Genomic DNA, 67,569 nt, shown 5'->3' on the forward strand with positions numbered 1-67,569 from the left:
GTTTTTTGGGTAAATATTACGCATAAAATATTTTTGGTAATTTAGTTGGGTTAGATTGATATTTTTTAATTTTTAGAGGGAAAAGTTTAATTTTCCCCGCTTTTAAAATTAGAACACGGAAAAATAATTTTCCCCGAATTTTAAAAATTCCCCTAAAAAAATAACAAAAATTCCTTAATAAAAGGTACCTGTTAAGTAAATTATCATTTAATTAGGTACTGTTTTTTTTAAAATTAACCCCTTTTAAATTTTTTTAAAATTATGTACATTAACAAAACACCATTGTTCCTTTATTACTGGGGCTTTAAAAAAGATACTGTTAACCCAGTTAAAGCAACCCTTTTGGGTTTTATATCTGGTTTAATCCTATTACCAAAACGTAAAATAAATTCTTTTACCCATGTAGTTCTTCTAATATGGTTTTTATCCATTACCCAAAAAACAATTGGTCCTTATTCCTTTCATTGTACGGTTTTTATCCTTATTACAAAAATAACAAATTGTTTCTTATATCTTGGGGTTTTTTTTTAAACTATAATTCCAAACTAAATAAACAGTTTCTTTCCTTGTTTTTGAATTAAGGGAGAATTGCATATTTTTTTTAAACTGAAATTTAAAGGTTTTGGTTATTCGAGTTTGGGGTGCCAAGGTATGATTAGAAAACATTGGCAAGATTAAGTAGATATAAAAGTAATGCTGGGTTTGACTTTCCCAGGCTTTGTTAAAGCATGTGCTTTTTAACTATTATTTGAAACATTTTCACAGTTCTAGAGTTTAGAGGGAGACCCAATTTAAAGACAAACAAATAAAAACAAACCAAAAAAACACCCCTCGGCCGTGCCTCCAAAATTTTAAAGTTCAAACCAAAAAAAAACACCCAGTAAATCCAGGTTCTTCCCTGACTGGTGCCTTTTCTTATCCCAAAGCCCTTTATTGAACCTACCCCGCACAAGTCACTCAAATCCCGTAAATTCTCATAAGGCTTGCGGGCCGTTTCCTCACCAATGTTATAATTGTTATTAGAAAAAATGTGGCCTGGGTCTTTGACTAAAATTTTTCAACTTTTACAAAATGACAAATCTTTCCCATTTATAATAAAAATTTCTTAATAAAAAGCATAAATTATTCATTTAAATATTGTCAACCAATTGAAAAAAAATTTGATTTATTTTAAAATACAAAGTATTTTTTTTTAAAAATTTTTAAAATTAAATTTTTTATCCTTTTTAAATTGGGAAAAATTTTCTTAAATGGTTTAATCTTTTAAAGTAATTTAAATTTTAAATCCAACAAATTAATCTAACAATTAAAAAATAAAAACCAAATTTATTTACAATTATTAACAAGAAAATGTTAGAAAAAAATTTTTTTTTAAAGATAAACAATTTTTCAAATTAAACATTTCTTTTGTGGATGCATTTCATTCAACAATCTCCCAAAAATTTTTTGGGAAACCTTTGCAATGTCTTGAACAAATTAAAGTTTTTCTTAAAATTTTAATTGTTGTTCTTTGGGCCAGTAGTTTTTCGAGGTATTCTTGCAAACCTGTACTACAATCACTTTTTGCTGCTAAGTGAAGCAATGTTCATTCTTCTTTTGGATTCCATAACCTTTGCACAAATAGATCACGCTGAGAAACTTCTGTGGAAGTTTTGTTCTCAGATGAATGCGCTTTATGGTGACAGATACCTGACAGCCAATGTTCACTTATTAGTTCATTTAGCAGACAGTGTTAGAGCTCTTGGACCTTTGTGGACCCATTCTTGCTTTCACTTTGAGGACAAAAATGGACATTTGCTTCGTCTCATTCATGGAACTCAAAATATTCCTCTACAAATGGTAAATGCAGTGAAACTTATTCAGTGTCTCCCAAATATTGCTCAAACCACCAAAATTGGTAATACCACTGCTGATTTCATTGCCAAAATGACACAAGTCATTTTTGCTTTTCAAACACAGGTGCCTTTAGAGTGAAAGAAATGGGTGTTCCCTTCAATCTTTTGCTGGATTGCGCAGACATGTCTACATTAGAAATGTTTTTAGGACATAGCTTACATAGTAATGTTGTGAAGGCATTTAGCAGAGTTCAGATAGGCAGAATTGTTTATTCCTCAAAGCAGTATGTCAGAGCCAAAAGAAGAAACAATTGCACTGTGACATTTCATGATGGGAATGAAGTATGTTACGGTCAGATTGACTTCTTTTTCTTTTATAAAGATGGAGACAATTTTTCAAATGAGAGACATCTTGCTTTTGTGAATGAATTTTCATGCACAGGACTAGATCTCCAGCAGGACATTGTTACAGGAGCAACTTGTTTTCACATTGTAAGCTTACTTGAGAATCCTATAAAAAGAAAAGTTGTAGTTCTTGAAAATATTTTAAGCAAACTAATGTTTTTAAATTTGTCTTCAATGCCAGGCATTGCATTTGTAGCACATTTCCCAAACACATTGGAAAAGGATTGATTGATTAAATGAATGCATAACCACAACAAGAATTTGTTGTAATTGTAGATGAATAATGGTATGGTATGGTATGGTATACAATTGTATACAATTTCTTTATGGTTGCTACATAACATTTTTCTTTGTTTAATATATCTGTAGTAAAATCAATGGATTTTATTATTTATTATCATGTATGTATGTAATTTGATTGGGAGTTTAAAATAAAATTGAAAAATTAACTCTCTAGCTAAGAATAATAGCCACCTTTACGGAAAGAAAATATATTTCCTAATATATAAAGGATAAATATATTTAAATTAAATAATTGTATATTAAAAATATAAAGAATAATATATTGCGTAAATATATTAAAATAAATTGAGTCATAAGAAATTACTGCTTTTCATATATTGAGAAATGTGACAATATATTTACTTATATGTAACAATATATGTCATTTTATATCCAGTAATATACTTCATATTATATATATGTAAATGGGATAAGATTTGGTACTGGATGTGTAAAAATGTATTGAACATATATTTACTCTATGTCATATATGCACACACGTATGGACACACATTTTTATTTCTTAAGTTTAACAACCATTTACATTATACATTTTGGTGAGGTAGACGAGCGACAGACGTACTGTAACTGTAGGAGGAGCGAGTGAGACCGGTGCGTGATTTGAGAATGAGCGTCACCTGCGAGTCACACCGGTCTCGAGTCCTCTCATGAGGGAGCTTGGAGGCATATAAGGACGAGCGACACCAGTCGAGGACGAGAGAGGACCAGGCCTGGATTTGACGTTGTGTTGTGTTGTGTTGTGTTTTGTTTTGTTTATCTTTTATTATGTGTGCGCATGGCAGTCGTCCGTGAGGGGCTTGCCGCATTACTTTCAGTTTGTTTATTTATTTGGATTAAAGTCTTTAAATGTTCGCCGGTTCCTGCCTCCTTCTTCCCATCTCTACGAACTGTTGCATACATTTTTTATGTTTTCGAACATATATAGTTTAAAATAGCACACCTGCTTATACTAAAGCACTTAGGGAATCACTGTGAAATGCCCAGCCATTACTTTTTAAACATATCATATCTTACAAGTCTTTGTCCAATCGTTATTCTATATACAGGCTCTACTCTTCAGCACCACGGTAACTCCATGAATATACACACACCACAAAGCCTTCTAAAATTCAAAGTAATACAACAATAAATACTAGCAGATCTCCCCCTATATTCATTTTCATGCAAATCATGCAAGGAACCAGAAATCTGCTTTGACTCATTCCATAAGTCGGTAACGCTTTAGATTACAACCCGCAAAGAACTACGTAAGTAAACTGAATTTACGGTGTATGTTTCTGTAATTATAGTGTACCTATAAAGAACGTACATGTAGGTATAAGGGACCAATATGTTATATTTGGGTAATAAGGGGATAACAAACCAGATATTCAGCCTGCAAAGAACTACATAAGTATACTGAATTTACGGTGTACGTTTCTGTAATTATAGTGTACTTATTAGTACGTATGTGTAGGTATAAGAGACCAATAGGCTATGTTACGTTTTGGTAATTCGGGGGTAACAACCAGATATACAACCTGCAAAGAACTGCGCAAGTAAACTGAAGTTACAGTGTGTGTTTCGTATTTATATTGTACCTACGTGTAAGTATAAGGGAGCAATATGTTACGTTTGGGTAATAACGGGGTAGAAAACAGATATACAAATAATTTATAATGGATTAATTTAAAAAAACTTAACAGGTACCTGTTCTATTAAATCGTAAGTTTGGTGTATCTATACGTAAGCTTTTTAAAATTACTGGGAAAATATACTCTTGTTCCATGTAGTTACAGGGTAAGTGTGCAAATCTGCGGGCTGTAAATTAAAGTGGCGATTGTTCCCCCCTTGTTCAAGGAAGTTACAGGGTAGGTACAATACATAAACACACAATCTGAAAATATATCTAAAAATATTTTTTATAGTCGCTAATCCCACTTCTACCTCTAAACCTAACGTTAACTATGACTGAACAGTAATAAAAATATAAAAAACAGGAAAGTGCAATCACAATCATTTATTTATTGCAAAAATGTCAACAGCCATACAAAAAGTAATCCAAATAACGATGCGTTTGCAGCCGCAGTCCTCTCTGGCGGAATACAGTAGGTTTGAGGTGCAGTAGGATGAGAGCAGAATTTAAATTGTTAATCGCTGAAAATATTATCCAGATTATTGTCTTGATCCACTCCTCGAAGGCGCCCGCGCGTCATTCCAACACATCTCACCAGAAACACGGCATGTCGTAATCTGTGACGAATGCAGGCGAGAGCCAATGAACGTCCGATTTTCCTGTCGCAAAATGCACTTCAGCACGGGTTTATGGCTGTTGCTGCTGGACTCGCTGCTAGAGATGGAGATGAAGATCGCCGGACAAAACCTTGAATTCGGTTCTGGTCCTCGCAAATCGTATGGATTCTGAAGATCTGGGTTACAGCACACAAATAAAATTGTTCAATTTGTAGTTATGATGCGTGTTCGGTGTAACGGCAAACTAAGTTAATATTACATGAATGATTAAACGATTGCAGAAATATTATTTATTTTAAGGGTTTAACGTGTAGTCATGATAACATTATGTAGACCTATTCTTGGAAACGAGCTGGCAACAGAATGAAATGTTATAATTTCATATTAAGTAAACGTTAAATGTTTAGATGATGTAAATATGTCAGTATTGTACATTTAATGTTTGTAAAAATGTAAATGTACATTTTGTAGAACCACATTTTACGTCGCGTTGTTATATGTACCAACCCTGTAACTTCGTTGAACAAGGGGGGAACAGTCGCCACTTTAATTTACAGCCCGCAGAGGGCACACTTACCCTGTAAATACATGGAACAAGAGTATATTTTCCCAGTAATTTTAAAAAGCTTACGTATAGATACACCAAACTTACGATTTAATAGAACAGGTACCTGTTAAGTTTTTTTTAATTAATCCATTATAAATTATTTGCATATCTGTTTGCTACCCCCTTATTACCCAAACGTAACCTATTGTTCCCTTATACTTACACGTAGGTACAATAGAAATACGAAACATTCACCGTAACTTCAGTTTACTTGCGCAGTTCTTTGCAGGTTGTATATCTGGTTGTTACTCTCTATTACCAAAACGTAACATATTGTTCCCGTATACCTACATGTACGTTCTTTAATAGGTACACTATAATTACAGAAACGTACACCGTAAATTCAGTATACTTATGTAGTTCTTTGCAGGCTGAATATCTGGTTTGTTATCCCCTTATTACCCAAATATAACATTTTGTTCCCTTATACCTACATGTACGTTCTTTATAGGTACACTATAATTACAGAAACATACACCGTAAATTCAGTTTACTTACGTAGTTCTTTGCGGGTTGTAATCTAAAGCGTTACCAATAAGTCTATATCTACGTATGTGTATAAATTAATTCACATTTATGTGGAAACCTCTATATGCAATTTCCCCAATAAAAGATCAAATTTGAGATTTATTTCAGTCTTTGATTCTAAATATATTTATATGTTCAATACATGCTATATTGTCAATGCATATACTGATGTATAGTGAAAATATTAGCATCAGGTATAATATTTGAAAATGTATTATGTAATATGTCACATTATATATTTTTCAATATATTCCCATGTATTATTGTTTCGTAAGGGCTAAGCATGATGCAAGATATTACCAAGATCTCTTATGAAGCTTTAGAGGAGATAAATGTGAGAATGTGAGTGTCTCTATCTAAGGAGAATAATCTGAGCACAGTGAGTGATGTAGCCGAGATCTCTTATGAAGCTTTAGAGGAGACAAACATCAAAGAATGTCATTTTTTTGTCTCAGGAGAAACATGTGAGAAGCAGGAGACTTAGCCTTATGTCTCAGTTTGATGTTCACTTGATCTCATTTCTGTCTAGGAGAAAGATGTGAGTTGAGAAGGAGATCTCATGTTTGATTTTCCTTTCCTCTGGGGACACACAAACACTGACATTCACAATGTGACAAAACTAGACTGTACAAACACAAACTTAAGTACCCCAGCAAACTAGGGTAATTAAGAGACATGGGTGAACCAAATGACATAATTAGACATAAGAGAAAACTAGGTCAAGGAAAACATGAGAAATGAAAGGCTATGTCTACATTAATCCAGATACATTTGAAAACTGAGTTTTTGTCTAGAAACTCTCTCTGTCCACATTAGTGTTTTTAATTTACACTGAAATGTCAGAAAACGTTAAATTCGCCTTACTGCGCATATGTAAAACCCCATTAAAGCTCACTGAGATGATACAGACGAAACAGACTTCTTTTTCATTTCTACACTTGAAAGAGATATTTTGAATTCGGACTGCATTAACATTACTCATTTACCCGTTAGCTGTCAGCAATTTATGCTGCACTTTTAAGCTTTTATTTTGATGGAAACGGCGGTAGTGCTTTTATTTTGACTGAAAACTCTAGCTTGCACCAGGCTGACAAAAAACGCGTCTCACTACGCGTCTACTAGTGAAATTCTGTAATCATCTGCTGTGAAAATAAAGCATAACTGTTGGCCATTGCATTCCTAATCGTGCTAAACTCACAGCATGTGCAATAAATGAGGTCACTGTGAAATGAGCTGTTCTGAGGCACGGAAAACACCAGATCACGAGCTGATCACCTGAACGAACTGCGCCTTTCACTTTGAAACACACAGCGAAAACGTGATGAAGGCTTGATGAAGGGATTAGCCATATTGTACTTTCGATTATATATTACTGTTCAATATGTGCTGCAGCGTTTAGTTTTAGATTGTGATTTTTTTAGATTTCTATAATTCACAGATTTTAATTTTATTCTACAATAATATTGTTAGTTAACGAGTTCGTGTATGTACTGTACAGAGGTCGCGTTAACCGAAAACCGTAACTGTTCATTCTTCGACTAAAAACTGCATAGCCTAAAAGATAGATTGGGATTTACAAATCGATATTGGTTCATAAAAAATGAGAATATATTAAAATCGCTGTCACTGCAGGGGGTGGAGTTTTGTACAAGAAAAGTTACACAGTCTCATCTGTTCTCTTCCAAATAAATGCATAAGCCGATATTGTCCTGTAGGTTCATAATTAAAAATGAAAATGTGAACAAAAATAAAAGCAAATAAGTCTGTTATTATAACTATTACCCCTGCACTAGCGGGCCCAAATCAACACTTCAGATTTTTTAGTGCCCTGGGACTATTTTGTTAAATTTATGCAGAATCATCCAAATCAGCATTGTGATGCATCATAAAAAGGATTATTTTTCACTGTGCTAACTACTGCAAGCTCAACTGTTAAGATGATAAAGGAGTTCATTATTTGACTAATTATAGCTTATCTAGCTACTGATAGCATATGACCTACCTTTGCCATGATCTGCATGTGCATCTTCTCCTAGACCTGCGTTAAAATATGTTTTTTCTCTTTTATATTTGGGAGTATTTGGCTGACACTTCTCCCGCACAAGTGTTCAAAGCAACAATAAAGCATAATTTTAAGGGAACAGTCAACTCATTATAAGATGCGGTTACAATATTTTCCGGCATCACCGTGGGCCCCCTTCAGCCCAGGGCCCTGAGCTTAAGCCCAGGTATGTCCGTGCATTAATGCCACCTGGCTTTTAGTGTATTTGAATGTGTAGCAATAACACATAAAAGAGCACTTAATTTGGCATTCACATGCTGACTGAGAGACACTTTCTGTAAGCGCGCTTTGGGTGTGTGTGCACAGAAACACGGCAGCTTTCAAGTACTGGCAAGACGTAAAAATGCATACGAATACTGAACATCACTTTCGTGACAATGCATTGTGTCAGTGACAGTTCCATTAACTGTCCCTGTACTGGGTCAGACTTGAAAATATTTTTTGAATCCCAAGACTTGAATCCAAGTCACGTCAAGTAAAAATGCATCTGAGGCCGAGACTAAGTCCAATTCTGCTAAAAGCTGGAGTCCAAGTACCCCAACTCGTATAATAAGTCACACAGTGACACTGTGATCCTTTGTATCTCTTTGTCTTTAGTCTCTGCTGATTGTGTGACTGCGACGTCTCTGTAGTGTCTCCTTACTCACCATTAGCTGATCCTGAGGAAACTGGACTGATGTCTAAATACTGAGAGTCTACAATAAAACACACAGACAGTCACATATGAGTATGAGACATTACTGCTGGTACATCACATAGCAGATCCATTTCAGGAAAAACACAGCCAGAAATATTAGTATATTCATATTAGAGCTAGAGATATGGACACACACAGGAGGTCTGTTACTGTTTGAGAACTTTAAATAAACAAACACTCACAATAGTATAATGTCTCCAGTTTATAATGTGGATCGACCATCAGACCATAGACTAACTTTACTCCTGATTTTCCTAGTTTATTTCCAGACAGATTCAGTTCTCTCAGGTGTGAGGGGTTTGATCTCAGAGCTGAAGCCAAAGCAGCACAACCTTCATCGGTGATGCCACAATAATTCAACCTGTAAAAAACAATGACATGATTTGGATTGTAGTTAGTGTCTGTAGTTTGTCATTGACTCTTTTCTCAGAGTAGACGAGATATAATGCTGACAGATTTATGCATGTTGATGCTCAGTGATGCTGTTCGTTAAAGATGGTTGAAATATGGGAGTGACCCATTTATTTGTCACCACAACTCAGTGATTAACAATGGTTGAACAGTTGTCCATAGTTACAGTAATTTTTATATAAAAGAGAAAATGAAGAGTAAATATACATATACATGAAGAACATTCAGCAAAATAAACAACTGAACAGATTAATGAATAGAATAATGCGCATGAAATTAAGTTGTTTACAACTTTAGAATATCTCAGAAATGAGCATTAAGTGAATAAAATACACCAAAATACAAATGAAATGTACATAGATCACATAAATGTAAGTAAATATGAATATATACAGCATAACTGCATGCTAAAGACATGATAATAACTGTAACACAGTTCAAACATTTGAACACTTTAGTCACAAAACCAATACAAAACTTCACAAGTTCACTCTTACATAAAAGTGGGCTCTCGGAAGAGGTTGGAGTAACTTACTCATGTGTGTGAGGCTCTTGCAGCATCCGACAGGAGCTCAATACTCACAGCATCGGATAGGTAAGCCTCACTGGGGAGAGGTTGGAGTAACTTACTCGTGTGTGCAAGGCTCTCGCTGCGTCCGACGGGAGTTCAATACTCATGGCGTCAGATGGGTAAGTCTAGCTGGGAAGGGGTTAGAGTAACTTACTCAAGTGTGCATGTACGTGTGGTTTCTTTTTTGTGTGTGTGCATGGCTTAGGCGATAAGGGCTTAGTGGGCTTTTTTTGATGCGGGACAGATTGGTCCTGATATAGCTTTTGAAAGCATCTAAAGACCAACGCCCAAGAGTTTGGATTTGATGCTGAGAAAGGCCTTTCTGTGCTGCTGAGGTTGCTGCCCCGATATGGAAGGAGTGGCTGGAGAAATTGTCTGCTGGGATGCCTGATTGTCGGAGAACGGATTTAAGGCTTCTGAGCTGAAGGTACGCGAGAACAGTTTGGTGTGGTTGGATTGGTGATGGGAGGTTGAAAATGTAAATAAAATGGCCTTTTTTGGTTTGGTCCATCTTGCTTTGCTTGATGAAGTAGGAGATTGTTTCGCTATCAAGAATGGATAGGTCTGGTGGGGTGGACTTTTGGGTTGAATTTGGAAGTGATGGCAAGTTCTGAACATCTGAGAAATCCAAAAAAGGCTAAGATAAACATAGTGTTGAGTGTGCGGGCAGTATTCATGGGCTGGTAGCCCATGCGAAGGGTATGAATACATTTGGTGAGAATGTCTAGTGTTATAGGTTGTCTGGTGTTGGGACGGGAGGGTTGGGATCTTTGGATCCCTTTGGATCCCTTTGGATCCCTTTGATCAAGAGGGATGTTTGTGAGTTGTTTATCTCGCGGGAGGAAGTGCTGAAAATCAGTTTGTGAAAAAACTATACGCCGCTTAAGTACCCTTTGATGGACCCAACTTGGAGACCTTTAATGGTATTAAGGTACGAGATAAATGAGGTGATTGAGAGGAGAGAAAAATCAGGAAACGGCAGGTTATATGAAAGGTGAAATGCTTTAAAACATCTCCATGCTGTTATATAAGTTTGTCTTGGGAGACACTGCTTGGAGGATGTTGATGAACGACGCGTCAAGAAGGGTTTTTAATGGATGGGTTATGGAAATATTAGCTCTGAATAGTGAGGCACTGGAGTTGGTGATTGGTCTGCCCACAGAGCCAGCATCCTGAATTTCTGAAACAGAAAGTGAGAAAGAGAATCAGCAATTTTATTTTTTGACCCGGGGACATGTTTGGCAACTATGATAAATTGGTTGCACGCTGAGATCCAGGTGAGACATCTTAAAAGTGGCATCAGAGCATGTGAATGAGAACAGCCTTTATTAATGCACTGTGTACTGTTGCTTCAATGCACTGAAATGCTGTTGGCAGTCCATTCTTTCCCCCACAGGATGGCTGCTACGACGACAGGATAAACAATAATAAACAATAAATAAGGCATACGTGACAGGCATGGGCACAGCCACAGAAGCTGCAGATGTGGAGACAACGGCAGCGCTGTCTGGCACATCTGCCAGCATTGAAGTGATTGCAGGGCTGCCTGCTGTCAGTGAGGGAAGGAGCATTCCATCTAGAATCCGGGTTTACGTTAGTTGTGGCAGATCTTGGCACATAGCTGGTGGATTTAACTGGGGTTGAGACTGGGCAGGGGGGAATAGAAGGATTAATTCATGGGCATGATATGGTGGAATGCGTTACCCCCCGCAATGAGCTCGGATGTTGTGCAGCACTGGGGGTGGTTCCGCGGCGACAGCGTTTGATGGGGCGGCCAGAGGTATTGCTGTAAAAAGAGAATACAGTGAGTTTGAGTGTAGTAGAGAGGTGTGAGGAAGAGGAGTGGGGGCCGTGATTGTCAGCGGAGGCAGCCTCATGCTTAAATCTGGCTGTGGAGCTTGAAGGGGAGACTGAGAGGAGCATAAAAGGGGAGATGAGGGAAAGAGAGGGATGTGTGGGCCTGTGATGCAAGCAGAGGCAGCCTCAGGCTTGCATCAGCTGCTGTAGCTGAAAGCCCCGGGAGGTGGGTGGGATTTGTGACGTTCTGAGGCACCTGCGTAGCCTGTGCTGCTAGCAGAGGCAGCCTCATGCTAGCGTCTCCTACGGGAGCCAGAGGCCACTGAAAGAATTAGAAGTAGGAGGGAAGGAAAAAAGATGTGTGGGCCTGGGTCGCAAGCGGAGACAGCCTCACGCTTGTCAAGGCCAAGGGAAGGGGGTGGGGTTTGTGACATCCTGGAAGGCCTGTGTAGACCTACAGCTACAACAGTTGATGCAAGTGTAAGGCTGCTTGCGACCCGCCACTAGCAGAGGCAGCCTCGCGCTAGCGTCTGGAGCTGGCCACTGAAAGAGAAAGGGATTGTTAATAGTGGGAGGAAGAGATTGAGAAGCTGGGGGAGGGCCGATGGATTCGGTTGCTGGCGGCACAGCGGCACAGCGGCAGGGGATAAAAGAGCTGAAACGGGTGGTGAGCGGGGCCTTGTGGCGGTGGGATCTTAGGCGTGACCCAGGCTTGCTGAAGGCCTGCTTTTGCGACCTGACGCTTGAGTAGGGCCGGATGTAGAGTGCGAGGATAGAGGTATCGAGCGAGGCGAGCTTCGGGCCTTGCAAGCTGTGCTCGCTCTGTTGGCTGACTTGGGGGCTGCAATGGATTTGGGAGTGAGGTTGGCTGATTGCAAGGTAACGTAAAGATTGTACAGTTCTGCTTTGTTCAACCTCTGGGAGAAATGAACTTCAGAATTGATCAGCGCTTGCCTCAGGCTTAGCACTGTCCACTTCTCAATAGGGGGAATCGTTGGTATGACTGAGCGGTTGGAGGCGAGGGTTAGCCACGTGTCTTGGTGAACATGTGGCTGGCTGAGTGGAGCATCAACCTCGTGATGGAGCCTGGGCTTGGAGGCAGTGCCTTGCGGAGACGGAGTAGCCGTTGGGCAGATTGCGGCAGGGGGCCTGAAGGGAATTCAGGCTCGTCGTTGGATGGAAAAAGTTGTAGCAGAGACATATTGGCATCGGGAGCGAATGCTGGAAAACTGTCAAGGAACTGAGGTAAGACAGCTTTGTATATATACACACTTTGTTTATTGGATTGACTACTGATTGTGCTCCCCTTGTGTTGATTAATTATCTGAACGTGCTCCCCCCGATCTTTGTTAATGAAACATCATGTAAAAGTAAAGCAGCAGCCCCTCACAGACGACTGCTGCATGAAGCATAGATAAAAACACAACAAATGTCCACGCCTAAATGCTAGACAGTAGTTAATATTAAATAATAATATTTTTAAAGCCCCTTATGTAGATCGAGAGGCACATTCCCTTCACAAACAAATGTAATCCACTGCATCTTCAGCGGCTCAGATGTCAGGAGTAAATGGCAACCACTATGTTTATTATTACATCCAACAACACAGCACCTCAATTGCTTAGGAGCCATTCCTGTCTTCATCCCTGCTCCGGCATTGAAACAATTGCGATTGGATTGTTACAGCTCATTCAGGGTGGGTCTAAGGTAAGACGCCAGCATCAAGTGAATTTCGCATTTCAGTTCCAAGGTTTTATGTGAAAATTAAAGTGATTTCTAGATTTTATTCATTCAAAAGACTATGAAAGTGATCCTAGTTCTGCACATAAACGTAGCGCAATGTAGACTAAAAATGAAACAGTATATTTGTGTCTTTCACTGCTGTAACGGTCGTTGCCCAAAATACAACAAAAGCTGATTTAAAAATCTGAAGTGGGAACCGAACCCAGGTCACCTGTATGATGACGCTGTGTCCGAACTGCTAGACCACGTTTCATTCTTAGCAATGGCTGCACTCAGACTTTACTTGACTCTCAAAACGAAAGCCTCAAAAAAGGAAAAAAAAAACAATTAGTTATTGATGTTCGGGTGCCAGACAAGTACATACTTGCCACATTTTATATCAATTTCATTCATCCTGGATAGCACAACAGATAAACAAAAAGCCATTCGCTACATACAAAAGAGATAACATTAACTTAATCAACAAATGCAACGCAACAGGAAAAGTTATATGCAACTTTCTTTGTTTTTAATGAGGCAAGTTAACATTAATATCATATAAGTTGATCTCTAAGCACCACAATTCCACTTCAAAACTTAGAGAAATAACGGAACGAAACAAAACAAAACAATTCAAATCAAAACAAAAGACAGCATTTTTAAATATGCAGATATGAGTGCAATGAGTGTATGTGTGACGTGGATAGAGTGACCGCTGACCAAGCTGGCAGCACAGGTGGCTAAGAGTGATTCGGGAACATTGGCGGCATAAGCCTATCTTGGCTCCTTTCTTTTCTTTTCCAGCTCCAAGTCACTGACTTTGGGAGTATGGTGCGATACTTCAGTTCAATCCTAGAGACATCCACCGGCAAAGCGAAATGCCCATTAGCAACAGGCTAAACATGTAGCACCAACTCCTCTTCCACCATCCCTGGAAATGCACACTCCGGAAGATCCACACGCAAGGGTTGTATTTAATTATAAAACCCTTTATAATCTATAATAACACCAAACTTATTTCATATTTTCTCTAAACCTTCTTGGGTATTAAGACAGACACCTGCAATTATGGCCAAATTAAAGATTTGTTGTATGTTGTGTGCTCCTACTGGAAAAAAAAAAAAAAAAAAAAAAAAAATTAGGAACGCCTTATGATCACATGACAAATGACAGAAATGAACCTTCCCATTATAAAGCGATATTTGACTCCTTGATGGTTTTTTTTACCTTTGTAATGCCATTTTTCTAACTTTATTAAATGTATGACATCTTTTTTGACAATAAAAATGTAATATATATATATATACAATAGATACAATCAGAAACAATAAGTTACCTGTCAAATTAAATCAGCAGCAACAATTCACCTTTGCATGGCACAGGGGAGCACAAATGTGGCATTAAGGAATATTTACAGATTTTTTGACAAGATTCAGAAGTGGCATTAATGCATTTCATAATAACAGTGTTATGAGATAATTGTTTTAAATATAAAGTTTTGAATATAGAAATATTAAACTATTTAAATGACTCAATTTATACTTTAAAAATGAAACTGAATCTGCCAGTAGGTGGCAGTAAGTCAAAGTATTTGTGATGGAATAATTAATTCAATCGATTCAAAAACGTAGATTCATTCATAAACGAAACAGCGCTGTGTCAACTATAGATGTGCAGCGGCTCAGCTGTGACTTTGTTTGGAACTATCTGTGTTGACAAAATAGAGGACAATCAGACAACGTTGTTCCTAAAATATAAGTCACTTAATATTACCTTTTGTATAAAATCAGAAATGTATAAAACTGTTGCATAAATTCAGTTTCACTTTTGCAAACTCCCTTTGTAATAATTAAAAACTGTCACTTGTCTTAGTTCATTGCGATCTCACAAACGTGCAATTTATTAATTAAGCTCTTTACACTGCATACTGAATCTATTATTTACATCGTCTTTACAAAAAAATTAAACAAAAACCTGCAGTCTGCTTTCACGATCTGTGCTGTGAAGACCAGGACGATAGAGAAGCATTCCAATTAGCTGCAGTCTGCAGGTATTATGGCAAAAAACGCCATTGTGAAAAATAGACAAATATTATGTTATGTTTTTAGTCTAAATTGCGCTATACGTTTATGTGCAGAACTGGGATCGCTTTCGTAGTCTTTTGAATGGATAAAATAGAGAAATCACTTTAATTTCTAAATAAATCTAACCAGTTGGAACTGAAGCGCTGTCCCCCCTTGAAATTCACTCCCCTATCCAAAACTTCAACAAAACAGCAGTTTCCTCCATCTCTGGGTCCCCAAGATGGCACCTCACCTTGCCACTCTCATCTCCCTCTTCTGTTGCCAGCGGGCAGCAGGGCCCGGCTCAAGGATGCTATGACTTCTTATGTGCCCCCTGCCCGTTCGTGGAGCCAGGTAAGTGCGGGAAGCTGTGCCTTCCAGGTCGGGTCCCTCTGCTCCACTATGCTGCCCCACTGCGGGTACACCTGTGGTTCCTTTGTTCCTGCTTGCACGGTCCCTGGGGGCCTGACTAGCGCTCCCAAGACTGTCTTGCTGGTTCATCTCCGTGCTGGACAAGGATGCTCCTGTCTTGCGGGCAGAGATCACTGTCCTACTGCCGAAGGAGCCAGTCCCTCCAGCCGACATAAAGTCAGGGCTGTGCACCCCATACTTCATTGTACCCTAAAAAGGCGGTGGGTTACAGCAAGTCTTCGACCTAAAGGACACGTACTTTCATGTCTCAATTAGCCTCTGCACAGGCCGGTCCTCCGTTTCACGTTTGATGGATGAGCATATGAGTACAAGACTGTGGCTGTTGTGTACATCAACCATCAGGGAGGTCTACACTCCCGTCGCATGTCGCAACTCGCCCGCCATCTCCTCCTTTGGAGTCATAAGCATCTGAGGTCACTTTGTGCTGTTCACATCTGGCAAGGTAAATTATGCAGCCAACAAGCTCTCATGACAGCCTGCACTTCCGGGGGAATGGCAACTCCATCCCGAGACAGTCCGTCTAATTTGGAGATGCTTTGGGGAGACACAGGTAGACCTGATCGCATCTCTGGACAAGTCCCATTTCCAGTTGTTTTATTCCCTGACTGAGGGGACCCTCGACATGGATGCACTGGCACACAGCTGGCCTCGGGGCCTTCGCAAATATGCTTTTTCCCCAGTGAGCCTTCTCGAACAAACACTGTGCAAGGTCAGGGAGGATGAGGAGCAAGTCTTATTAATTGCGCTGTACTGGCCAACCAGACCTGGTTTCCAGAATTGATGCTCCTTGCGACAGCCCCTCCCTTGTAGATTTTTCTGAGGAAGGACCTGCTTTCTACCCTATGCTACCCTATGGCACCTGTGTCCAGATATAGGTGGTCTACCCCCAGTGGTAGTCAACACCATCACTTCAGCTAGAGCGCCCTCTACAAGGCACACCTACGCTTTGAAGTGGAACCTATTTGTTGATTGGTATTCTAGTCACCGAGAGGAACCCCTTGAGATGCCCGGTCGGGGTTGTGTTTCTTTTCTGCAGGAAGGGTTGGAGCAAAGGCTGTCGCCCTCCACCCTGAAAGTGTATGTTGCTGGTATCACTGCCCATCATGATGCAGTGGATGGTAAATCCTTGGGGAAGCACGACCTAATCATCAGGTTCCTCAGGGGGGCTAGAAGGCTAGAATCCTTCCCGCCCTCACCTAGTACCCTCTTGGGATCTCCCCTTGGTCTTAATGGCCTCACGGGGAGGACCCTTTGAGCCTCTGCAGACGGTGGAGCACAAATTCCTGTCACTAAAGAGCGCTCCTGATTGCACTGGCCTCCATTAAGGCATTTTTGGTCAACGAATTTTGCCTGGAATTCCGGTCGGCTAATTCTCATGTTATCCTGACACTCCGGCCCGGTTACATGCCCAGGGTTCCCACTACGCCCTTCAGTGATCAGGTGGTAATCCTACAAGCGCTGCCCTCGGAGGAGGCAGACCCACACCTTGGTCTGCTCTGTCCCGTTTGCACCTACGTTATGTATGTAGCCCTCGTTCCCTGAAGAAGGGAATGGAGACTTCACATCTCATCGCCACAGAGCCGATACATGCCAATGGGCATTGGTTTCCCTCCTTCAGGAAACCAGACGTTCTTCTGTATGTTTTTTGGTCTTATTTCAGTGACTTAAAAAAATTTGATTTTTTAAAAGCATTTTTTACTAACCATGCATAAATGTAGTTTTCTCAAAAATACAAATTTGTACATACATGCTGCTCACATATTATTGTAGCCTAATTTGTGCTGGATATAGTGCAATCAGACTGTAGCCATTGATGTTTATAAGAAACTGAAAAAAGCACAAGTGTCAGGGCATGTCAAAACCCCCTCAGACCCCAGGAGGTTAATTCATTCATTGATCAGTGTAGTACTTTGTTAAAACTAAACACATTCAGACTCTTTCCTGTCCAACTCTAAACCTGTGGGATATTAATCTTCTGCAGTAAGTCAAAGAAGCGTTCCATTTTTAACTATTTTACAAGTTATCTGAAAGTTCATTATTAATGAAACTGCCAGGAAGCAAAGCTCCAGTAAATGTTTAATGGGTCAAAAACAGGAGCAGCAGGTCATCTGAGGTGATGAATGAAATGAACTTCATAATTTCTGCTGAGATTTAGTGTGTTTACTGAACATTGCTGATTTTACTTTTTAGAACTGAGATTAAAGGATGTTTAGCACAAAGTGGGCAAAGACATGTTCAACTATCAGAGATCGTACCACAGTTTCTGCAGTTTACAGTGAGGATCCTCCAGTACAGCAGAGAAAAGGGTCACACCATAATCTCCTAGTTGATTCTCAGACAAATCCAGTTCCATCAGGTGTGAGGGGTTTGATCCCAGAGCTGAAGCCAGAGTAGAACAACCTTCATCTGTGACACCACAATTACTCAACCTGTAGAAAACAATGACAGACTCTTTACTCCTTCATAACTGATCACTTTAGCAGTGAATCCATTATTAAAGATAAAGTAGAAACTTTAGCACAAATCAGTATGTGTGAGAAATCATTGGACTATTGGAGATCTAAAATGTCACAGAATATAAAATATTATCATACAAAATTCATAAATATTATTTCTTATATGCACTATTTCTGTATGTTAAGCAAAAATCTATCTCATTTGATGACACTATTCACTGTGTCATATATGCTCTTACCACAGTTTCTCCAGTTTACAGTTAGGATTCTGTAGTACTTGAAAAAGCAGCTTCACTGAATCTTCTAGTTTACTGTCAGACAGATCCAGTTCTCTCAGGTGTGAGGGGTTTGATCTCAGAGCTAAAGCCAGGGCAGCACAACCTTCATCTGTGACACCACAATATTTCAATCTGTAGAGAACAATGAGACTCTTCACTTTAACTGTGAATCTATTATTAAAGATAAAGTACAACGTTAAAGCACAAATCAATATGTTTAATAAATCATTGGACTGGAAACATACGACAGTATTTAAATGCTCCTGTGGTGAAAATCAAGCTTTATATGTTGTTTACCAGTCTATGTGTTTTAAATATGCTTAAAGATAAACTGTGTGTTTTTCTATTAAAACTATTCCAAAGACAGTCTCTGCCCATTTTCATGTGACCAATCACTGGTCCTAGATTTGAGAATTAGTTGTTTACTCTGCTCCAGGTGTTTATGTGACAGCTTCAACTGTTTATGTGACTTTGATTCAGGAGTATGGAATACATGAATTGCATTTGTAAAGGCAAAATTGCCTGTTGATAATTCTACTTCACAACTCTCTCATAATGCAAACATATTAAAGTCTGTGGCTGATGAAGGGCCTGTTCTGCGTTTGAGACAAGTGACAACTGATATAGGCTTATGTTTTATTTATCTATTTTTGTCATTTTTATTTGAAATATTATTATTCACCAGAGAATTCAGTCAGCGAGCTATAGTGAACAAAACAGTAGCGCTTATCCTTCATTACCAATCGCTCCAGCGTCCTTGTTTTACTTCCACGATTTTCAGCCACGCCCTACTTTATACTACAGTGACCTTAATAAGTCTTCATTACATTAGCTCACCCATGGACATGATTTCTGCCCAAATTCCGATGAATGGCATCAGCTGTGGGCATGAAGACAACTCCCATGATTCCATACTTATTCACAGCATCCTCAAACTACACCTTTGTTTTGTTGTTTGTTTTAAATATGCACCCTTTAGCGGCAAAAACTTACATATTGTGCCTGAAAACTCTGAAAACCACTGATATATGTTATAAATACAGTGCCTATAGAAAATCATTATACCCCTTTGAAATAGTTACTTTATTTGTCATGTAGTCTGAAATCAAATCCCATTCCAAATAACATTTCCAGCTTTATTTACAATTTCGGTCTTACAACATCAAACCAATGAAGGAAAAAACACAGTTCTGCAAATTAATAAGAAACAAAAAACTAGAATAACAGGGTTGGAAAAGTCATCAGCCCCTTGATTTAATACTTCATAGAGCCACCTTTTGCTTTAATTACAGCTATCAGTCTTTTTGGATATGTCTGTTGTAGCGTCTGCTTAGGACCATCGATGATCGTTTAGGCTTTATGTTGTAGGGACCCTTTTAGCCTTTTGACATTTGCATGGCCTCACGTTTTTACTTTTATAGGGGTGTTTAATGGTCTATGGTTCCCTCCTCACTATCACAAAGATGCTAACAGATAAACTCTTGTCTCCCCATTGGACTTCAAAGGCATTCCACGGAGAAGTCAACCACCTTAGTAGCAGGCACCAAAATCCTTGGTGGCCGGCAGACTATCCCCACGTCACAATACACATAACGCACATTTTCTTTACTTAGAAATTTGGTATATGCATGTGTTGCTTGTATGTATACTATATTAGTCCGGTTACCCCTCGTTATTTGTACTAGTTAACCTCTAAATGCTTATTTTCAATGTATGAATGTATCTCTGGTTTAATATCTTCTAGATGTTTCATTCTTGGTATCAAAATGATCTGCTCTTTATTTCCTAAACAATGGTGTACACCATGTGATTAGAAAATGCATCATACTGTTTGTACTATATTTTGGGTAAAACTGCATCAGTCCCCCAGGCCACAATTGTCATGAGTCAGGCTTCTGTGGCTCCCTCCGATCGCCACCGGAGGGCACCCTCTCCCGAATATTGACTGTTTTTGGACTCCATTTCCCATGTTCCCCGTACCTGGGTCTGATTGCCCTTCCAGGTGTTCCTCATCTCCTCCCCTATTTATACTGCTTCTGGACTCTTTCACTTTGCCAAGTCTTGTATTGCCCCGGCTGCATTTCTGAGCGTTTTTCCCTGTATTGGATTATCTGTGTTCGACCTAGGATTGTTTTCTCGTTTTTTGATTCTCTGCCGCCTGCCCTTTGGACTCTATTGCTTTGGACTTTATATTGCTCTGCCAGCCACCAGCCCCGACACTTCGCCTTCCTGTGACTATTCTGTGTTTTCTCTCTGCTGTCCCCGTCGCTGTTTTCTGACCCCTGCCTGTCTGACCACGTTTTCTCTTAATAAAAGCTGCAAATGGATCCTCAGGCTTCTGATCAGTCATTACAACAATAAACATGCAAATGGGCCATAAATGGAAACAAAGATAAGTTTTCCCGCTCAAAAATTCAAGCTTTGTATTGGCCAATTCACCCAAAGGTGGGTGTGGTAGGGAAATCAAAATACCCTAACTCAAACCAATCAGGGCTCAAACTCTTCGAGACACTATCCAAGACTCATCACCTTTGAGTTAATTTTTATCTTCAGGTAACTTTGTTGACTCGTTATGGATTTTCCTATATTCAGAAGAACTAGAGAAAACCTCCAACACGCCTTAAAGAATTCATCGAGAACTTCCATTGTCTACCGCATCAGGACTCTTTTTCAGCAACAAAGCCAATGCTAGTAACCTTTACAACTATTTAGATGCGTGTTTTAAGTTGATCCCCTTTTTAAGGTGATTTTAATTCTTTGATGATTCTCATGAGGTCACTGGTTAGTTGATGCTAAATACTGCCATTCTTTGTTTTCTTTGTCTCTCTTTTCTCACTTTCTTATGTATATATACACGTATATATACACGTGTTTTGCTTAGTTTAGTTGTATGTTAGCTGAAGATCCATTTATTAAATTCCATATATTCACAATTGATTGTCTCTGTATGCTGCTCACAACTTGAAGTCCCTGAATGTTTGATCTTGCTAGATGCTACATTTTACTACAAGTTAAGTTACTGCTAGTACTGACTAAAGTAGGAAAGTTATTCTTTCTTGGCCAGGAAATAACCTTTCCTAGAATTGATAAATGATTATACTGTCTTCTCGGTGGTCGAACAGATCAAATAATTGTAATGTTAATTCTGCTACTGTTAATTCTGAGATCTGATCAACATATTCATAATTAATTATAACCAGTTATAATTAATCATAAATATTTTCCCTTTTGAGCTAATCTGCTACACTGTACTAGATTTGCAGACCTTGATTGGGGATTCTTCCTTGCAGAATTGCTCAAGTTCAGTCAAATTCTGTGGTAAGCAGCAATGGACTGCTCTCTTCAAATCCATTGAGATTTTTGATTGGATTTAAGTCAGGGCTCTGACTTGGCTTAACCCCTAAGCCGTTTCATTGTTGTTTCGGCAGTATGTTAAGGGTCATTGTCGTGTTGGATGGTGAATTACCTGCTGATCTTCACTGTCTAGCAGAGGGACGCAGGTTTTCCTCAAGAATTGGGATGTACTTAGCATCATCCATTTTCCCTTCAATCCTGACCAATCACCCAGTCCCAGCTGAAGAGAAACATCTCCACAGCATGATGCTGCCACCACTACGCTTCACAGTAGGTATGGTGTGTTTTGGCTGGTGTGCTGTGTTTGCAGTCCTTGCCGTCTAAGTCCTTCAAAGTTACCCAGTAATATCTCGGCCTCCTGGTAGCTTCCTTATCAGTGTCCTGGACAGACAGCCTGACAGTCTGGTGATGCCATACGCTTTCCATTTCTTAATGATGCTCTGAACAGTGTTTGTAGCGTTCTCCTGTGCCTTTCTGCAACTTTATCCTGGAGGTCTTTTAAAAGCACTTTCCCAACCATGTTAAATTCTTTTCCGTACCATGCACTACTAACAGTGGAGTCTTCATGAAACAGCTTGTTTTTTTTCTGATGTAATCAGCACCAATCGTAACACTATCCTAAAGCCAATCATTTACCTTGGTGTTTTACAGTATCCAAACGTCATACATATTATTTCCTGGCTGATCCGTAAATGACAATCCAGCTTTAAGTGGATCAGAATTCTGTAAAATTTCACAAGAGCTGAACTGTCTGCTCCCTATTTGGTTTTAGATATATATATATTTAACATTCATGGTTTAAAAACATTTCTTTTAAGTAACTGAAGTAACTGAATGTGAAGAATAAAAGATAGTTTGTTGTAAAAAAGTTGATACCAGGAAACCTGGTCTCTTTTACAACTTTAATGAGGGCTCCATCCATAAACAACTCTGGTTCATTGTGTAAGTTGACAAATCCAAATAAAGAAAAACAGCTACGGCATGTTCCTAATAAAAGCATCACAAAAATCTTTCTTTTAAGACAGATGATATGTGTCATAATATATTATGTATAATTTAACAGTGTTACAGAGTGCTGCTAATGCAGTGATACATGCAAACAATACTCAGCTCTGAATGATGGTTGGGGCCTCGTATTTATAGTGTGTGTGACTGACTGCAGGTATGTGCGTAATCGTTGCAATGGAACGTGGGAAATGTAGTCCAGGGTGATGTGTAACAGTCCGTGTGGTGTGAGAGTCAGTGTAATCGGAAGGCGACCTCTGGTGGCGAATAGACAGAGGACCACAGACATGATTCAGATAGATTTTTACTATCTACAACTACAATTTTCATCAAGTAATTTGTAATCAGTAATGGAATCACTTGTAAATAATCATTAAGTGTTAATTTGTAAAGAGTAGCTTGTGTTACAGCATAGTCAGTTGAACTCACAGCAGCAGAAAGAGGCTTTAAATATACTTTACAATGTGATTCATGTGTAAGAGGCAAATATGTTCTTACCCCAGTTTCTGCAATTTACAGTAAGGATTCTGTAGTACTTCTGAAAACAGCTTCACTGAATTTCCTATTTTATTCCCAGACAGACTCAATTCTGTCAGGTGTGAGGGGTTTGATTTCAGAGCTGAAGCCAGAGCAGCACAACCTTCATCTGTGACACCACAATTACTCAGCCTGTAGAGAACAATGACTCAGATCAGATCAGTTTAGCTGTGAATCCATTTTTAAACGTACAATATTAAAGTACAAACTTAAAGCACAAATCAGTGTTTGAAGGGTCATTGGACTGAGGTCTAAAATGTCAAAGAACACAAAACATGATCATAAAACATCTAAAGTCTAATTTCAAGAAAGAGAAATATTTCTTTATTCCACTCTGTATTTTTATGCAAATTTTATTTTTATCCACTTACATGTAGAAATACTAAATATTATATCAAATTATAATGTCATATATAGGCTATAAAATCATATATACATACAAGGAATAAATACCTGACATATATTTAATTTAGTTAACTGTTAGACAACGGGAAAAAAACAGTGTGACACTGTAACGCCACGCCAGCAGAGGGAGCCCTCACCCATTGACTGCCTGTTGCTGCTCCCTCTGCTGCTTCTCTGGTAACTTCCTGTTTGGTGGGCATTTAAGGAGGCCTAAACCAAACAGGCCCTGCAACATATTGTTTTGCTGTGTGGACCCTACTAAGCGTTTTCTCTTGTTTCATTGCCTTGTTTTTGCCACGGTTTTGTTTCTTGTCATTGTTTTGCCTTGTTTTTCTGCCATAGTTTTGTTTCGTTTCATTGCCATAGTTTTTGCCTAGTTTCATAGCCTTGTTCATTTGTCACTTTGGACGGCTCTCTCTTGGATTTTGACCTTCTGCCTGTTTATTGGATTCGTCTTTTGTCTTGCCTATGTGTTACTGTTTTGTTTGGATATCGACCCTGCCTGTCTTGACTACGCTGTGTTTATTAAAGCTCGCATCTGGATCTTACACGCTTCCCTGAGTCCCAAAGATCCAGCGGCTTTCAGAACAAAATCACCATGGATCCAGCATCACGCCTTGTTCAGCTCCGTCAAGGTAACTGGCCCATTGAGCAATACATTATGGACTTTTGTGAACTTTGTCACCTGGTGGACTTTAAAGAAAGCTTTCTCAAAGACATCTTCTTCTTTGGTTTATGTAAGGATATTTCAAGTAAGATGCCAAGTCATCACCGCCACTGGTCTCTGATTCGTTATATTGATTATGCTTTGTTGCTGGCTGGATCAGCATTTACTGTAGGGATTGCTAATGACGAACCTTGCCATCCCCCAGTATCTGCCACACCAGAATGCTTACATGTCATGTCCGGTATTATCACCATCATGCCAGAGCCCCCTCATGCCAAGCCTGCCAAGCCAAAGCCTGCTCAAGTCATGTCCACCAAGCCACAACCTTCCTGTGCCAAGCCCACCAAACCACAGCCTGCTCACGTCACGTCTTCTGCTCCAAGGCCTGATCACGTCACGTCTTCTGCTCCAAGGCCTGATCACGTCACGTCTTCTGCTCCAAGGCCTGCTCACGCCATGCCTGCCGCTCCAGGGCCTGTTCACGCCATGCCTGCCGCTCCAGGGCCTGCATCTGCCATGCCTGCCTTCCCAGAGTCTGCATCACAAGATGGCCGCCTTCCCAGAGTCGGTTCACAAGATGGCCGCCATCCCAGAGTCGGTTCACAAGATGGCCGCCATCCCAGAGTCGGTTCACAAGATGGCCGCCATCCCAGAGTCGGTTCACAAGATGGCCCCATCTGAGTCCCCGGCCAAGATGGCTACCACGCCTGAGCCTCATCATTCCAAAATCATCTCATTGGAATCTCATCCCATGTCTGCCACACCCAAGGCAAATCAAGTGATGCCTGATTCTCCGGTGTCAAGTCAAGTCAGGGCTGCACTTTCAGTGCCAAGTCAAGTGACAGCTGTGATTCCTGAGCCACGTCAAGTTACAGCCATTACTTCGGAATCAAGTCAAGTTACAGCTGTAGTTCTTGAGTCAAGCCAAGTCACAGCTGTTCTCCATGAGTCAAGCCAAGACACAGCTGTTGTTCTCCAAGACACAGCTGTTGTTCTCCATGAGTCAAGCCAAGACACAGCTGTTGTTCTCCATGAGTCAAGCCAAGACACAGCTGTTTCCCATGAGTCAAGCCAAGTCACAGCTGTTCCCCATGAGTCAAGCCAAGTCACAGCTGTTCCCCATGAGTCAAGCCAAATCACAGCTGTTCCCCATGAGTCAAGCCAAGTTACAGCTGTTGTTCCTGAGTCAAGTCACGTTACGGCTGTTGTTCCTGAGTTAAGTTGAGTTACAGCTGGGTTGTCTATGTTACACCAAACCACAGCTGATTTCCATGAACCAAGTCAAGTTACAGCAGATCTTCATGAGCCAAGTCAAGTTGCTGCTGTCTTCCCCGAGCCAAGCCAAGCCACAGTTGATCTTCGTGAGCCAAGCCAAGTTACAGCAGATCTTCATGAGCCAAGTCAAGTTACTGCTGTTGTTCCCGAGTCAAGTCAAGCCACAGCTGCCCTTCATGAGCCAAGTCAAGTCACAGCTGGTCTTCACGAGCCAGGTCCCCTCTGACCTTCTAAAGCCACGTCACGTTTCAGCTGATCCTCTAGAGTCTCGTCATGTCTCAGCTGATCCTCCAGAGACTTGTCATGTCTCAGCTGACCTCCTAGAGCCTCGTCACATCTCAGCTGACCCCCTAGAGCCTCGTCACGTATCAGCTGACCCCCCAGAGCCTTGTCACGTATCAGCTGACATCCCAAGCCACGCAGAGCCCACGCTGCCAGGCCATGCAGAGCCCACGCTCCCAAGCCACATGTCCACAGCGTCCACACCCTCAAAACCGGCAGGCATCCCACTATCTACTGTGCTGCCTGTCATGGCGATCGCCATTTTGAGCATGTGGGCTACACACTGCACTCCAGAGAGTTTGGCCAAGGTGGTGGCATGCTCTGTAGAACCTCCTAAGGAGGTGGCGTCCACCCAGAACCTCCTGACCATGAGGGGGCGGAGGTGGTGGCGTCCTCCTATGAACTCTCTGCCCATCATGTCACAGCCAAGAAGGCCTATCATGAACTCTCTGCCCATCATGTCACGGCCAAAGAGGCCTATCATGAACTCACTGCCCGCCATGGCTTCCTGCTCTGCCTGCCCCACCATGGCTGCCTGCTCTCCCTGCTCCACCATGGCTCTAGACTCCTCCGAATCAAACATGGTGGATTTCTGCTCCAGTGTACCACTGCCTGCCACAGTTCCATGGCCCAGGTCTTCCAAGGTTCCATTGTCTGCCACTGCTCCATGTTAGATCAGGTCCCCACGCCAGACAATTAGGATCCAGCCCCGGACACCAGATCCCGTCAGAAAATATCAGTAACAGGACAACTAGTCAGCAAGCTGTAGTTACCCCAACCCCACTAACAAAAGATGCAGGACTCTAACCCACAGCAGATGCGGGACTCTAACCCACAATAACAGCAGGTTTCTGTCAGTTATGAAGTTGACCGATGGAAGCCAGAGATGAGCAGAAGTAGGAGACGAAGTGATGATGGTAAAAAGGGTATAATAGAATTTATTGAACAGTTTTAGTTGCGTATGTCTCAATGTTCAGACTTCGTCTGAGGAGTACAGCTCAAAGAACAATGATATATCAAACGGATTCAACATCCCATAAACCTTGAATTTCCATAAACATCCCCGTTATCTATTTCTTAGGCCAAACAATTCATGAAACCCCGCAATCATGGAACTGAACAATAATGAAAATGCATAAGCAAGGAAAATAATAAGAAATATAAAATATAAAAACATATAAATAAATAATATAAATAAACAAAATATATGAGTAAATGAATAAATGATAAATACTTAAATAATCAAATAAATAATTAAATATGAATTATGTGAATGATTAATGATTATAAAATGATTATTAAATGATTATGTAAATAAATGATTATAAATTAAATTAAAAACAAACATAAAATTTAAACACAACACAATAATTTGCATGTAAGGATCTAAGGATCCTTCATCCATGACCCAGGCCCTCCAGTGTTTCACTGTCTGTTACTGCTCCACAGCCCAGGCCCTCCAGGGTTCCACTGTCTGCCACAGCTCCACGGTCCATGTGCACACACACGGTCCATGTGTGTGCACATTGCAATCTGTGATCTCCTCTCTCTCTCTCTCTCTCTCTCTCTCTCTCTCTATCAGAGTGTGTGTGTTTGTGCACGAGGGATGTGTGTTGGTTAGTGTGCATCAGTTAAAGCAGTGCATTAATACAGAGCGGTGATTAAACTGACTTGGAACTACCCGTGCATTAAACGGTTTTACTGCATACCTGCCAGCCAATCAGAGTCCAGTATTCAGACAGACCATGAAATAATTAACATTTAAGGTCTACCTTCTGTCCTTATGACATTATTCCTTCTCGTTTTCATAAGCGAATTGTTGACACTGTAAAGACTGGTCTTCTGTCTTTTATTAATATCTGTTTGAGCACTAGAAGAGTTTAAAACAAACATGCTTCAGTTACTCCTTTGTTAAAGAAGCCTAATCTAGACGTCACTGTCTTCGGTAATTATAGACTTCTAATCCTTCATTTCTTTTAAATATCCTGAGGTCTAATTCTCTGTATGAAACTTTCCAATCAGGGTTCAGAAAATTACACAGTGCTGAATCTGCACTTCTGAAAGTTGCAAACAACATCTTTTTGGCTACGGACAATGGGAATGCTGTTGCTTTAGTTCTTTTAGATCTCAGCTCAGCATTTGATATAGTCATAAAATTCTAATTCTTATTTAACCAATAAAATGTTTTCTGTTTGTATTGGACAACATTCTTCATTTTTCATCTTTCTTGTGGTGTTCTGCAAGGATTCATTCTTGCTCCTGCTGTGTTTTCTTTATACATGTTGCCTCTGGGTTCCATCCTTCTTAAATATCTTTTCATAACATCCAATTTTACCTTCTATTAAAACATAATGATAAATGTTCCAGCAGGACATTGCTAGCTTGTTTACAAGAACTGAAACTATGGCTAACACAAAATGTTTGGACCTTGAATGAGAGTAAAACTGAGGTAGTAATGTTTAGACAAAGTGATTTGTATGATTAACATAATTTGGAGATCTTTTTTTCACAACTTAATTTGTTACTCTTTGTGCTAAAAACATGTAAATTTGAACGTATCACCCCTATTTTATCTTATCTGTTTTGCACTGGCTGCCCATTAAATTGAAATTAGATTTAAAATTTTACTTTTTGGTTTTTAAATCATTAAATGGTTTAGCGCCCGGATATCTCTCTGACATGCTATGTCCTCACAATCCATCAAGATCTTGGATGCTCTCTGTCCTTATAGGTCTAAACTGAAACATAAAGGGGACAAAACTTTTGCAATATCAGGCCCTAAACTTTGGAATAGCCTAACATCATCTATTAGAATGGCATCTATTACAATTAGACAGGCTTAATATTTTTGTCTTGTTTCTAGTCAAAATATCCAAAAATTCTTAAAGTAATATGCATTTAACAGCAAAATGACATTTGTTTCCAGGGGAAAAAACTAAATAACGTGCAGTTTACTTAAAATAAGTCAAATTATTTGCCAGTGGGGTAAGTGAAATACTCTTGTTTTAAGAATATTTTACTTACCCCACTGGCAGACAATTTTCATTTTTTAAAGTGCATTTTGCATAAAACAAGACTTAATATCTAATGTCATTTTGCTTATGTAATTTAACAGATATATGCTGCTAAATTACAGTTGTATACTGTAGATGACAAAACGGCATTTTGCTGTTAATTTCAAAAACAGTAGCACACTGTATTTTTACAGTATAATGCTGGCAACCACAGCTGCCAGTAGATTACCGTTTTTTTACAGGGAAATTTTTTACAGTGTAGTAAATGCATCTTAATTTAAGAATTTGTAGATGTTTTGACTAGAAAACAAGACAAAAATTCTAAGTAAGACAAGCCTTTTTTGCAGTGTAATTCTAACCATGTTTAACCTGCGAATCTCCATGAAGGAATCCGCAGTTCTGAGAATGGTAAAACATATGAGCTGCAAATAGCTGATCTAACAGCCTGCCTGATGAATCAGAAGGCCTATTAAACAATCACACATCTGTCAGACACTTTTTTTTCTTTTATTTATAATAAACATCTCCAAGCTATAATGTAATGAAAAAGAGGGAGAAGGATGGGATAAGGATTTGTACTCAGGTTGGTGTCAAAAGCTAAGCGCACTGTCCTTACTCTCACACTTACAGACTGACTGGTTTCTTTTGTCATTTTGTGTGATGGGCTATGTGCGCTATGAGTAAACAGATAATCCATTTAAAAGATTTGGAAAAAAAGAGTTTCATTCAATCATGTGTCACACAATTTTTTACATTTTGGTTGACAGATGTCTCATCCAGTGTGTAATAAGTACTGCACTAGCAAACAATACCTACCTTGCCCATTTTGTCTGGCTTGTCATTGTGTTTTCTGACTTATTTTGTGCTTAGATTTGTCATTGTGTTTATTATTTGTTGTTTTGTTTTCATTTTCAAATTGTAATTTGTATTGCACTTAACAGTATACATTACAGTGAGTCATATATGATCTTACCACAGTTTCTCCAGTTTACATTGAGGATTCTGTAGCACATCAGAAAGCAGCTTCACTGAATCTTGTAGTTTATTTCCAATCAGATTCAGTTCTGTCAGGTGTGAGGGGTTTGATCTCAGAGCTGAAGCCAGAGCAGCACAACCTTTATATGTGACACCACAATTATACAACCTGTAGAGAACAATGACACACACTTCATTCTCTCAGCTCAGATCAGTTTAGCTGTGAATCCATTATTACAGGTAAAGTACACACTTAAAGCACAAATAAGTATGTTTTATGAATCACTGGACTGAACACAAAACATGTCTCATTCAAGCAGGATAAATTATATTTATTACATGGACTTTTTCTGTATTTTATGCAAAATGTCTATATTATCCAATATGTTTTAATTGATGACACTATTCCTACATCGTAGGGCTGCTTGATTAATTGAATGCAATTTTCATGCGCAGCTTGTCAGTGAAGCCCGGTTCTATGATCATAAATCTCCATCCGAAGGACAGAGAGCACTCTTACACTGAAACACTAAATATGCCCTGCAGAAGAAACGTAATGCACGTTGTTCCAGGAAACAGAAGATTGAACTGTTTTCACTGATTCAATGCGACTAAAACAATATGGAGTGAAGGCGAGAGACGAACTGATCCATTTGCATGGCCTTATTCACAGACATGGTCAATAACAGGCAGGGTCGAACACCTGCAAACACATACATCACAGGCAAAACCCAAGAGTAGGCCGGTAAACAGGCGCAGGTACGGGTAATCCAAATAGACAAAATACGGTCCAGATGCGGGGCAACCAAAGTCCGAAACGGCATGACAAAGAGTAATCCAAGACAGACGATAATTCCAAGGCAGGCAGGGAAACAGACAATCAGGCGACACAACTTGACTAGACAGGACTAGAGATAGGAACTAACAACTAGACAAAAACTAGGACAGGGAATGGACTCTGTAATGTGCTATCACCAGGAGAGCGATAAACGCAACAACACTCTGCGCTGAATGGTGGTTTGAGACTGATTCTTATAGTGTGTGTGATTGGCTGCAGCTGTGTGCACAATCAGTGAAGTGGAGTATGGGAAATGTAGTCCAGGGTGATATGTAACAGTCAGTGTAGTGTCAGAGTCAATGTAATAGGAAGGTGACCTCTGGTGACGGGCAGACGGAAGATCACAGACAGTATTTGTGACAAATATATGGTTTATCTAAGTTCTTCTTAATATAATTTTCATTATAATCAAGTATATTTATAATGCAATGCTAAGTGAGTTTGGAGTAAAAACATGTTATTAAATGTGGTATTTTGTTGCCCAAGAGGTTCATGAATGCTTCACATGTTTGGAAAGATGTATGACTCATGTTACTTTTTCAAATGCACGTTCACTGTGCTTTCAGATGAAGCGGCATTTACTACACAGAGCTGATTATGAAATCGATGAAATCAATCTGCAATTATGAAAGCGGTCATGTGCAGCTTGTCAGTGAAGTGCGGCTCTGTGTAGCAAATGCTGCTCTATCTGAAAGCACTGCGAGTTTGAGTCACTTATAACGTGCATTTGAAAAAGCAACATGTGAAGCATTTATGAACCTCTTGGCCAACAAAATGACACATTTAATAACATTTTTTTACTCCAAACTCACTTCATAATGTCAGTCTTTGAAATGTAATCCTTCTGTGAAATGATGTTGCTTCTTACACAGAATGGCAGGCAACATATTATTTCATAATATATAAGCAGTAATAAAGGCTATGTTGATTAGCATTGCATTATAAACATACTTTATTAAATGAAAATTATAATAAGAAGAACTAAGATAAACCATATATTGTCGCAGTGATAGTTCTGGTAGGTCACGTTAGTCAAGCTCGCATCAGCTGACACTCAGATGATCCACGTCTACTTATAGGAATACGACGCCAATCATAATTCCCTTTATAAGGTCCTTTCAGTCATTATTCATCAGCTATCATTTTGCTCAGGGGCTAATGACCCACCTTCATCCCCAACTCCTCCTCTTGTCCAGTCAGGACTTGGCATTGGATATGTCTCGTGAGTCAGACCCCTGAATTATGTTGTTACATAAAATAATCACTTAGAACGTGATATCTGCTACATTAATCATTAATGTTGTTATTTATGCTTTCCCTGCTCCTATCCATGCTAGACTGTATGGATTGGCAGGGAATGTTTGCCCAGAACAGAACCATACCCCCAACCTAAAATGTATGCTAACTGTGAGTTATTTGATGATAGTGGTCCTGACGGAACTGTAGCATTTTAGAGTGAATCAGACATTTGAAAATTCTATTTCGAAGTGTTGAAACAACCCCAAAAAAAAAAAAACAAATTCCACTAAGAGGCCCAGTATAACCAGACTATGTCATAAATTTGTCCATGATACCCTGGCGCCACCCAGCCTGAAGTAAGCCTACCCAACCATCCCCTTCACAGCTTTGAACAACTTACAACATTAACACAAAAAGAACACAACTTTGGTAATCCCAACTCAGGAAGGAGATGGTCAATTTTGGGGCAGGAAACCCAAGATCAGTGGTCAGAGATATAGCACATCAGGACCATCACATGAGGAAAATCATTAGTAGAGACTTTGTTGGGTGGTTTCCCCCACCCAGGACAAGGACCAGACTGAGATTCCTATTATACCCTTTTGACGTTTTCGGCTCAGGCAGAACATACTCTCACAGAACGGAAATTAAATGAAAAACATACTTTTTTTAGAAACATACTTTTACATATATATACAGTGCCCTCCACTAATATTGGCACCCTTGGTAAATATGAGCAAAGACGGCTATGAAAATAAATCTGCTTTGTTTATCTTTTTGATCTTACATTCAAAAAATTCACAAAATGCTAACTTTTCATTGAAGCAAAACAATTAAAATTGGGGGGAAACTTACGTTATGAAATAAATATTTTTCTCTAATGCATGTTGGGCACAATTATTGGCACCCTTAGAAATTATAATGAGTAAAATATCTCAGAAGTATATTCCCATTCATATTTGCATTTATTTAGCACACTAGAATGGCTAGGAGTATGATACTGTCCAGCCATGACTTCCTGTTTCACAGGAATATAAATATGAGGAGCACAAAGGCCAAATTCCCTTAATCATCCATCACAAGGAATAAAACCAAATAATATAGTTCTGATGTGCAGAACAAGATTGTTGAGCTTCACAGAATAGAAAGTGGCTGTAAGAAATAAGCCAAAGCATTGAAAAGTCCCATTTCCACCATCAGGGCAATAATTAAGAATTTCAATCAACTAAAGATGTTACAAATCTAACTGGAAAAAGATGTGTGTCTATATCATCCTAATGCATGGTGAGGAGGAGAGTTTAAGTGTCCAAAGACTCTCCAAGTATCACAGCAGGAGAATTGCAGAGATTAATTGAGTCTTGGGGTCAAAAGACTAAAAAAAAAATTCAAACAGCCCCTTCATCACCACATGGTGTTCAGGAGGGTTTTAAAAAAATCCTCCTTGCTCATCCAAAAACAAACTCCAGCGTATTTAGTTGTCAGACACGACTTAAATTTCAAATGGGACTGGCTTCTGTGGTCAGATGAAATTAAAAAAAGAGCTTTCTGGCAGCAAACCCACCAGATGGTTTTGGTACAGAAAGTCCCCCATGCCCACGGTTAAATATACTGCTGGATCTTTAATGTTGTGGTCTTATTTTCCTGCCAGAGGTCCTGGACATCTTGTTCAGATACATGGCATCATGGATTCTAGCAAACACCAACAGATAAAAAATCTAAATCTGACTGCATCTGTTAGACGTTCTATAATGAGCTGTGGTTGGATCCTCCATCAGGACAATGATCCAAATCAAACATCAAAATCAACACAAAAATGTGTCACTGAGCATAAAATGAAGCTTCTGCCATTGCCGTCCCAGTTGCCTGGCCTGAACCCTATAGAAAATGCGTGAGGTGAACTGAAGAAAAAAGCACCAGCATGGAGCTGAGAAACCAAAGGATCTGAAAAGTTTCTGTATGAAGGAATGGTCTCTGATCTCTTGTCAGGTGTTCTCCAAACTCTTCAGGCAATAAAGGAGAAAACTCAGAGCTGTTATCTTGAATAAAGGACGTTAAAATAATTGGGTCAACATGAACTAGAGAAAAACATTTATTTCATACTGAGATTTCCCCCCTGCTTTCCATTGTTTTGCTTCAATGATAGGTTGGAATTTTGTGAATTTTTTGAATGAAAGATTAAAAGGATAAACAATGCAGATTTATTTTCACAGCCACCTTCGCTCATATTTACCAAGGGTGCCAATATTAGTGGAGGGCACTGTATATGTACCAAATGATGCTTAAAATGAATAAATGAATATCAGTCCATTGCATAACTCCCTATCATGTATGTAACCCACACATTTGACTATCATGTCCTAGTTACTCACTGTGTGTGTATTTTGAATGACTATTAAATAGTTTATAGGTTTATATCTGTTTGGTATGTATATGAGTTTGAAAATTTATGCTTTGAACGTTTCTATCAGTCAATCCTTTGTAAAATGTATTAAATTCTTGTTATAGAAATCTTGTCCAAATTATACTCTGCAAGAGCAGGAAAATTTGGACCATGTGACTGATAAGATAATGTTGATTTATGCTGTGGGAGAAGAAACATAGCAATATCCAGAGTTGAGACAACATCTAATTGGTCAAGACACCATTTGGGATGTGTACAAAAGCAGAGTGTAAAACCTCAGGACACCATCAAATTTTAGCCATTGTTCTTAGCTAGCTTTTTGCCATCATTTTTGCCACTGCTTTTGCGGTCTCTGAGCGCTCCCTTGCATGCCAGCCGCTTCTCTAAAACTATGAGGAGATCCACCAACTATTTCGTCAGCTTATTTCTTTCTTTCTTTTACTTTAGTTTCTCTTTTTGAGATTTCCGTGTTCCAAATTAAAGCCTCTTTCTGCAACCTGTGTAAAGGTGTGAATGCGTGTGTTTATGTGTTAGGTTAGTTTATATGTCTTAGATTTTTTCCAATAAATTCATATTGAAAAGAGACGTATTTTGTGTTTTGTGCTCACAAGTTAATGTCTTAAACTGCCGATCTTGTTACTGTGCTAATAAATAGTGTTTTCACTATATTTTGGATATTAGTATCCAGTGCAGAGTTGATGTTATACGGCTCGTTCAACTCAGTGAACCGACTCAGTGATCAGCTGTAGAACAGAGATTCTGTTCAAATTCCCTATAAAATCTTAAATAATTCCCTTTAAGCTAAATTGACCTGTTTCCCTTACAGAACTGTGTTTATTAGTCACATTGAATCAATGAAAGCAGTTTAACCTTAAGTTTATTTAGCTACCGCTATAGGAATTTCCTGGAACGATGTGCATTTCCTTTCTTCTGCAGGGCATATTTGGAGTTTCAGTGCGAGAGTGCCCTCTGGCCTTCTGATTGAGATTTTTTTTTTTTAGATAGGACAGTTTGTAGATAGGACAGTAGGAGAGATGACAGGAAAGCAGTGGGAGGAGAGAGGGGAGTAGGATCGGCAAAGGATTTCGAGACGGGAATCGAACTCGGGTCACCGTGAGCGCAGTTGCACTGTATGTTGATGCACTAATTTTGTGTATGGAAAATTACCTAAATCCCCTTCTAGATTAATTAAAATCAGACAATATAAAAATGTAATTTAAATTATTTTTGATTTGATTTCTATTAATTGGGATAGATATTATTTAATTCCTGATGTACAAGATGCTTGGGATTTTTTTCCTACAGAATTTATTAATGTCGTGGGCAAGCATGTTCCTCGGAAAACTATTAGGATTAGGGGTAGTCATCTCCCTTGGATTAATTCTGAACTTCTTAGTCTTTTTAGGCAAAGGGATAAAGCATGGTCAGTATTTCGTCAGACAAGAAGTAATGCTGATTGGGAAGTTTACAGATTTAGAAAGTTGAGAAATTTGAGTAAGACAAAAATATGAAATGCAAAATCTACTTGAAGGCCTTTCTCAGCATTTTAAGAACTAAATATTTTTGGAATAAAATTAAAACCTTATTTAGTACTTCAGATAAACATTCAATTAATCAGATTAGAGCTAACAATACAATATTACACGATTCTTTATCGATTGCTCAGTTATTTAATCAGCATTTTTCATCGGTTTGTTCTACTTTAGTATCTGAATCTTATTTGAATACTGGTACTATTTATGATAATTTATGTTGTAGTAGTTCTTTTAAATTTAGGTTGATTTCACCTATCGAAGTTCAGGATGCTATTAATGAATTAAGTGGGACTAGTGGTGTTGGATTGGATGGTACTGAAAATAAATTCCTAAAATTATCCTCTCATATTCTTATGTATCCACTTGCTGAGTTATTTAATTTGTCTTTGTCCACATGTGAGTTGCCTGCTATTTGGAAATGTGCACGTATTACTCCATTGTACAAGGGAGGTGATGTACTTGAACTCAGTAATTACAGACCTGTATCTTTGAAAAACTAATATATAAACAACTTTCAGATTATTTAAGTATTAATAATATTTTATCACCATATCAATCTGGCTTTAGGTCTAATCATTATACAACTACTGCACTGCTTAAGTTTACTAATGATGTGTTCTCAGCTGCTGATGATGGTAAACTCACAGTTGCAGTCTTGATTTATTCAAAGCCTTTGATTTAGTTGATCGATATTTACTTTTAGATAAACTTCATGCTATTGGTTAATCTGATTTCCAATAATTGTAAAGTGCAACTTTATGCCAATGACACGTCATATATGTATCTAATTCTAATATTTTACAAATTCAGTTATCTCTTCAGTATGATTTTAATATTTTACAAGATTGGCTTTTGGACAATAAATTAGTACTTTATAAAACTAAGTCTTATATTATGATTTTTAGACAGAAACTTTAACAGAAACAGAAAATCTAAAAGTAATTCTTGTCTTATATCATGTAAAGAAATTTTTTTGCATAAAGTTGATTCTGTCAAATACCTTGCAGTATGGCCTGATTCTGAACTTTCTTTTAAATCACATATTAATCATATTTTACATAAAATTAATTTTGGAATTAGTACATTACATCGATCTAGATATTGTTTTTCATATAGTGTTAAGAAACTTGCTTCTCAACTTATGCTTCCAATCTTTGATTTTTGTGATGTTGTTTATCAATCTGCTTTAAAATTAGATCTTTCGCCGCTTAAAACAACATATAATAGACTTTGTAGATTTGTTTTGGGATGTTCTTTTTATACTCATCATTGTATAATGTATGATACACTCCAGTGGCCACCTTTGCATACAAGACGACATATTCATTGGCTTCAATTTCTTTTTAAATGTATTTATTTTAACTGTCCTAGTTACTTAAAACAATATTTTGTACCTTTTTCTTCAAATGATCAAGTTAGGCATTCTGTTCAGACATATTTCTTTGTTCCTCGTGTCAAAAAGCTTTCGGTAAAAAAGCTTTTATGTTTAAAGCCCCTATTGACTGGAACAATTTACCTGCTTATATTCGAACTATTACATCATTTAAGATGTTTAAGCAAACTGTTTTCACAGTTTGCTTTGGTTTGTACATGTTATTATTGAAAATGGTACTGTTTTTTATGTTTTTTATGTTTATATATATATATATATATATATATTTTTTTTTTTTTTTGTGGCTTACATTGTAATTGGATCCACTGATCAGTGTATTTTGTACTAGGTTTTGTTGTATATTCATTACTAGCTTTTAATGGCTAGTAATAATTTTGTGGTGCTTTTTTATTATTATTATTGTTTGCATTTAGTATTGTTTAAAGATGTATTGTTAATTTGCGTTTTGTTTTGTTTTATGTTGTGATTGTATTGTATTGTATTCTGGGAACCCCTCGAAAATGATATGGTACATCTCAAGGGGTTAATCCCAATAATAAATACAATTATTTAAATACTAATCACAAGGCTATTGGTGCCAACCTGATGGAGCTTTATACTAATCACAGAACCATGCTTCACTGACGAGCCACCCATTAACAAAATCACAGCATTTGCCTAATCGTGAATGCAATTTAATTTTTGATTAATCTTGCAGCCCTACTACTGTACATAGCACGTGAGAGTCATATATGATTTTACCACAGTTTCTCCAGTTTACAGTGAGGATCCTTCAGTCCAGCAGAGAGCAGATTCACACTAGAACTTCCTAGTTTATTCTCAGACAGATCCAGTTGTCTCAGGTGTGAGGGGTTTGAGCTTAGAGCTGAAGCCAGAGCAATACAACCTTCATCTGTGACACCACAATTACTCAACCTGTAGAGAGATGAAAATCATACATGTGAAACACTATCAAACAGCTATATAAAAAAATCAAACAAATTGCTGCAATAAACAACAACTTGCAATTCCAACATTATTAAATGAATTCATACTAAGAGAAAAAAAAACAAAAAAAACTGCACATGCATTTCTTAAATTATCCAAATTATCATGAGTTTATACCAAGTTTCATGAACAAATTTACACAATTAAAAAAATTCAAGACTGGAATAAATCAACATTTATCTATTAATTATTGTAAAATTGTAATTGTATGCAATAGTATTGTAACAGAGTATAAAATTTAATTTATGTATTAAAATGGTAACACTTTACAATAAGGTTCATTAGTTAACATTAACTAACTACTTTAGTTAACATGAACTAAGAATCAACAATACTTCTACAGCATTTATTAATCTTAGTTAATGTTAATTGTAACGTTTACTATTGCATTATTGAAATCTGTATGCTGGGCTGTAACTGGCAGATAGTTCATGTGTTTTAGGGTTTACTAACACTAGGCACGGTTGCCTTGAACCAAGCCTGAGCATTATTATCCCCCTCCCCACTCTCCCGCTGGCCTGCACTCACACTTGCACTAAACTTTCTGGGCCAGAGCACGCTTACGTCATGAACGAGAAAACAGAGAAAACCACTTTCACTAATATACTGCCTTATAATTAATAATAATTAATTCATAATTTATGCCGTGCATTGATTTTAACTTGTATGTATCAGAGAATTATTACAGAGGCAGCTGACATTGATGAAAGAATTTGCAGCTTTATTTGCAAACTACAATTCCTGTTCATCAGTAAGGTGTGTACTAGATTATTATAAACCTAAATATACTTGAATAAATGAAATTAATTCAAAAGTGTAGTGTAGTAGTAGTAAGTTTGAGTCTAGCTCTTGTCTTTCCAGATGTCCTTCTGTAAAATGTCTAAGTGCAAGAAAAAGAAACATATATTACAATCAACCTTCAAGATTTCAGTTGTTCACTTCAAAAGTATGTGTTGCTGTTTTGCTCCATTAACTGATACAACAACTTGTTTATTTTATGCAACTTATTTATATGCAACTTCTCTGGCTTTGTTTGAATGCCTGAAAAAAACCTTTACTGTGTCACTGTTTAAATATATTAAAATGCTGACTATTAAACTAATAGCTACAGCACTTAAGACTTATGAGCTTTTAACTTTGATTTTCGTGATGTTTTACAAGTGAAGTGATCATTCTTAGTGATACTTACTGAACTGATCTGGATTCTTTAATCACCGGCAGCATCTTCTGAAGAACTTTCATCTTTTCAGGCTTATTCTTTCTTTTAACAAATTTATCAAGAAGAAACTCACTCAGTTCCTCTTCTGATGTCAACAACACAAAAACTACAGCTGACCACTGAGATGAAGAGAGTTTAGCTTTATTTATTCTTCCAGATTTCAGATACTGCTGTATTTCCTCCACTAGTGAACGATCACCCAGTTCATTCAGACAGTGGAACTGATTGATGGATTTTTCTGGAGAGTCAATGGTCCTGATCTTCTTCTTGATGTACTCGGCTGCTTTCTCATTGCTGTCAGAGCAGCTTCTTTTCAGTGTCATTATTCGTTGTAGGAGAATCTGATGAGACTCCACTGACAAACCCAGAAGGAACCGCAGGAAAAGATCCAGATGTCCATTTTTACTCTGTAGAGCCTCATCCACAGCTCCCTGATGCAGCTTAGATAATGAAACATGTTCTGATGAAATGAGCTGAAACCAGTCCTTCACTTTAGAACACAAACTCTGTTTGGTGATTTGGTCAAACACATTTCTGTTGTGGTTTGTACAGGAGAGGTGTGCATACAGAGCTGCTAGATGTTCCTGAATGCTCAGATGAACAAAGCAGAAGACTTTCCCCTGATACACGCCAAATTCCTCTCTGAAGATCTGAGTGCACAATCCTGAATACACTGATGCTTCTGTCGCTTCAATGCCACACTCTCTCAGGTCTTCCTCATAAAAGATCAGGTTGCCTTCTACAAGCTGCTGAAAAGCCAGTTTCCCCAGTTTGAGGATCATGTCTTCTTCTGTCACCTTCTTCTCATAGTCCTTCTCATGTTTGATGTTGGTCTGAAGAATCAGCAATTGTGTGTACATTTGAGTGAGAGTCTTGGGAATCTCTCCACTCTCTACTTGACTCAACATCTTCTCTAGAACAGCGGCTGAGATCCAGCAGAACACTGGGATGTGGCACATGATGTAGAGGCTCCTTGATGACTTCAGGTGTGAGATGATCCTGTCGGCCAGACTCTGATCACTGATTCTCTTCCTGAAGTATTCCTCCTTCTGTGGCTCATTGAAGCCTCGCACCTCTGTCACTCGATGGACATACTCAGAGGGGACGAGATCAGCAGCTGCTGGTCTGGAGGTGATCCAGATGAGAGCAGAGGGAAGCAGATTCCCCACAATGAGGTTTATCAGCAGCACGTCCACTGAGACTGATTCACTTACATCATACAACCTCACATCGCTCTGAAAATCCAGAGAAAGACGACACTCATCCAGACCATCAAAGATAAACAACACTTTATATTCATCACTGGATATTTCCATTTTTTTAGTTTCAGGGAAAAAGACATGAAGAAGATCTGAAAGACTGAGTTTTTTGTACTTCATCAGATTAAGCTCTCTAAAAGGAAGTGGAAATATGAGCTGGACGTCCTGATTCTCTTTCCCTTCAGCCCAGTCCAGGATGAACTTCTGCACAGAGACTGTTTTTCCAATGCCAGCGACTCCCTTTGTCAGCACAGTTCTGATGGCTTTGTCTTGTCCAGGTAAAGGTCTAAAAATGTCATTACATTTAATGGCTGTGTCCTTTGTTGCCACTCTCCTGGTTTGTGTCTCAATCTGTCTCACCTCATGCTCATTACTGATCTCTCCACTCTCACTCTCTGTGATGAAGAGCTCTGTGTAGATCTCATTCAGGAGTGTTGGGTTTCCCTGTGTGACTGTTCCCTCACACAGACGCCCAAAGTTCTTCATCAGAGTTGATCTAAACATGTTGAGGACTTCATGGCTGTAAAGTTTAAATACCACATTATTACATGAGTTACAGAGGTAAATGTACAACGTAAAATGTCTTTTTTGTTTTCTGTGTTATAAGACACTAAACATATCATAGCGTTCATGAAATGTGTCAGTTATTAATGAGATATTTGACTGTGTGTGATGATGCATTGCATTAAAAAAATACCAGTTTACCTGACACCAGGATATGTGCTGTCTTGTGTTTGATTCATAGACTGGTCATATTTCTTACAGACGGGTAGCAGGATTGACCTTAAATCAAGAAACAAACACTCTGACATTGGTGACATTTTTCTCATGACCTTAATAACAGTTATGACTTTATTAAAATACACCTGCTCTGGGTCATAACTGTAATAAATATAAATACCATTTAAATAAATAAATAAACAATTCTGCTCTGTGCCGTATATCTGCTTTGTCATTGGATTTATAGCATTTCTGAGCCAGACTTTTGCTCACCTTTATTTTACTGTAATTATGACAGTTCATTTTAAAATATCTTACTATAAACTTTTTTAAATCTTTATTAAAAAATAAAAAAAATAGTAAAAATACTTGAGGTTAAGCCTTGTGTCGTCACTCTTAAAATCAATTGGATGATCCAAAGAAACATCACTCCTCATAGACACACAGCTGGGCTCTGGCTCTGATTCCTTCTGGTGAACTGAACTATAACAGAGAGAGATTAAAGGTACACTAAGTACTTTCATGGACGTGTCTCTCTGTGTGAGCAAATGTTAAAACATCAGGTGAAATAATGAAATAATCACATGATAAAACACCATAAATATTTCAATCATGTATAATATATACATTAATATATTTTTGCTCATAAAGGAGAGTAATACAGCATTCAGAACTGTAAACGGGTCTATTTTTATTTGTGTGCACTCGTTGTGCTTTTATAAAATAAAGGAGGGAAAAAAACGGGATGTGCTGTCTTCAGTTTGTTTTAAGCAGGAGTGCTTATAAACCGAAACTCAGCGAATAGCCTACTTGCCTCACTGACTTTATAAATATATCTATAGACAGCTTTGAATTACTACTTAAACAAAAAAATTCTAATCGGAAAAAAAAAAAAAAAGATTTAAATCTAAAGGCGCATCCAATGAGGAGATGGTGAGTCAAGATCATCAACTTCATCTTTGCGATACTGACTCAGGAAACACTAGTTTATTAATAGATCATTCAAATATCTCCTTACTATTTCCCCCCTGACACATTCATGGTAATTACTTTTGCCCGTGCTTTGCTGCAAGCTTTAACCTATTGCGTGAACTTGAACATGAATCTCTTCCAGCTGCTGTCCGAGTCGTCCGAGCCGTTTTTGACAGTCGCGGTAGCTTGGTCTCATCACCATAACTAATGGATGTCTAAAATATAAAAATAAGGAGAAGCCTAAAACATGATGCCTGGCACGCATCTTAGCTATGACGTGAAAATTGGCCCGAAGCCCAGCCCTAGGGGCGTAGAGGCCCATCGGGCTCTGCAAGGCTCTAACCCGGGAAAGTTTCATCAAACTTGAAATTGTGACAAATAAATTACGATTGTACTTTTCAAAGTAGTAGTATATTACATAACAACAACAGTAGGCTAATAATAATCCAATAATTATGTAAACTTTATTTTTAAAGGAATAATCACACTTTTTATTCTATTTTGTTTATTGTTTTAATTTTGACAGTAAACCTCTGCTGTACAGTACTTTATGAAAATCAAAAGGAATTGTTAATTTTTTTTATTACATTTTAAAAGATTTTATTGTTATTTTTTTATGTTTCTGTTATAAATTATTAACACAGAAAAACTGAAACAAACAACTTACAATTTTTAAATAAAACATTCCATGTGGATATATTGTAGAATGTTAAAGTTCAATTTATCAGACAGATGACTAAAATTGAACTAACCCATAAAATTGGAATCCAGGAAATTTATAAATTGAAGTTTCAATGGTATATAAGAGCATAATAAGTATATGCTTAATGACTGTTATACTTATGAAGGGATCCTTGGAAAAGTTTCTCGCCTGTAAGGGGTCCCTGGCCACAAAAGGTTTGAGAACCCCTGCCCTAACAAAACAACAATACAATGATTAAAAGTATCTGTGTGAGACGGGTACCAATGGTCAGAATATTATAGACAAAAGAACAACGATTAGCAGCAGTTCAGAGTAAAAGCACCATGTTTGTAACACAAAAAAAAAACATTCCATTTCCATAATCAGTCTTTTATGGAAAGTGTAAATGGCTCATAGTCTGAAAACTTTAGCATGATGTGAAAAAAAGATATCTCAATAACACAAACCTTTTACTTTATTTTATTATTGTTTATTTATTTTAATAAACAGTAAATTATTGCACCTTTTTATATTTTATGGTGTCATGAATAATATTTGATTTTAAAAAAGCTTATTATTGTACGTTCTTTGGTATTTCACTTATTGTATACCTTTTAAATTGAAAAAAACAACAACATTTATTTGAAACAAATATATTTGTTACTCACCACCTTATCTCTAGTGTTTTCTTTTATTCTTTTCATGGTTTTGGAAAACTTGCTTTTGATGTTTCTCCATGTCACTTTGCATAACTCATGCTTCGTTGCAATTTCTTTCTAGGATTTAAATTTAAATTAAATCTTTAAAGTCTCTCCGTGAGCTATCGTACAGGTGCCAATACATTTGTACCAGCTCAGCTATTCAACACTCCAGTTCATTCATATTGCTAGTAACTTGGTGTTGTTGTTGTTTTTGGATGTTGCTCTCACATCTGACCTCCGTGGAATGAGTAAAAAGGTGGAGTTTCAGAACACTCCCACCAATTGCGTAATCGGCACAGACCACTGGTAACTCACAGGTGTTTAGGAGCCAAAACAAACTCCACAGAAAGTTTGATTTGGTGAGCTGTTTTGAACTACCAAAACAAACTCAAAACAAACTTCGTTTCTGCCTGATTTTGTTCGAAATGACGAAATCATGTCAGTTCGTTCTTCGTTTGAAGTATACCAGGACCTTTAGGGGGAACATTTCCACCCACCTGAAGTAGTCAACAATTACCATCAGGTTAGTATTTTGCTTTTTGTTGACTGGGAGTGATCCCAGGAAGTCCATCCCTATGGTGTGTCCTGGTTCTGTCACTTGAGCGCTCTACAGGAAGCCACTTGGTTTTATGTTGTTGTGCTTACATTTCTGGCAGACATCACATTCCTTTATGTAAGTCCAGATGTCTTTTCACACAGTAGGCCACCATGGCACTTCCAACAGCCTCAGCAAAGTTTTAAGCCACCCAAGATGTCCCTCCAATGGATTGACATGAAAATGGTAGAGGAAACCAGGTAGCAAGCACTCCGGGATGACTACTTGAAATTTGTCTCCAGTTTTCACAGGCACCCGGCGATATAAATCACCTTCGTGTTCTTCAAAGTAGATCTTCTGCCCTTGTACTCTTCTGGATCTTTGATCTGTTTGCAGGTGGATGATAGTGGTGTCGTTCTTTTTAGCCTGTCATATTTTATGGAGGGAGTGGAGAATGTCTGATGAGCATTTTAAGGATATTATGGTAAGCCAGTGGGCTCTTTCTTGCAGCTCATGGGCTCGAGACAATCCATCAGGTCCCAGGTTTAGACAGCATTTCCTGTGATGGACATGGAACCTAAATTGCTGCAGTCTCAGAGACTAATGGGTAAGTCGAGATGATCTTCTAAGGCTATTAAAAACCCATGTTAGGGCTACATGATCAGTGTAGACCTCAAACGGCCTACCTTCTACCTACCTTCCACTTTTTGATTGCCCAGACAATGAGGAAGATTTTATTAACTAAAATATAAAGGAATTGTGTCCAAATTAATTTACTATTAGAGTTATGCAGCTCTACTTTATGTGTTGCTGGGCAAGCACATCCTGTGTTGTTATAGGGGCCCACTAGTGAGGCCACGGTATAGAAAACCATCTGTTTCCCATGATAATGTTTACTTTAGGGACCCCCCCAATAACTCAGGTTGACATGTTTGCGTGAGAAGACCACTATAAAACGCTGTCCTCAACCAAGTAAAGATCAGTTCTTTATAGACAACTCGGCTTGATTGTTTCGGCAATAAAGTCTATCTTTTGGCATCAAAACCCAAGACTCAAGAGTAATTCTTTGACGGGGAAGAGGGGAAACCACAACAACAACTACCAGACACTCCTTCTTCGAACTCGAATAGTTTAACTCCATTTCACAAAGATTTCTTTGAGGCCACCACTCTCTCCCTTCAGGGGTTTGTTGGCTCCCAATCCCACCTCACTGGCATCAGTATGCACTTGAAAATCTTTATTGACGTCAGGCTGGATCAACACAGGTGGTGTCTGCAGTTCTTGTTTGAGGGTGCTGTGATGTCTGTAAAGTGGTGTATAAACTTGTGGTACCAACCCACTAACCCCAGGAAGCATTAAAGGGTGGCATAGAGCGGAACTGATAGAGTCCTTTGGTGGTGATAAATAAGGATGCATTGATACTAGTATCTGTAACGGGCCTGATACGTAACTCCTGTACTCGTATTCGTTAAAAACCCCGATACCAAATGCCTGCGGTGGAATTACCTCAATGATACCCTGGGTTACAATTTACATTCTACATAGATACCGGAGCCCACTATGAGGAACATGTACAAGACCTTGGTCAGTCAGTACTATCCTTTGGGATTTATTATTCCATTCACTACAAAGGCTAAAGTTCTCATTCAAGACCTTTGGAAGCAGAACTTGGGCTGGGACGATCTGATTGAGCCTGCACATTAAGTGGTTAACCTGGGTAAGGGAAATTCCAAAGCTCCTTCAGTTGCAGTTTCCTCGACTCTACACACCAGACTGGACTGACAATCCTTCTGCCATCCAAGAGCTTCACATCTTTTGTGATGCATCGGAAAGACCATATGGTTCGGTGGCCTATTTACGTACTTCCGATGATCAAGGACATGTCTCTGTTGCCTTTGTCTTGGCTAGATCTAGAATGGCTAAAAGGTGTTTGTTGGAGCATGTGTACCTGAAATACAGACTCTTACTGATACAGCTGAATGGAGGTATGTTGATTCGGCTCACAACCCTGCTGACCACATCACAAGAGGTCTGACCTTGACAGAGCTAACCAGCTGTCCTCCTTAAATCAGCTGATCAATGGCCATCCATTCCCATTATTGAGGTAGAGCCTGAACTCAGTGAATTAAGGAAGGCTGCCTTAATTGGTACTATTTCAGTGCACAAACCTTCACTCCCAGACCCAAATCAGTTCTCCACATGACAAGAACTCATCCAGGCCAGTGTTAGGTCCCTTCACGGGGCAGCTGCTGCCGATAGTGACTCCTCTGGTGATGCAGCTGATTATATTGAAGCTGAGAAACTCCTCCTGGCACAGGCTCAAAGTGACTCATTCCCACTCAAAGTCAAGGCTCTGAAGACTGGACAATCTATTCCTACTGACAGTCGTTTGAGCTCTCTGGCCCCTGAGTATGATGAAGCCACAGGTCTCATCCACAAGTGCTCCTTTAACCACAAGTGCTCCTCATTTTAGGGAAACCTGGGAGCGTGAGGTCAAATCGGTGAAGTCAGCCCTATGTGTCATCCTACGAGAGCAGGCTACGTATCCTCTGACATCGCAGACTTGGAACCAGTGACTCCCAACCTCCTCATGGGCCGATGTGATGCCTCTCTACCTCAAGTTCTGTATGACTCTAACAACTTGTTTGGAAGACGCAGATGGAGACATAGCCAGGTGTTGGCTGATAATTTCTGGACTGCCTTCATCCGCCATCATCACCCAAGTCTTCAGGATTGTCATAAGTGGAGGAAGGACGGCAGGGAACTTACCATGGGCCAAGTAGTTCTTATTGTTGATTCACAACTCCCACATGCTCTATGACCTGTAGGAACAGTGACTGAGACGTTAACTGGAGCTGATGGTAAAATTTGTACCGCTCGAGTAAAAGCTAAGGAGAAAACTTGTACTCGTCCAGTTGTGTTGTTAATTCCACTTCCTCACCTCGAGGATAATATTCCTGACACTGCAGACAGACTTTCTTAAGGTTTACAATTATCCTGACAGATAATTGGGGGTGGCTGTATCAGAAAGCCTGTCCTAGGAACTGAAGTTTAATAATTGTTTCCTGCACAGTCTGTGATTCACGACACACACCAGTAAGAGATGACTTTCAATCCTTGTTTATGCTGCAGGTTATGCTCTGTATAATGTGTTAATGCAATACAAGTGAGTACATATATACGTTTGCTTCTGACTGTTTCTGTCATCACCTGCCGCACTAATGTTACTTGCGAATACAGTGAGTGTTTGTTACATAACGGCTTATAGAACTGTGTTGTTTTGTGTACTATTGTATTTTCGTTAACTTCATTGTTATTGTTGCCATTACGGGTTGAAATACGGACTTTACGTCAATTATATTTTGTATTATGTTGTTGAGTGTATGAGTGCAGTGAGACACAAATGTTAGACAAATATTTTTGTAAATTATTTATCTTTATTTCCCTTTGTAGACCATTCCTTACGATATCACAGATGCATACCTCAGATATTCAAGATATTCAAGATAGAAAATAAATGCTCATCATCAAGAATCTCTTCTCCACTCCTAACCGAAATCTGACCCATATTTGGCCGCCTCAGCCAGCTAAAATCTTGAGTGTAGTGGGACTTCACTACATACATGTTATAGACTTTTAATGTAATGTAATGCTTTTTTTCCTGATTGTTTTGCAATCACATCTCTTGCTATGTTCACGTACTAAACTGAGACGATGCGCATCAAAGTTGTAGTGGAAACAAGACTTTCAAACAGTTCTCATCTCTGCCAAACAGCAGTACTGACGCACACCTGCTAAACAGCTCCCGTTGTGCAGCATGAGAGAGATTGGACAATGATGTACAAAGTAGTGACCATTTCGTGCACAACTTGAACAAACTACACCAGATAAAGCTGTCAGCTGTGTGGATATTGGCAATATCGTTAACAATTCTTGTTTATAATCAATACTATGGCTTCTTTGTTATGTTTTGCTATCTTTAGTCTATATGCTGTGTTCTGTTAATGCGTGGAGCAGAGTATTTTGCTATATTTATGCACTATTGCATATTAATATTTTTACTTAACCTGTTACATGATAAGAAATAAAGCAATGAGCTAAAGATAAAAGTCAGTATACACTGAGTAATGCTTATGGTCCATACAGTCAATTTTTTTTGACTGTATATAGTTTTCAAGTTGGAAAAGACATTTAGTTCCCACTTTAAGTGAACCTTAGTTACTGGATTAAAATGCTGATAAATTTAAGAATAGATGAGACATAAACACATGACAGTATGACTGAAATGTTAAAAAATGTGTAAAAAAAAATAAATAAATAAATAAAACACATTTATTTTGTGGCACCTAAAAAAAATATTTGGCACCAAAGTTCATTTCTTATAGGAGTCAATGGTTCCTTATTCATTTTTTTTGTCTGGAGCCCTGACAAGCATTCTGTTTTCAAACAGTTTATACCCACAAACGGGCAACATATATATTTGTATTATTCGAGTCCTAATAAGATCAAAAATAGCAATAAATAAATTTTCTGATTGCCCTTTTTAGGGTTAATACAGTATGTAATCATGTACCTGTATCCTGGAGAAAAATCTTCATCTCGGGTTGTTTGTGTGTTATCCATGATGAAGCTGAACAGACAGAAGAGTGAGATCACCAGTGCTTACTCTGGTTGGGAATGACAAACAAAGAATTGAGTCAAACGGATCCTGAGAATGGGAGAAACAGGAGAACGACAGTGGAATTCACTTAAATACACAATGTTATTCTTATGTTAACACAAATTCTAAAATGAACCACAGACAACACAAAAAAGAAACAAAACCTCTTCATTTGATTTAAAGTAAAATATCGAACTCATCAAAGAACACGTCCTTCAGGAGAAATAGGAATGTGAAAGTCACGGAAGTAAACAGTTAATGGATAACTAATTGGAGAAAGTTGAAGAGTGCATAAAGTTGTGTCGATCAGCAGTGTATGCCAAGGGCGAGTCCAGAAATGTTTGGGGGGTGTTACAGATCAGCTGAGGATGATGTCATCTAGGGACATGCGTGTGCACGCAAATATTTTTATCTTAGTTTCCAGCAGATCCACAGGTTCCACAGATTCGTCACATGGAATTCTCAAAGCTTTCCATGTTATTTGTGAATGTTTGTATCATTATTGGACCTTTTCGCTATTCCAATGTATCAAATGCCGTTTAATGGAAGTATCAGATGCTGTTTAATCTGCTTTCATGTTGCGTCTCACAGACCATGCCCAGATTGTTTTTCTTTTAGGCTGCATTGGTTTTTTTCTGGTTTGACAATTGTCCATTAAATAAAGTATTTACTTTGTTTCTTTGCAATGTGTCTATGTGCAGTTGGTAAACAATATTCTTTAATTTGTCATCATTTAATTAATATGAGGAATATTACCCTGGTTAAAAGGGACATGTCAAGCATTTCATTTTTCTTTCTTTTTTTTTTTCTGTCAATGCAATGTCCATATGGCAGAAAAGTACAGTTCTATAACAGAGATTTGTCAAATCGAGTCACCTTTATTTCTATTGTCACACGCACCGAGTCACGTGAGGTCACGAGGACCCGGAAGTAACTTCACGCAGGTATTTAAGCAGGAAGTAGGTGACGATCCAGCACCAGACATTGAGCTCATGCGAGGCTCAACTCTCGGTCCCGAATCTCCTTCAACTCACGTGAGTAAACTCTCTGCTCTTCGGAGAGCTTTATTTACCAGTTTGTGTGCGTGTGAGAACGCGGATTTCTTGGTGGAAATCTCAACTCCGTTTTGGAGCGTTCTCAGATCAAACTGCGTGGTTTACCTACTCACTCGTGTGTATCCGCGTTTGAGTTTTCCGCTGCGCTACACAGGGACATATTTCGATCATTCATTTCTCGTCTGACTCCGTGACAGAATGTCTGGTCTCGAAATGGTCCCGGCGGATTTGGAACAACTGTGGGTTGTGATCCAGCAGCAGTCCATGGAAATCATGGGTCTGAAGCAGGAGATGGTGGGACTCCGAGCGGAGGTTACCGCGCTTCGTGCCGAGACCGCGGGTCTTCGGGCGGAGTGCGGGGCGCTCCAATCGGATCTCACCACCCTGCAAGCAGACTATGATGACCTGGCTGCTGCACAGATCGCCCCCGCGGAACCAATCCGCCCCGCCCACCAACCCAAAATTTCACTCCCGGATAAGTGGGATGGATCCGGTGCCCGGTGTGATGTCTTTCTCACTAATCTCTCTCTCATCTTTGAGTTCCAGCCATCACGTTACCCCACAGACCGCAGCCGGATCGCCTTGCTCGTCTCACTTCTCACCGGGCAGGCAGCCGAGTGGGCTACGGCGGTCCTGAAGGCCGACGGCGACTCCGCCCACTCGTACCCAGCATTTACCAACCAGCTCAGGGCCGCCTTCCAACACCCTGAGAGCGAGGTGGAGGTAGACTCACGGCTATATCATCTAAAACAAGGGGAACGCAGCGTCAGCCGTTACACCACCGAGTTCCGCACCCTGTCAGTACAAACCACCTGGAGTGACGCCGCTCTCCGCACAGCCTACTACGAGGGACTTTCCATCAGGCTCAAGGATGAGTTGGCTGTGCGGGAGCTCCCTGACACCCTGGAGGGCATGATCCAGCTGGCCCTCCGGGTCGATCAGAGGATGCGTCACCACCCACACCGCACTAACCCTGTCTCTCGTTCCTCCACAGGCACCTTCCCCGCACAAGGACCCTGGATTCACCCGTCACCTACGCTGTCGCTGCGCCCTCTCCTCCTCCACCTATCGCCTCAGAGGCCCACTCAACCGGAGCCGGGGAGCCCATGCAAATAGGACGCACCTCCCTGTCGGCGGCAGAGAGGGCTAGACGCTACCGCGAGGGTCTATGTGCCTATTGCGCCTCCCCAGATCACCATCGAGCAATCTGCCCTCTCCGGCCGGGAAACGGCCAGACCAGGTAAAGAGGGGGAGGTCTTTGCCTGGTCCGGTGACGAACAAAACCTGTCCCGCCGAATCCCGGATGCTCCTTCAGGTATCAAATGAGCTAAAGATAAAAGTCAGTATACACTGAGTAATGCTTATGGTCCATACAGTCAATTTTTTTTGACTGTATATAGTTTTCAAGTTGGAAAAGACATTTAGTTCCCACTTTAAGTGAACCTTAGTTACTGGATTAAAATGCTGATAAATTTAAGAATAGATGAGACATAAACACATGACAGTATGACTGAAATGTTAAAAAATGTGTAAAAAAAAATAAATAAATAAATAAAACACATTTATTTTGTGGCACCTAAAAAAATATTTGGCACCAAAGTTCATTTCTTATAGGAGTCAATGGTTCCTTATTCATTTTTTTTGTCTGGAGCCCTGACAAGCATTCTGTTTTCAAACAGTTTATACCCACAAACGGGCAACATATATATTTGTATTATTCGAGTCCTAATAAGATCAAAAATAGCAATAAATAAATTTTCTGATTGCCCTTTTTAGGGTTAATACAGTATGTAATCATGTACCTGTATCCTGGAGAAAAATCTTCATCTCGGGTTGTTTGTGTGTTATCCATGATGAAGCTGAACAGACAGAAGAGTGAGATCACCAGTGCTTACTCTGGTTGGGAATGACAAACAAAGAATTGAGTCAAACGGATCCTGAGAATGGGAGAAACAGGAGAACGACAGTGGAATTCACTTAAATACACAATGTTATTCTTATGTTAACACAAATTCTAAAATGAACCACAGACAACACAAAAAAAGAAACAAAACCTCTTCATTTGATTTAAAGTAAAATATCGAACTCATCAAAGAACACGTCCTTCAGGAGAAATAGGAATGTGAAAGTCACGGAAGTAAACAGTTAATGGATAACTAATTGGAGAAAGTTGAAGAGTGCATAAAGTTGTGTCGATCAGCAGTGTATGCCAAGGGCGAGTCCAGAAATGTTTGGGGGGTGTTACAGATCAGCTGAGGATGATGTCATCTAGGGACATGCGTGTGCACGCAAATATTTTTATCTTAGTTTCCAGCAGATCCACAGGTTCCACAGATTCGTCACATGGAATTCTCAAAGCTTTCCATGTTATTTGTGAATGTTTGTATCATTATTGGACCTTTTCGCTATTCCAATGTATCAAATGCCGTTTAATGGAAGTATCAGATGCTGTTTAATCTGCTTTCATGTTGCGTCTCACAGACCATGCCCAGATTGTTTTTCTTTTAGGCTGCATTGGTTTTTTTCTGGTTTGACAATTGTCCATTAAATAAAGTATTTACTTTGTTTCTTTGCAATGTGTCTATGTGCAGTTGGTAAACAATATTCTTTAATTTGTCATCATTTAATTAATATGAGAAATATTACCCTGGTTAAAAGGGACATGTCAAGCATTTCATTTTTCTTTCTTTTTTTTTTTCTGTCAATGCAATGTCCATATGGCAGAAAAGTACAGTTCTATAACAGAGATTTGTCAAATCGAGTCACCTTTATTTCTATTGTCACACGCACCGAGTCACGTGAGGTCACGAGGACTCGGAAGTAACTTCACGCAGGTATTTAAGCAGGAAGTAGGTGACGATCCAGCACCAGACATTGAGCTCATGCGAGGCTCAACTCTCGGTCCCGAATCTCCTTCAACTCACGTGAGTAAACTCTCTGCTCTTCTGCTTTATTTACCTGTTTGTGTGTGTGTGAGAACGCGGATTTCTTGGTGGAAATCTCAACTCCGTTTTGGAGCGTTCTCAGATCAAACTGCGTGGTTTACCTACTCACTCGTGTGTATCCGCGTTTGAGTTTTCCGCTGCGCTACACAGGGACATATTTCGATCATTCATTTCTCGTCTGACTCCGTGACAGAATGTCTGGTCTCGAAATGGTCCCGGCGGATTTGGAACAACTGTGGGTTGTGATCCAGCAGCAGTCCATGGAAATCATGGGTCTGAAGCAGGAGATGGTGGGACTCCGAGCGGAGGTTACCGCGCTTCGTGCCGAGACCGCGGGTCTTCGGGCGGAGTGCGGGGCGCTCCAATCGGATCTCACCACCCTGCAAGCAGACTATGATGACCTGGCTGCTGCACAGATCGCCCCGCGGAACCAATCCGCCCCGCCCACCAACCCAAAATTTCACTCCCGGATAAGTGGGATGGATCCGGTGCCCGGTGTGATGTCTTTCTCACTAATCTCTCTCTCATCTTTGAGTTCCAGCCATCACGTTACCCCACAGACCGCAGCCGGATCGCCTTGCTCGTCTCACTTCTCACCGGGCAGGCAGCCGAGTGGGCTACGGCGGTCCTGAAGGCCGACGGCGACTCCGCCCACTCGTACCCAGCATTTACCAACCAGCTCAGGGCCGCCTTCCAACACCCTGAGAGCGAGGTGGAGGTAGACTCACGGCTATATCATCTAAAACAAGGGGAACGCAGCGTCAGCCGTTACACCACCGAGTTCCGCACCCTGTCAGTACAAACCACCTGGAGTGACGCCGCTCTCCGCACAGCCTACTACGAGGGACTTTCCATCAGGCTCAAGGATGAGTTGGCTGTGCGGGAGCTCCCTGACACCCTGGAGGGCATGATCCAGCTGGCCCTCCGGGTCGATCAGAGGATGCGTCACCACCCACACCGCACTAACCCTGTCTCTCGTTCCTCCACAGGCACCTTCCCCCGCACAAGGACCCTGGATTCACCCGTCACCTACGCTGTCGCTGCGCCCTCTCCTCCTCCACCTATCGCCTCAGAGGCCCACTCAACCGGAGCCGGGGAGCCCATGCAAATAGGACGCACCTCCCTGTCGGCGGCAGAGAGGGCTAGACGCTACCGCGAGGGTCTATGTGCCTATTGCGCCTCCCCAGATCACCATCGAGCAATCTGCCCTCTCCGGCCGGGAAACGGCCAGACCAGGTAAAGAGGGGGAGGTCTTTGCCTGGTCCGGTGACGAACAAAACCTGTCCCGCCGAATCCCGGATGCTCCTTCAGGTATCAATCCTCGTGGGCCACCAACGGATCGTGACCACCGCATTTGTTGACTCAGGTGCGGCTGGTAACTTTATCGATCAGGATTTTGCTGCCCAGCTGGGGATTGAGACTGAGGTGTTATCCCAACCGTTAACGATCACAGCCATCGACGGTCGCCCCCTCAACTTCAGCCCTGTCAACCGACGCACCAAAGAAATTCACCTCATCATTGGCAATCACTCCGAAAAGATCCAATATATTCATCACCAAGATCACCTCTCCACCCGTCATCCTGGGACATCCTTGGCTCATTGCACACGACCCCTTCATCTCCTGGACCAACCACAAGATAGTCCACTGGGGGGCGACCTGTCAGGAGCTCTGTCTCCGGGCGCCGGTTGGGACGTGTTCAGGGGAGTCCGAGGCCTCCGATATCAACCTGGAGGAGGTCCCTGTCCCATATCGCGACCTGGCCGAGGTCTTTAGCAAGCGCAGCGCTACCCAGCTTCCACCTCACCGTCCCTACGATCTCGCCATTGACCTCGTGCCGGGCGCGGTGCTCCCTCGCGGCCACCTGTACTCCCTGTCTGCCACCGAACATCAAGCGATGGAGGAGTACGTAGCGGAAGGGCTCCGGGCCGGCACTATCCGCCCTTCCAGCTCCCCGGCGGCCGCGGGTTTTTCTTCGTTAAGAAGAAGGACGGGGGTCTTCGTCCCTGTGTGGATTATCGGGGCTGAACCAGATCACCATCAAGAACCGTCATCCACTCCCTCTTACCAACACCGCCCTGGACGCCCTCTCTGGTGCCCGCTTCTTCACGAAGCTGGACTTACGGAGTGCCTACAACTTGGTCCGCATCAGGGAGGGCGATGAGTGGAAGACGGCCTTCATAACCCCCACCGGCCACTACGAGACCCTCGTTATGCCGTTTGGTCTGTGCAACAGTCCGTCTGTATTTCAACAGTTCATCAATGACGTCCTCCGGGACATGCTGGGTCGTTGGTACTACGCCTACCTGGATGATATCCTCATATATTCCAAGACCCTGGAGGAACACACCCAGCATGTCCGAGCAGTGCTACGAAGGTTGCTGGCCCATCAGTTGTACTGCAAGTTGGAGAAATGTGCTTTTCACCAGCACTCCACCACATTCCTCGGCTTCGTCATCTCCCCTCAGGGTGTGGCCATGGACCCCCAGAAGCTGGAAGCTGTGCGTTCGTGGCCCCTACCCTCGTCGCTCAAACAGCTGCAGCGTTTTCTGGGGTTCGCCAACTTCTACAGGCGATTTATCCAGGGCTTCAGCGCAACTGCAGCACCTCTCACTGCTCTCACCAAACCATCTCATGGAGCCTTTCACCTCACCCCGAAGCCATCCAAGCCTTCAAGACCTTGTGCCACCTGTTCACCACCGCTCCAGTCCTCACCCACCCCAACCCGGACAAACCCTTCGTTGTTGAGGTGGACGCCTCCGATGTGGGCGTAGGAGCCGTCCTCTCGCAACGTGGTCCAGACGGTAAACTACACCCATGTAGTTTTTTCTCTAGAAAATTCAATCCCACTCAGCAGCGTTACGGGGTAGGGGACCGTGAACTGTTGGCCATCAAGTGGGCATTGGAGGAATGGCGTCACTGGCTCCAGGGCGGCGGCGACCCATTCACCGTCTGGACCGACCACCAGAACCTCACCGTCATCCGCCAGACCAAACAGCTTAACCCCAGGCAGGCGCGGTGGGCCCTGTTCTTCGAACATTTCAACTTCCAGCTATCCTACCGGCCCGGTTCGAAGAACAGCAAAGCGGACGCCATCTCCCGCCAACATCAGCGAGACTCCACCACCACGGAGGCCGCGCCTGTCCTGCCACCTCACGTCATCTTGGCTCCCCTCCGGTGGGGGTTAGAAGAGAGAGTCCGCCAGAGTCACAGCCAAAATCCTCCACCTCCGGACACCCCTACTGGACGTCTCTTCGTACCCGACACCTTACGCCAGGAAGTACTCCAGTGGGGGCACGACTCCACTCTGGCAGGACACCCGGGAGTCCAGAGGACCATCACTTTCATCGCCAGGGCGTTTTGGTGGAGGACGTTGAGGAGAGACGTACAGCTGTACGTCCAGGCATGTAACACCTGCGCTCGCTCCAAGACTAACAACACCCCTTCCACCGGCGAGCTGCAGCCCCTCCCCATCCCCAAACGACCCTGGTCCCACATCTCCATCGACTTCGTCACTGGACTCCCCGAATCTCTAGGGAAGAACACCATCCTGACCATTGTGGATCGGTTCTCCAAGGCTGTGCACCTGGTGGCTCTCACCGGACTCCCCTCTGCCAAGACCACTGCGGAGCTCATACTCGAACACGTAGTCCGCCTGCATGGGTTCCCCAAGGACATCGTCTCGGACAGAGGGCCCCAGTTCACAGCCAAGTTCTGGCAGGCCTTCTGCCGTCTGATCGGGACCACCTCTAGTCTGTCGTCCGGATTTCACCCACAGACTAACGGTCAGACGGAGCGGGCCAACCAACAGCTGGAGCGCTTCCTCCGATGCTTTGCCGGCGAGCATCAGCGCTCCTGGGCACGCTACCTCGTCTGGGCTGAACTCTCCAATAACATTCACACGTCCTCTGCCACTAACCTGAGTCCATTCGAGGTATGCTACGGGTATCAACCTCCGGTGTTCGAACATCAAGAACCGGAGGTGGATGTCCCGTCTGCCCAAGAGTTGGTCCGTCGGTGCCGGCGGCTCTGGAACCATGCACGCACCGCCATCAGAAGAGCCAACACCCGCTACACCACTCAGCATCGCCGCCGGCACCCACCGGGACGATTGTTCCATGTTGGTGACAGGGTTTATTTATCCACTCGCAATATCAACTTAAAGACTGACTCTAAAAAACTCACTGCTCGTTTCATCGGACCCTTCAAGATCACCCACCGGTTAAACCCTGTCACCTTCAGGCTCCAGCTGCCCACTACTCTCCGGATCCATCCTGTTTTCCACCAGTCACAACTCAAACATGTCTTCTTCTCCCTCTGTCTCCCCAGGTTCCTGCTCCACCTCCGCCCCGGATCATAGACGGTGGTCCTGCGTATACCGTCCGGCGAATCCTCGATTCGCGTCCTCGGGGCCGTGGCACCCAGTATCTCGTCGACTGGGAGGGTTACGGTCCGGAGGAGCGGTCTTGGGTTCCTGGGCGGTTCATCTTGGACCCAGCTCTCATCCAGGACTACCGTCGTCGGGTATCCTCCATCCCGGGACCGTCTGGTGCCGGTCCTGGAGGGGGGGGGGTACTGTCACACGCACCGAGTCACGTGAGGTCACGAGGACCCGGAAGTAACTTCACGCAGGTATTTAAGCAGGAAGTAGGTGACGATCCAGCACCAGACATTGAGCTCATGCGAGGCTCAACTCTCGGTCCCGAATCTCCTTCAACTCACGTGAGTAAACTCTCTGCTCTTCGGAGCGCTTTATTTACCTGTTTGTGTGCGTGTGAGAACGCGGATTTCTTGGTGGAAATCTCAACTCCGTTTTGGAGCGTTCTCAGATCAAACTGCGTGGTTTACCTACTCACTCGTGTGTATCCGCGTTTGAGTTTTCCGCTGCGCTACACAGGGACATATTTCGATCATTCATTTCTCGTCTGACTCCGTGACATCTATAGTGCTTTATGCAGTAAAAGTAACTTTACAGTGTTAAACAGGAAAATAGTTATGTCAGTAGTGTCAATAATGTGAACAAAACTCAATCCTCCTGAAAAGCAGCTCTAAACCAGGGCTGCCAACGTTTCCAACTTTTGCCAACAGTTCAGCTTGGAGTGAAATTTGTTGTTGGTGGTGGTTCATTGTATGTACTTAAAAAAAGGATGTAGGTTATTAACTTTTTAAGTTTCACATTTAAAAACCTAGTGTTTAATCATGTCGAAATATTCAAATGAAAACCTTAGAAATAAGTAACCAGGTATGACCTGCAAATATTCTAGATACATGTATATGTATCTATATACAGGTATCTAGTGGGTAAACCATGGCATTGCAAATGAAAATGATGTTGCCTTTCCCATCACTCTCCAGAATAAAATGATACTGTAAATGTCATCCATGTAATAATCAATGCATAATGCTGTATGCAATGCATATTCTGTAATGTTTACTAAAAATTGCTGCCTGTATGGTAAAGCTGTCATCTATCCTACTTCAATTCATTCAAATGTATTGTCAACGCTGGTTTGTTTGAAGAGTTCATTGAACCATGTGACGGCGTGGTGGCGGCATCAAAGCTTGTCACAACTCTGATTCTCGAAGGCTTTAACTGAAGCGCTACATTTTACGATTTTTTGCCACATTAAGTTCACCAAAACGGTATTTATTGTTTGAATGTAATAAAACTTACACAATTTGAAAGCTGAGACTTTGTTTCATATCACAAGTGAGCTTGCAATTTGGCATGAGATTTACATGGGCAGAGTGAGAGCGTGAGACAGAATGTGTGTCTCACGCCAAATGCGTGAGAGTTGGCAACCCTGTCTAAACAGAGGACAACAGTAAACAGTCAATTTGTCTGTTAAAGTCAGTTCGCCATTGAGTTAGTGATGTCATCGTCCAGCTCAGTTCAGTTTTGCCGATGGCTGTTTAGGTAACAAGGTCTTTGCATGAGGTCTGTCTCTAGAGCACATCTAGTTGTTATGGCCCCAGGTGACATTTGTCACAGAGTTGTTACTTTGTAGGAGAATGAGGAGACATTGTAAACTCTTTGAGACATTGTGAGACATTAAGTAAACTCAAAAACAGTCTTTAATAAACAAACTAAAGAGAATACAGGGCAGGCAGGAACACAAATGTGGAACAACACAGAAGTATAAACTGACATTAAAGGGATAGTTCACCCAAAAATAAAAATTTGATGTTTATCTGCTTACCCCAAGGGCATCCAAGATGTAGGTAACTTTGTTTCTTCAGTCGAACATTGTGGCAAGCCAGTGTGGAACCCCAGCTATATGAAGCCATATGAAGTGGTGAAGCGAGTGGGTCCTGTGAACTATAAGGTAAGGCAGCCCAGTCTTTGCCGAATCCACCAGATTTATCATGTGAATTTACTGAAGAAGTGGTATGAGCCAGAACGATGTCTGCTTTCCACCCTGTCATCCCAAGTCCTCTCCCAATGGCCAGGGGAAGTGGAGATGGGAGCCCAACTGACCCCAAACCAAAAACAAGACCTCTAGGAGTTGGTAAGTCAACATTCAGATGTATTCTCCCTACTACCAGGATGGACCCCCATGGCCTACCATGACATAATCACAGAACCGGGGAGGAAAGTGAGACTGAAGCTCTATTGCATCCCAGAAGCTCGACGGGAAGCCGTTTGTGAGGAAGTAAGGAAGATGTTGGACCTGAGCGTCACTGAAGAATCCAACAGTGCATGGTCGAGCCAAATTGTTTTAGTGCCTAAGCCTGATGGCAGTGTAAGATTTTGTAGTGATTTTAGAAAATTGAACGAAATCTCACGATTTGATGCTTATCCTATGCCTAGAGTTGATAAACTCATTGAGCACCTGGGGCCAGCCCACTTCGTATCCACTCTGGATCTGACTAAGGGGTACTGAGAGGTCCCCTTAACTGGCCAGGCTAAGGAAAAGACGGCATTCTCCACTCCTGATGGGTTATTTCAATACCGGGTTTTACCGTTTGGGATCCACGGGGCCCCGCCCACCTTCCAAAGAATGATGGACAAGATCCTTCGACCCCATCAGGAGTATGCAGCAGCCTACTTGGACGACACTGTGGTCCACAGTGCTGACTGGTCGTCCCACTTGAGCAGACTGCGTGCTGTGTTGCGTGCCCTCCGCAGGTGGGCCTAACGGCCAACCCAACCGAGTGTAAGATGGGATTGGAAGAGGCAGAATATCTTGGGTTCACCATTGGACGTGGTACTGTTCAACCTCAAAGACAAAAGACAGACACAATCTCCAAGTGGCCAAGACCTGTAACAAAGAAACAAGTAAAAACATTCCTGGGTCTGGGTCTGACTTCCAACAATCCTTCATCGTCCAAACTGATGCCTCAGAGACGGAATTGGGAGCAGTCCTTTCACAGCTTAGAAATGGAGAAGAACATCCCATGACATTCATCAGCCGTAAGTTACTCAAACATGAACGCAATTATTCAACAGTGGAGAAAGAATGCTTGGCCATCAGGTGGACCCCCAAGAAACTGAATTATTACCTGCTGGGGAGAGAATTCACACTTATAACAGACCATGCTCCTCTGAAACGGATGTCTACTGCGAGGGACTCTAACGCTCAATGCACTTTGGTTCTTGGATTTACAGGAATTCTGCTTCAGAGTGGAGCATCGAGAGGGAAATCTGCAAGGAAATGTTGACGCCCTGTCACAGAGGGAGCAGTGCCTGTGGTCAGTTGCTCCTAGCAGTAGCTTGGAGCTGAGGGGGGGAATGTGTGGCAAGCCAATGTGGGAAGGAGGAACCACAGACCAAGGGGCAGGCCCCAGCTAGGAAGAGTCATCAACAATGAGTACTTCCACCTGCTCACCATCCAGACATGGAACCACCCACAGCTGTAGCCAATGATGTCCTAATGAAGGTCATCATAAAGCTAGGATTTCTGTTTCAGTTTGGTGTTGGTGGTCCCAGGACAAGTTGCTGAAACTTTGGATGGCTTAGACCTGACCAGCTGAAAAGTAACCAGAGACAACCAGTGGAAGAGCAAAGAGAGTAAATCTCCTCAAGTGTTGCTTAATGACCTGCCTTCCTTGTGCTCTCTCTCCCTTCTTAAGGTGGCCCTGTGGTGAAACAGACCAAGGGAGCAAAGACAACGAATATACTTCGTATACTTCCTATAAACTTCGTATCTGCTTCTTTTGTGGCCGTGTTTTGTGGCAACTTAAACCTCCGTTAGCCCTAGGACATCACAACATAAACAAAGATTTTTAACTCAAACTGTTGCAGTCTGTCAGCCATATATTGGCCGTCATTAGGATCCATGGCTTTGAGAGTCAAAATAACGTATACAAACATACACAAAACTACTGGTCTTTACAAGAAACTGAACAGTATTTATATAATTTTTTACCTCTCATCCACCGCAATGTCCAAATGTCCTGAGCGCATTCACAACAGTCGGTGTGTGACGTATCAACATGCTCTGGCATAGTAGACACATGCACGGAAGCTATCTGTTGTGCGTATCACTGTTTACACAGTGCACAGAGATTGTGGGCTACTCAACATGGTAATTCCTTGTGCTTATCCTGATTGTTGCAACGGATTAAAAACTAAAAGATTACATTTGCTTGAGCAAACTCATCCGAGAGTGTTGACTTTCCACTGACTCCCAAGTTTTGAGCCTGATCGACTGAAGTTATGGTTGCTTGCTCTTCGGCTTGATATCAACGCACCCATGAACTTCCTAAAAGTGTGGAAGGTCTGCAGTGATCATTTTCCCCTGATGATTTCAGAGACCCAGAGGGGGATAAAGTACTACTGAAATCATCAGCTGTACCTTTGGTTTTTTCACAACAAACTAAGGTCACACGCCAGCTGTTGTGAATGCGTTCAGGACAGTGTTCATGAATGGCCTCTATGGCTGTGACAGGACAGTCAGTGAGTTCATAAATGGCCTCCATGGCCATGATGGGACCGACAGTAAGTTCATGAGTGGGTGCCTCTGGAGGCACTGGAGCGGATTGATGAACAGGAGAGGTCTCTGGTGCAGATTTGTGGACAAGAGAGGCCTCTGTGAGAGACTCATAGACATGAGAGGCCTCTAAGGCAGATTCGTGGACAGGAGAAGCAACTGGTACAGACTCATGGACAGGAGAGGCCTTTGGAGTGTAGTGTGCAGCACAAGCACTCAAATGGCGACTGCCATCATGGGCATCGCAGCACACAGTGGGATCCCTGAGCTTGAAAGTTTTAAGACTATTGGGATGCCAGCCGCTCGCACTGACATCAGTGGTGTGTCCATCACACTAGCAATCATGATGGGTTGAGACTTTGGAGTAATAGCCATGACATGATGAGGCTCTGACGTTGCGTGGTGGCCATCTTGGCCGTGGCAGCCATCTTGTGAAGAGGCTCTTGAGAGACAACCATCTTGTAAAGAGTGAACAGACCCTGGCTTGGCAGGCATGACGTAACGTGAGCAGATCTTGCTGTAACAGAAGTGACGTTACCAGGCTCTGGAGTAGAAGGCATGACATGAGCAGGCCCTAGTTTGACAGATGTGTCGTGTGCAGACTCTGGAGTAGCAGACGTGACATAAGCAGGGCCTGGCTTGACAGGCATGATGTGAGCAAGCAATAGGGGACACATGACAAAAAGCAATGAGAAACAAGATACATGACTAAAATGACCAATGACAATATGACACATGAACTAAGGAACCAACAGGAATACAAGAGGGCAAGGGAATTACATGACTAAACAAGGGCCATGACTAAACTTTAAAATAAAAGACATGAAAACAAGAACATGAAACAGAACCCAAAACCCACGTTACATCCTTAAAGGAGTCATCGGGATGTCCATTTTCCACAAGTTGATATGATTCTTCGGGGTCTTAATTAAAAATATTTTCAAAATATTCTCTTAAATATTTTGGTTAGGATTTGTTAGTGGTAATGTAAAACAACACCCTTTTTAATTTTTGTTGACCTGTTTTGGTGCATATCCCTTTAAATGTGGTAATTTTTGTAAAACATAAAAAAAAAAAACACCAGTTCTTTTTTAATTTGTCAAATACAGCTCTGTTTACAGTGACCTGTTTTGGTGCATATCCCTTTAAATGCTAATGAGCTCTGTCTACTCCTGCTCCAGCATCGAAAACAATGGCGGACTACAGCTCACTCATGGTGGGGCTCAGGTAGCCCCAGGGGCCCCTATGTCACTCTGCCAAGAATCTTTATTTTATGTGCAAAATTGTTCATCCACAAGCAAAAAGAGTTTCATATCCTTTTGTATCCACAACTTCGGCTGGAGTTGACACACGCACACAACACATAGACCAGACAAACACTAACTGAACAGACTGGGGCTTATAAGCACAAGATAATGAGCATAGTGAGCCTCCTGGCTCTCAGAGCTGCTCTCCAGAATCAGAGCCCACTCCTGGCTGTGCTCGGGGACTGAGTCACTCTCTTGGCTAGACTGGGAAACCCACTCTGGGCTGGATGTGGGGTCAGGAGACTAAGGAAGGCTGGACAGGACCAGCAGGGATGAAGGAACAAAGAGAGGGGGCAAGTCGGCCCAGGTCTTTTTCCCAGTCAATAAGGGCACCCTCGAAGTCCAGCAGTCCCAGATTGATGATCAGCCCACCCTCAGCTGCCGGTGCATGGGGCAGAGCTCCACTCCGCAATCACACCATCCACGGCTTGCTCCCTTGCAGTGGGTATGGTTGCCGGCTCTCACACCTTGTCTGAAAGGTTGGGTTCTGTTTCCGGGGGCGATCCTCCATTCGGTTGCTTGGCATTGTGCTGGCTCATTGATCACGGCGGAAATGGGCTCTCCGTCATCGCTGGGCTTGAGCTTTAGCTCTGCACAGCGGGGAGATGGTAGGCTGGGCTCTGGGTCTGGCTGTGTTTCGGATCGGAGGTACACGCTCTCTTAATCCAGTGGTGTCTGGGAGGTCGATGGGGTGGTCGTAATTCGCTCCGATCCAGAACAACTCAACTGCATAATCCAAGGGGGAGAGGTCTTTGTGGGCAAGGGAGGTAAATTTTGCAGCAACTGATGGAGGGGAACAATACGGGAACAAAAAACTGGACAACAAATATGAGAATTGAAAATGGGGGGTAAACGGAGGTATCTGGTTTGTTTTTTGTTTTGGTCCAGTTTTCTGTCACAATTCGCTGTCAGAAACAACACAGGAGCATGAATAAATATAGAAGTCTTTTAAGGAGCACAAGGGAATATCCACAGCTTCAGATGGAGTTGACACACACATACAACAGACCGGACACAACTAAACACACTGGGGCTTATAAACACAAGATAACGAGGGACAGACAGGTGCGGGGAATCAACTAATTAGACAGAGGAGAAACTAAAACAGTCCATAAATGTGACAAAAACATTTAAAAACATTTACATTTAATTATGTCATATGACATAGCTATGCATGAATACACACAAGACAAATGCAGCTGATGTGATTTTATCATTTTTCAGTAAGTCATCAATGCATGAATCAATATAAAACTTGTACTTTACTTACTGACAACAATGTAAACATGAAAAATATGAGTAAATGAATTAATAAAAGTAACCATCTCAATAAATACATAGAAACAAAGTTCTATTAAAATTTATCATTCCAAGAAATTTACAGGCGGTGAACCCACATCCTGCCGCCACCTCAACACAGCTGCACCAATTCTGCAGTTTTATTCTGATGAAGCAGCTGACCACCATGCCCACCTTCACCTGTCTTTGCTGTCCAGTCAGACTAGAATCTGATCATGAATGGGAAAGGGACATTGCCTAAATGCGCACATTTGCCTCACCAGCCCACACAGAGAACCTTACAGAACCCTGTGCAGCTTGTTGCAGCAAGCATTCCTGTGCACAAGGCAGAGTAAAGCGAACCTTTGGCATGCTGAAAACACGCTGGTGCTCAATTTGCTTCAAGGCCTTAGAGGTGAGAATGAGGACATCATTGAGTCAGAGGATGAGGAAGAAGTGATGAGGGTGAAGTTAAACACAGAAGTATAAATCAGTCTGAGGACGTGAACAGCTCAGAGTAGAACGTCACATGTTGTCATCTCGAAATTACGGTGATTACGATATGGCGTGAACGCAGCATTATCCTTGATCTCAACTTGACTGGTGTTCTGGAAGACCATGAAATCTTCAGCAGCCACACGGGGTGATACATCAGCCAGCTTGCAATTACTCTGCAACGTTACTGGCTGATCAGAGAGGTTAATTATCTTCATGGGGATATATACATCACCCTACATGAGTGTGATCACCTGACCAACTAGGATGTTTTGTGGCATGGACTTGATGTGGGTTCGACAATCACTGTGCATTCTGGGGACATAAGGGTGTTTTTCGGCAGTCTGCCCAATGTCAAGAAACTGAGAACTGTCACAGTTCTGAGCAGTCACCCTTCAATAATCATTATTGCTTTTCATCTCATGCATGAGGCACTTTATGACATTAGACCGTAGGATGAGGTCACCTTTCTGCCTTGAAATGATCAAGAATGGGAACAGCACATACACTACATACTGTACACTTCTATCTCCACTTCACACACACATTTAAGGTGAGTCTGATGACCCCAACAACCAATCAGGATGACTTGCTTGTCTTTAGTGATTAGGTTTCCTTCAAGCATCTGAGATGCGTTGTCTTCATTTACTGTACAAGCCATGGAGCTGGAGTCTAACATTCCCTTGACTTAAAATTCAAGATTCAAAGCATTTATTGTCATGTGCACAGTGAAGAAAAACAAGTCTCCCTGTACAATGAAGTTGTTTCTCTATGTGCGAGTGTGCAATATTGACTTAGTACAGTCAATAGGACGGTAGCCTGTGGCAAATTGAGTGCAGCTGCATAACAATAATAGCAGTTGTAACATTCACAATGTGCAAATCAAGATTAAGTTGCTTAATAAAAAATAGCAGCAGTAACATTAAAGGGGTCATTGGATGCCCATTTTCCACAAGTTGATATGATTCTTTAGGATCTTAATGAAAAGTCCTATACTCGAAATTGGTCCTATGCATTTAACCCATCACGAGTGCACACACACAGCAGTGAGAAGTGAACACACACATGCACACACACACACACACACACACGGAACCTGAAACTGGTCCTCTGCATTTAACCCATCACGAGTGCACACACAGCAGTGAGAAGTGAACACGCAGGCACACACGCACACACACACACACACACACACACCCAGAATGGTGGGCAGCCATTGCTCCAGCACCCAGGGAGCTATTGGGGGTTCAAACTTCAGTCATGGTATTGAAGGTGGGAAGAGCACTGTTCATTCACAATCCCCACCTTCAATTCCTGCTGGTGCAGGAATCAAACCAGTGATCTTTGGGTTACAAGCCCGACTCTCTAATCATTAGGCCACAACTGCCCTTTGGTAGTGTAAATAACACCCTTTTTTACCTTGCCAAAATCAGCTCTGCAAAAGTCATTCTGTTCTGGTCGAGGTTGCTTTAAATGTTATTGAGCTCTGCTCGCCCCACCCCTCTCTTCTCTTTGTAGAGTGACAAGCCTGTTTACTTTAGCCTCATTTAGCTGCGTTTAGCCACTAAACCTTGCTAACTAGCATGTTATTAGGAAAGGCGATCACAAAGATTCATAAAAAAACCCTTATACTCACTTCTGCTGTAAGCGAAGCTGGATCACGAATGATTTGCGCGAACATAGGCAGATATATGCAGATCGGGAGGTGCATTCCCTTTACAAACAAACGTAATCCACTGCATCTTCAGCGGCTCAGGTGTTGGGAGTAAATGCCGAACACTATGTTCATTATTACATCCAGCAACACAACACCTCAAGATATTCTTGTCTAATGTACATCCCTGCTCCAGCATCGAAACAATGAAGGTACGACTGTTACAGCTGATTTTAGGCAGGCCTGAGGTAAGATGCTTATGCCAATTAACTATCGAGGGAGCGGCCTCTGTGGGTGTGATGCCACACCGACAGGCATCTGAGAATGGCTAGATTTGAAAAAAGGGATATTATTTTTACAGATTAATTAAAAAGCACTGCATGGATTTTTATTATTATAGGGTAGATTTGTACACACACTGCCAACAGACATTAATGTTCAAACAACATGTAAAAGTGAACTTTGCATCTGATGACCCCAAATATGACCGCAAAACCAGTCATAAGGGTCAATTTCTTGAAACTGAGGTTTATACATCATCTGAAAGCTGAATAAATAAGCTTTGCATTGATATATGGTTTTTTAGGTTAGGGCAATATCTGGCCGACATACAATTATATGAAAATCTGAAATCTGAAGGTCCAAAAAAATCAAAATATTGAGAAAATTGCCTTTAAAGCTGTCCAAATAAAGTTCTTAGCAATGCATATTACTAATCAAAAATTAAGTTTTGATATATTAATGGTAATATCTGAGGGTGGGAGTGTGAACAGTTCATGTTGTGGGTGGGTGGGGTTTGCTCTCCTGTGGACTCTGTAAATGGCCTGAAGAGAGTGCAGTGGAGTCCT

The 67,569-nt window shown here is 41.1% G+C and overlaps 1 protein-coding gene across 8 annotated transcripts; it reads right to left on the reverse strand.

Annotated features, from left to right (window-relative positions):
• Nucleotides 1–4,376: 4,376 nt before the first annotated feature.
• Nucleotides 4,377–52,236, reverse strand: LOC127160621 (NACHT, LRR and PYD domains-containing protein 3). Of its 8 annotated transcripts, none has more exons than XM_051103277.1 (12): nt 52,164–52,236; nt 48,968–49,061; nt 41,874–41,987; nt 41,490–41,567; nt 39,496–41,304; nt 38,061–38,234; nt 29,912–30,082; nt 23,257–23,427; nt 18,361–18,531; nt 17,921–18,094; nt 8,852–9,030; nt 4,377–8,667 (listed from the first exon to the last, which is right to left on the reverse strand). In XM_051103277.1, the coding sequence occupies exons 2-12, from the start codon at nt 49,015–49,017 to the stop codon at nt 8,612–8,614; spliced, it is 3,147 nt and encodes a 1,048-aa protein (XP_050959234.1). In that variant the 5' UTR covers nt 49,018–49,061; nt 52,164–52,236; the 3' UTR covers nt 4,377–8,611. The 8 variants fall into 8 exon arrangements, 7 of the variants coding, with proteins under 7 accessions (XP_050959234.1, XP_050959235.1, XP_050959233.1 ...); XM_051103278.1 differs by lacking the exon at nt 48,968–49,061 and adding an exon at nt 51,912–52,005; XM_051103276.1 differs by lacking the exon at nt 52,164–52,236 and adding an exon at nt 49,219–49,291.
• Between the last annotated feature and the right edge of the window lie 15,333 nt (nt 52,237–67,569).

The sequence above is a fragment of the Labeo rohita genome, unplaced genomic scaffold (assembly GCF_022985175.1).
Source record: "Labeo rohita strain BAU-BD-2019 unplaced genomic scaffold, IGBB_LRoh.1.0 scaffold_404, whole genome shotgun sequence".
NCBI lineage: Eukaryota > Metazoa > Chordata > Actinopteri > Cypriniformes > Cyprinidae > Labeo > Labeo rohita.

Bases quoted from the DNA above. Each gene is read 5' to 3' on its own strand.
- LOC127160621 (XM_051103277.1), bottom strand. From the start codon at position 49,017: ATGGATAACACACAAACAACCCGAGATGAAGATTTTTCTCCAGGATAC. The intron at 30,083-38,060 runs GTAAAATCATAT...TGTTCTCTACAG, and splicing joins TGTAAACTGGAGAAACTGTG to GTTGTATAATTGTGGTGTCA. The intron at 23,428-29,911 runs GTAAGATCATAT...TGTTCTCTACAG, and splicing joins TGTAAACTGGAGAAACTGTG to GCTGAGTAATTGTGGTGTCA.